At 37.4% G+C, this 59,852-nt stretch overlaps 1 protein-coding gene and 2 long non-coding RNA genes across 3 annotated transcripts; all 3 read right to left on the bottom strand.

The window, feature by feature from the left end:
• Positions 1 to 740: 740 nt before the first annotated feature.
• LOC143274001 (uncharacterized) lies at positions 741 to 26,133 on the bottom strand. Its single transcript, XR_013052394.1, has 3 exons — positions 25,996 to 26,133; positions 24,722 to 24,785; positions 741 to 1,746 (listed from the first exon to the last, which is right to left on the bottom strand). It is a non-coding gene; the product is annotated as an uncharacterized LOC143274001 (long non-coding RNA).
• LOC102913425 (ribonuclease H1) lies at positions 13,152 to 15,150 on the bottom strand. Its single transcript, XM_042280011.2, is given in 3 exon segments — positions 13,152 to 14,696; positions 14,765 to 14,971; positions 14,973 to 15,150. Coding segments are annotated over 3 exon segments (747 nt in total). The 5' UTR covers positions 15,101 to 15,150; the 3' UTR covers positions 13,152 to 14,284.
• Positions 26,134 to 43,083: 16,950 nt separating the features above from the next.
• On the bottom strand, positions 43,084 to 58,416 carry LOC143274002 (uncharacterized). The gene is made up of 3 exons (XR_013052395.1): positions 58,293 to 58,416; positions 48,632 to 48,820; positions 43,084 to 43,173 (listed from the first exon to the last, which is right to left on the bottom strand). It is a non-coding gene; the product is annotated as an uncharacterized LOC143274002 (long non-coding RNA).
• Positions 58,417 to 59,852: the final 1,436 nt, after the last annotated feature.

Raw genomic sequence — 59,852 nt, forward strand, 5'->3', positions numbered from 1 at the left:
TTTCTGTCTATGATCTATCTAACTATCTTCATAATTTTCTATCTATTGAAATTCAATCAACTCATTTATTTATCATAATAATGTGAATATTAAGTCAATAAAAAGTTTTAAGACTTTGAGTTTAAAAATTTCAAGGCCTCACTGTCCTCATCTGAAACATGAATAAATTTTATGATTAAATAAAATGAAACTTAAAATAGTACCAGAGATAGTAGCAGAGGATCAACATTTTATACATACACAGTGCCACACTTATTCACATACACACCCCACATACATAGTTCTGTAGCAGCTACTGCTGACTGTTCATATCTGAGTTTCCTTTAGTTATCAGTGAAGTCTGTCTGGATGACTATGCATTTATGTGCCTGTCTGTATCTACATACAAATATCTAAATAGCTCGGTAGCATAAATTGCTAGTTGTATCTCAATATCTACACCATTCTTCTTTGATAGCTTCCCTTCAATGCATATCAGCCTAGAATAAAATCCATTAAACTCATTCACTGTCTGAAAGGAATCAGTGTACCTTTCTCTCTCTTATTGTATGCTATTTGGTGGCATGTTAATGTCACAACAGGGGTTCAATTTGTCACCTTGAGTATCAGCTACAAGGGGTATTCTCTATTGTGAGGGGTAGATCAAACCATGGGGGATTTATGACTATAGTTTTTACTGTACTAAGTATCAGATGTCTGCTCTAGTAACATGCATATACTTAAGCTTCAATGGAAAGTTTTTCCATAATGAAATGAGATATATAAATGGATTGAATACAAGATACTCTGTAAGTGTAATTAAATTTAATTAGGCCTTTCAGATTTGTAATTAGATTCTACATGAATGTGGAATGTTCAAACCAAGCCCCAACTGTAGAGTCTCAAGCATTTTGGGAGAGAAACCTGGACAATGTAGGTAATAGTAGCAGTTGCCATACTTTCTAACTTAAATGTTACTAACCGGAGCATATAGAGGTGAAAATACGCGGCGATGTCATTTTTGTTGTTGTCACCGTTGCCTTCCTGTAGAGCCTTCTAAAGCTGTGTCTGTTTTCCGCTAACAAGCTCCCTGTACTAGCTTCCAATATCGACTCTTCACTGGCTGGCTAGGCAGGATGTCAGTGTCCTGGAGAGTCGTCGTTCTTACTTTGATTTGCTGTGTGCTGTTCTGCATTTTCCACTGCAGTCTCATGCTGCTTTTGAACTGCTGACAGCAGGCCTAGCCTTTGACTCTCATTACTTCGACTGGCTTTATAATTCCTAGGAGTTGTCTATTATAAGCGCATAGAAAGAATTTTGGCCTTTCCCTTTTTATTTTCCTTTCTTTGTGTATGCCCTCCCATCCCCTCTCTCTCCGAAGTCACAGTACCTCTGTATCATCTGCTAGGACAGTTGTTAGTAGTAAATCTTACTTGTTGACCTCAGAGGTTGTATATGAAAAATTAACTGCTGAGAAGTTATCTGGAACTAACTATCTTGTTTCCAGGGCATTTTCAGTATTGTGTTTCATTAGGCTTCTAAGACAGAGATGTACAACAAATGTAAAGTAGGATCAAAAGTATTGTTGGCCCTGGGCTCCCATTCAATGTTTACTCTCTTCTCCTTTCCCTCACACATGCTTCAATGTGATCACATGCTGTGCTTAGGAGTCCGAGGAGATGACCACAGCCATGAGGAATATCAATTTCAGCAGTCACTGTTGAGCATTATCAGCAACCAGAAGCAACTAGGAGAAATTACTTAGCTCTGTAGATAAATAATAAGAAAGTCAGTGAGTAAATTTGTCTTAAATAGAATGGAACTCATTGACTGATCATCAAATATCAATTAGTACACTATGCCCATCAGTTACCTTCCTGCTTATTATTCAAAGGCAGAAAGGGTGAGGTTCAATGTTTTTTGGGTTTTTTATTTTTGAATTTTTAATGTTAAAATTTGAGATTATAATTTAATTGTAATATTTTTCCTTTTCCCTTCCTCTCTCTAAATCCTCCCATATACCCCTCCCTTCTCTTTCAAATTCATGGCTGCCTTTTTTTCATGAATTGCTATGTTATTTCACATACATACATACACATGTACTCTTAAATATAACTTGGGCAGTTTGTATAATGCTACCTGTAAGTATGTTTTCAGGGCTAACCATTTGGCAATAGATAACCACTAGGCTCAAAATACTCATAACATAAATCTAGAACAGTTTTTGAATTATATTGATCATGGAATAAAGGTAACAACCAAACAATTCTGTATTATATTTTCCCTGAGGTTCTTATTTATAAGTAATTTCTCTGTCTTTATACCAGCCCAAAGTAATTAGCTTATACTAATTTTATATCAAGTGTCAGAACACAGTCCAAGAATTAAGCCATATGAGAATTCTGAGCGCTTTTGAGAAAACAAGTTGAGGGTCTTATGACCTCAGTTTGTTCAAAACATAGAATTGTTCTTGAACTGTGCTTTCGTGCTCCTCCAAGGTGTAGGGGATAGAAGTGAGTTTACTTAAGATTATTCATTACAATTGTCTGTTACTTGTTTATACGTCTTCATGGAAAAACATGTTTTTGCCACATGTGGCTTGTTCTTGTGATTGTATACAGCTTGAACTCAGGAACTTTACTTGGGTGACCCCTTTTTTAATAATTTTTTAAAATTCATTTTACATACCAACCACAGATCCTCCTCTCATAGCTCCTTCGCCTCCTCCTCCCATTCCCTCCTCCAAGGGTAAGGCCTCCCATGGGGAGTCAGCAAAGCCTGGTTTGCTACATTCAGTTGAGGCAGGTCCAAGCCCCTCCCCTCTGCATCAAGGGTGATCAAGGTGTCCCACCATAGATAATGGGCTCCAAAAAGCCAGCTTATGCACCAGGGATGGATCCTGATCCCACTGGCTAGGGCCCCTCAAACAGACCAAGCTACACAACTGTCTCCCATATGCAAGGGCCTAGCCTGGTCCCATGAAGGTTCCACAATTTAGGTTATTTTCAGTCTAAATTTCATGAGTTTCTCTGAGCTTCATTCAGTTGTCTCTGTAGATTTCCCTATCTTGATCTTGATGTCCCTTTCTCTTATAATCCCTTCTCCCTCACTTTGACTAGACTTGTGGAGCTGAGCCTGGTGCTTAGCTGTGGATCTCTGCATCTGCATCCATCAGTTACTGAATGAAGGCTCTATGATGACAGTTATGGTAGTCACCAATCTGATTATCTTGGTAGGTCAGTTCAAGCACTCTCTTCACTATTGCTAGTAGTCTAATCTGGGGTCATCGTAGCCCTCAGAGTATAAATTGTCTGATGCTCTAAATAAAGTTGGATGTTGCATGAGACTTTATTCTGCTTCACTTATCAGCTCCATTCTTCTAGGTACCCTGTCTCTAGAGTAGTGATGATTAAATGTAGCACTTTTATATAAGACAGTTAGGTATCATATAGGGGGAGATTCTTAAAATTAGACAGCAAGTATATATATATACAGATGTATTAGTATGTAATTCTTCATGTACCATATATTAGTATGTATATATACAATAATATCTACTAATGTATTTTTATTAATTATTCCCTTATTAATTATAGTGGGATATAGTATTAACTATAATATAATTATTATTAATCATTCCATTGTTTGTTATACTCATACAATTAGATAGTGTGAGGCTAAAACACAAACACAAAAAGCAGTGCAGGCAAGGTCAAACACTTTCGATAAAGTGTAAAAATTTAATTACTGTGAGGCATCAAGCCATCCCATTCTTAATACCACACCTTTCATTCATTCTTACATTTTTCATAATACTATTTTTTCAAGGACTTTAAGACATTATGTTCTTTTTCTCCTAAATCATAGTGTTTTTTTCCCTTTTTTTTTTTTTTTGGTGGTCATTTTATATTTGAGACTCTCTCATTAAATTGCAACAGAAAACTTCCTTTATCCTCCATTCCAGCCAAACTACCTTCCCCATTCTCCCTCTCCTTTACAGGGAAACAATAGCAACAACAAAGATAAGAGTTCTTCAATGGGTCCACATGAGCACAGACTGGGCTCGTTGCCTCCTCTCCTCACTAATGATTGGCCCTTCTACCATCACCTCAAGTAGACTTACAGAAACTTTGCCCTTGTTTGTTCAGATCCTGAGTCTGGTACTCTGGCCTCACCGTGTTAGCTATTTCAGAAGTATTTTCCCAGGTTGACACCTGACTCTGTTTTAATAACACAATCATCTTTCCTTCTGAAGTTGTGATTGGTCCCCTGCATACTTGGCTTCTTTCTCACCTTGTGGATGTTCTCTAAACCATCTGTGTATTTTTCCATGGTCGCATCTCTGTCTTGTCTACACGCTGTCTTCATGAGGATCCAAAGCTATCTCACGACTTCTTTAGAACCTGGCAAGCCTCTCATTACAGCTCTAGTTTTGTTCCCCTGTTGACATTCTTTATCCATCTGGCTACCACAAAATTAACCCCACTTGTATGTCTAATTATTTTTTTAATAGCCGTTCCCAAAAATAACTTTCTATTTCCCCTCCATGCTCCATTTCTGAACATCCCCATTGAGGTGTCTTCATTATTGCAGTAAACACCACAGAGAACTCTTCCCTCTGGACAGTTTCAAATTAGAGAAGTCATTCTTAATCCTTTCCTTGTCTCTCTCATCAGTTGTACCGGTATTTCAACAGAAGAGCTGTTGGCTTCATTTGAAAATCACCATAGTTTGGGTTTTGTTTTTGCTTCTTTCTGTTTCCTCTCATCTCTTTATGGCAAGACTTGGTTTTATTTATTTAGTATACTATTCAATTATTTGATTTTTATTAGTTCTTTGAGAATTTCATAAAATTAGTTTTTATTATTTTCACTGTCCCACCCCAACTCTTCTCAGGTCCACTCTCCCTTCCCTTATAGCCCTATGTTGTGTCCTTTTTCCCCCATCAAGACCAATTTGAGCTGCCCAGGTATTATTGGATGTAGTGTGGTGGCTTTCCACTGGAGTGTGTTCAGTGTGGTGATATATTGTGTACCTTAATAAACTTATCTGGGGATCAGAGGACAGAGCCAGCCACTAGATTAGACATAGAGGCCAGACAGTGGTGGCACACACCCTTAATCCTATCGCTCAGGAGGCAGTAATCTGTCTGGATCTCTGTGAGTTCAAGGCCATGGAAAATATGAAAGTTTCAAATAAGGCTTTGAGTGACTTGTCATCCCCTAATCTTCTACATTGGGTCAGTTTTCTCTGAATGATGGAACTTCCAGGGAGCAGACATATAAATGAGTTCCTCTTAGAGATTCTGATTTTAGGTAGATAAGAGGAGTTTAGAGAAATTACCTCTCCATATTTACTTTAATTTAAAAATAAACTTTCTTATGAAACTTGCAAATAAAAACCATCACATACCAAAGTTAGTCAGACCCACATCTATACATCTCTGTGAACACCTATACAGTTAGAATGGTCATTCTCTTCCATTTATCTGGCATAAAAGTTTATTTGGAAGTTAAAGTATAAAATACAATTTCACATATTCAGAATGCCCTTTCTAAAGTGACTAATCACTTAAATACTAAAACAGCATACTCTGTGTTCTGCTAATTGCCCAATAGTGAAATCTTTAACATAATGTAGACACTGTACAATACGTGAACTGAGAAGAGTGAAAACACTCAGAATCTTCCCTGTGTGACAGCATGGCCCAAAGACAGGACAGGGGAACTTCCATCTGAGCTCACTATTGTTCTGGGTGCGGGTCAGTCAAGCCACAGAAACACCAGCCTTTGTGTTAATTAACCTGAAGACACTTACATCTGAGAACTTTCTAGTGCTTAGGAGCTATTTTACCACCTAGCAAGCTAATGAATTAAGAGAGGCAACTTCTCTCATTTATTACAACTCATCATGGTGCCTGCCATCTATGTTCTTAAGGGGAGCAGATAAGTTAATTCATTTAATATTCTTATCAGCATGGTTAATGAATCAAATGGCTCTAAATGTTAACATTTCTAATTAAACTCGGTGCTTTAAATCTGTGTAAACGATTTTTTAAGCCGACACCCTTTACTCTTCCAGGTGGCTATTGTTTCAATCCATTGAGAGTATAATGAGACTTGTAGAGTGAAACACTGGAAGAGTACACCAGAGCAGCGGTTCTCAACTTGTGGGTTGCGACCCCTGGACAATCCTCTCTCTCCAAAAATATTTACATTACAATTCATAACAGTAGTAAAATTACCATTATGAAGTAGCAATGAAATGATTTTATGGCTGGGGGTCACCATAAGATGAAGAACTGTATTAAAGGGTCGTGGCATTAAGAAGGTTAAAAACCACTGACCTAGAGGCAGGGGTGAGAAGAGAGAATAAAGGTTCAGAATGAGAGAGTTTGACTTATGACTACAAAGTCTTTCTTCACAGTCAAAGCAAAGGCCAAGTGCTGTAGAGGAACTGCTATTTCCAAAATGCTCTGGACAAAGACAGTAAAGTGGAATGAAGTCTGTCCCTCCCAATTCTGCCAGAGTCCCTATGAAGTAGAACATTAATTTTGGATTCGTATCCATTATAGTTTGGAAACAAAATAAACAGAAACATTATTTTTTAGATGCCCTACTAGATCTTTAAAATAGAAAGTACAATAATTTGTAAATAAAGGAAAAATGTGCTCAGGCACATGGTTTTCTGTAGTAATCTCAAGGATGGGACCAGAGTTCAAGAGGTACACCTTTGCTATTCTGGCTCAGGACAAATTACCCTGGAATCTTTTCTGCTAGACCACACTCAGACACTTACCTTGATGCTGCAATATATCTTCAATGAGTCTTTACTGAGTTTGTATTCTATTCAGTCACAGTATGTGATACAAAGGATATTAAACAAAATCCGTCTGTTTTGATAGAAGTTCTCTAAGATCTAGTGAGTGAACTAGACACATGAACAGTACAGGACTGCACAGACAGAAGTGAGATGCGTAACAATGACTGCTTCGCAGAACGGAGGAAATGAGTTTCTTCCCTTGAAGCCATTGTCCCTCACTGTCTTCTCTTTAACTGTAATGAGCTCGGTGCTACTCCTGCAGCCCTCTTGTCTTAATGAGAACCTACTTGATAACTGACCCCTATGATTCTTATACTGTTTAGTCCTGATTAGCGATAGATATTTTCAAATGGCTGAAGGGAACCAGTGGTCAAAGACATTTTGAGAGGAAGATATTCCAGTTCTGAATAACATGCCTCATAGGAACAAAAAATACACCAACAGTGCTACCAAGACCCTTCAAGATCAGAGGTTCAGATTTTTTTTTCAGATCTCATATTTTTAATACCAGCCACCAAATTCCCATTAAAGCTCTACATCAGACTTTGCATGGCGACTTTATCACTATCTTTGAAGGTCATGCAAATGATACTGCTTAGCATTTCCCTGACTGTCTATAATGGCCAATGGCTGAGCTGAGCTGAGCACAAACTCTGCTCGGTGCACAAGCATTTCCTATACCATGGTTCATTCTAATTATGGATTATGAATCCCTCCCTTGCAATGGCAAGTAATTTGTTTATCTTGTTTCTAGTTAACAAAGTAGAGGAAAAAATCTATGTGATCTGGGACATATATTGGAACATGTTGGTTTTAAGAGCATGGTATGTCAAAAGAAAACATAAAAGCTCATTCCAAAGGGTGTGGTTTAAAAGGAGGACCAAATGCTCAACCAATCAGGGCATAATTTATCATTTCAATGAGGCTAATGAGAAATCTGTGCAGTGAACTGTGTGACGATGTTAAGCATCAACTGAGTGATTAGGGAGTGGCAAATTGAGAAAAAATAAGCATAGCAGGTTCATTCTGGTTCAAAAGACAATTTGACAAACCCCTCCAAGAAAATAACCATTTCCTTTCAGGCTTTTCATAGTTCAGCCTTTTAAAGTATGAAAGTTATTCTGTTATAGAAGCAATTCTGTAACTTTAAAATTTTATAAAATTTTAATGGTTATGAATTACAAATATATTTAAAGGATTTTGGACTTTTTATAACCAAAGCATCATGTAAATTGTTTTGCAGTAATTAAAAGTATTTCAAAGTAGAAGAAAAACTCACTAACTATATTGTTAAGTACACTTGTTATAAAATCTATTTTATGTATGATGCTTGACCACTTAATAAATATAGGTTTTCATTGACTCTACTTAAAAATTATGTAGAATGTCTATCTATAAAATATCACATTTTTACATGACTGATTTGCATCATCTGGGATCTAATTCATAGACCTTTAGAACTCTCATTTCTCCTTAACTCTTTAGAACAGAAGACAATATTTGATGATTCACACTCACTTAAATCACATCAGCAGAGCATCAGAGATAGGATGTTGGCCTTAAATCATCTGGCTATGGATTCAAATCCCTAGTACTGTATTCTAACTATGCAGCTTTGGGTTAGTTTCTGCAATTCTCAGAGTTTTCTGAAACTCACTTTACTACAGTTCAGATCTGATTTACTTCATTCTGTCAGTTATGTGATGAATAAGTTATATCAGTTATGTGATGCATAACTTACATCATATCTAGGACAGAAATAAATTTAAATACAAAGTACTAGAACATAACTTAGAGTAAATATGGAATTTCATCCTAAGAACCTATTATATACTGTCCATGTAGGTTAAAAAATCATCTTCATTCAGCATCCATTTATTAATGAGATTGAGACAAGTCAGGATTATTGGTTTCTAAAGACTTCTACACATTTGCTATACATTCCTGGGATTCCTACATTGCTGAAGTCTAGATCTCAGTGGAGTTTATCTAGTATAAATAAGATGAATACTATTTTTGGTGAGGATGTTAACATTTAGTAAACAACAAATAAAATGATAATTCCTTGTTAGTCATCTGTTCTATATGCCTAACCTGGGTAGGTCTTTAAATAGGGGACAGTGTAAATATCAAATTTGTGCCTCTGGGTTTCTATTTGAAGCATGTAAAAATTATTTATTCACTTTAGAAAAACCTCATCCTTTTGAAATATCTTTGTATGCATATATATATATATATATATATATATATATATATATATATATACTAAAATGTGTCACTTGCAAAAGATCTAAGAAATGTGATAAAAGAAACAATGAAAAATGACTTCATTTGCAAAAATATTATATACAATGATGATAGAAATGTGACTCATTAGCTGGCTAATAGTGCTTTTATTTTTGGAAATAAAAACAGAATTACCTTTGGAGCCAATATGCATCACTGTAATGGGGGAAACAGTTACATGCCTGTGTAACTTCTGCAAAATGGAGGCATCACCGTGCTCACTTTTATTTACTTTCTATTGTTTGATTTTATTTGCTGTGAATATATGATATAATTGCGCTCCTGTATAAAAATAAAAGTACCTTTAAAGATGAACACGTGAGATGCCCATTCTTAGTAGTTTAGGGTAAAAAATTAATAATGATGATCAGCATTTTAGTGTAGAAGACAGTTCTGAGAATAAAAAATAAGTGATGGGAGGAGAGAAAGACAGAATTCTGCAACAGCTGTAGTACGGGCAAAAGCTCCCAACATGGAGCTTACTGACCTGGGGCTAAGATCACGTGACACCTTAACTATTTAGGTTTCATATAATCCAAGTTTGTATTCTAGCATTCTAGACAGTCACCCTTCCTCTTCCTCTTCCTCTTTCTCTTCTCTCTCATTGCCCCACCTCTCTTTCTCTGAACTCAATTTCTATTTCTCTGGTAGTTGAGTTGTGTTGAATAGTTTTGCTTTAAACATAAAAAACTTTGACTTCCGTTTTGTCCCAAGGGTTGAGTCCTGTAATATTTGGCGGTCTGTAGTATCAAGTTTTCAGAAGTCATCCTGTGGTTGTAGACCCTTCGTAACATCTACTTTTCTTGTATTCTGAGAAAAAGAAACAGCAGAATTGTAACTGTAGAGTTGGTGGGTGCTGTGGGAAGATTTTCTGTACGCTGTGAATATGTGTTGGTCTGACTGGTTGATAAATAAAGCCACTTGGCCTTTGGCAAGTCAGGCTATAGCTAGGCAGGACATTGAAGAGAGAAAGAGAAAGAAGAAAGGCAGAAGGGAGAGAGACACCAGCACCGCCAGGAGAAGCAAGATGTGAAAATAATGGTAAACCACGGCCACATGGCAACTTACAGATTAATAGAAATGGGCCAAGTTATAAGAGCTAGCTAGCAAGAAGTATGCCATAGGCCATGCAATTGGTAATTAATATTAAGCTTCTGAGTGATTATTTTATATCTGGCTGAGGGACCCTGCAGCCGGGTGGTACTGGTGAAACCTTCCGGCTACAGGTGGGTGTTCTAGTTTGCTTTTCTGTGGCTGTGATAAAATATTATGACTAACAGCAAACTGGCATAGAAAGGATTTATTTCAGTTCACATTTCTAGTTCATAATCTGCCACTGAGAGTCATCATGACAGAGCCTCGAGGCGGGAACTTGGAGCAGAAACCATTAGGGAGAATACTAACTGGCTCTCTCTCTCTCTGACTAGTGCTCAGGTAGCTTCTTTTGTTTCATACAGCCCAGGACTACCAGCCCAGGAATGGTGCCTCTCATAGTAGACTGGGCCCTCCTACACCAATCAAGAGCCTCACAGAAATTCCCACAGACTAACCTGATCTGACCAATACCCCACCTGAGGTTCCTTCTTCCAAAGCTACTCTAATTTATGTCATGTTGACAAAAGCCAATAGCACATCAGACCTGAGCTATCTCTAAGATCACATATTGTGGGAGCATAACACTGACTAAATGAAGCTTACTACCTTCACCTGCAAAATGAGGACCTGCTGCAAATTAATTACTCACATCTATCATACATACATCAGGGTCACAAGTCCATGCAAACATTCATCAATGTTCTCTCCCTCCACATCCCTCACTTTGGTGAAGGTGTTCCTTCACTGTCACACTTGGAAAGCCCTAATCTAGCTTGAAGGAACGTTGCCTGAAATAACAGCGAATTTGCTCTGAATGAATTCCTGAGAGTCAGGCCAACAGATTTATGTTTGTCTCTTTTGGCTGCCTCCTCTTAGGAGTTTGGCTATAATCCAAAGGACTGAGATTATTTGAGTTGAGTGAGCCGCCATCACAGTCCTGCAAATGCTACCATCCAGGATTGTTTGTGTTCTTAAATTAAGACAAATACCCTGAGTGCTAAATGGAAAACTTGAATTTCTCTAGTCATATGAGCCATTAGAACACGCTGCAGTGATTACTTAGACCACACAATTCACCAGGTTATCTACTGTACTATATATTTACAATTACATTGTATATCCATAATTCAAAGTAACTTTATATATAAGTTACTAAATGTGTTTCAGATGATACCATTTTAATAGTTCTCTGTATTTTTGTGGATTATGAAAATAAATTACAAATTATATCATTGCTCCTGAGTCTTATGTCTTAAGTAAATTTAAGAAATTCTTAGAAAATAGAATCAGCACACAAATCAGTTCTAAAAACTGTTGAGATTGCTTTAAGGAATATGTTTATTTTAGGGAAGTTCTACCTTCCATAAGCATGTTGGGTAATTTCCTTGTTGCCATGATAAAAATTCCCTGACAAAAATCTGTGTATGGAAATACTGATTTTTGCCTCACTGTTCCAGGGTACAGTCCATCATGACAAGTATATAATGGGGGCATCTGGTCACACTACAGCTACATTTAAGAAGTAGAGGGAGACCATGCTTGGTCTCAGCTGTCTTTCTCATTGTTCTGCAGTCTGAGAACCAAACTCATGGAATGGTCTTACATTTAGGATGGGCTTTCCCAACTTGATCAACCTAATGAAGAAAATAAGTCACAGGCATCTTCAGAGGAGATTCTAGTTCTTGTCACATCGACAATTATTATTTCAAGTAATAATAACAATAACAGAAGTAATTTTTATGTCTTGCTTTGCAACCATGATACCTGTTTTACAACAGGCTCCCAAACCATGGAATCACTGAGCCATCTCTGAAACTGGAAGACAAAATAAATTTTCTTCCTTTCAAGTTGTTCATCTAAGACATTTTTGTGACAATGGAGGAAATGTAACTCACATAAATCATGAAGTCTAATGTTTTAACTACAGTTTGATACTTTTAGGTATACAGTACTTATGCCTGGTTATAGCGACATACAAATAATGATAATAAAATCTTAGACAATATCTTTTAAGACTTTGGTTTGACTGTAGCATAAAATACATCTTGAGTTCTAGGCCAGCCTAACCTATACCATATGTCTTAGACTGAAGGACAGATAATAAATAAAACCAAAAATACCATCATAAAATATGAGTATCTCCCAAATTTTATAGTCCTAGTTTGTTTTTGGTTGCCATGATAAAGCACCATGACCAAAAGTAACTTGGTGGGAAAGAGTTTATAGTTTCTTACAGGTTAAAATGCATTATCCAGGAAAGCCAGGGCAGGAGCTCATGGTAGGAACTTGTATACAGATGTTGCACTACCCATAAGAGACTAGGCCCTCTGATATTAATATACAATCAAGAAAGAGCCCCACAGACATAGGCCCAGGCCAGTCTGGTGGAGGAATTCCCTTAGTTTGTATCACATTGACAAGTAACTGACCATCACACAGAACAAATAAATGTTACTGTTCTCATTCTAACAGTAAACAAACAAACAAAAAATCTTTTGACATATTTTTTAATTTTATCTTTTTTTTCTCATTATGGTTCCCTTCATATATGCTTAAAATTAAAAAAAAAGTTCTATGCATATTTAATTTACATTAAATCCTTTCAAATTTTTGTAACAATTGTCCATACTATTATCCTAAGATGAACAAAGACAACACCAATAGCCATGCTAACATGGAAGGAGAAATTCCCATGGGATCTCAACGCTAGATAAGGAACTACAGACAACACAGTAGTGCTAAGAGTGGGAGACTTTCCTCACAGTTGCTGTTTGTGTCTGTTATCTTTCTCATAATGATTTACTCAAATGAGTGACTGAGACATTTTCTTGATGTGCTCTTTCAAATGTATAGTTTTATAAAGATTGCATTGTTTAAGAAATATCTACTATTTCAGAAATACATTGAAAGGAAAAACCTGTCAAATAAGTATGCATGGAGGTTGTTTTTTTTGTGTGTGTCATTCCTGTATATTTTTTATTATGAAAATAAATAAGGATGATTTCAAACATGTTTTAAATTTACACAGTATTTTTAGGAAAAATAGCTAAAGAAATCCATTAGCAGTATATTCATGCATCTTGGTTTTTAAAGTTCTCAGCTGTTCCTACAAGGTGGTCCAGGAGCCAAGGTCACCTATGTGCAGGCTCTGCCTGCCCCAAGACCAGCCTCGGGTCCCTCGTAGTCACATCATCTCTGATGTAGACAGCAGCACAGGACGCCTGCACAGGCAGGAGGCTTGTACTTGTGCACACAGGAAGGAAAATAAACATCCCCTTCAGGCCACACCTACTGACCAGTGTTTCACTGACTCCTACTGAAAGCAAGCTGGAGCATTTTGGGCCAGACTGCAACAAATCAGACAAGAATGTTGTCAGACACCAGGCGGTGGTGGCACACGCCTTTAATCCCAGCACTCAGAGGCAGAGCCAGGTGGATCTCTGTGAGTTCAAGGCCACCCTGGGCTACCAAGTGAGTTCCAGGAAAGGCGCAAAGCTACACAGAGAAACCCTGTCTCAAAAAAAAAAAAAAAAAAAATGTTGTCAGGGAAAAGGACAGACTCTCTAGTTAGTGGAAAAATACAGAACCCCCATAAGACAGGGAACTGGATCATCTTACAGTCAGGTTACCTAGCAACAGGACATTGAGTCAGAGCCCTTGACCCTCTCACCCTGTAAACATCCTGTACAAACATCCTGTTAGCTTGCCCCACCTTATGCAGATGACAGCTTCTTGCTCCCCCCACCCTGTGGAACTATATAAACCCTTGTGGAGAAAATAAAGTTGCACCTTGATCAGAATCTAGACTTGGTGTATTTCCTTTGTATCTCCTGTCCCTACATTCCCTCCTTAGGGTGGTCTAGAACCCGTTGTAGCCCTGCAGGTGGGGCAGAATGTCAGACCCAGAAGGCCATGACTGAACGTCCACAGAAGGTTGAGTTCAAGCTTCCCCTTCCGTTATCCAAGCACTTCTCATCAAGCTGCGTCACAGGTCACGGTCGAGTCCTCCACGCTGTGTCCTCACTGCACATCAGGGTAAAGGAGCAGCCACTCGTAAAGGAGCAGCCACTCGTCGCGTCTGAGGGCACAGCAACAACTTCGCTCAGTCTTCAGACTGCTTCGCGTCTTCCCTTGCCAGCCTGTCGGCTTCTTCGTTGCCCACGAATCCGGAGTGACCAGGAATGTGCATCCACGTGATGTCCATGCCCTGGGTGAGCTTGTCCAGCTCCATGAAGTCCTCCTTGTTGATCACGTCTTGCCCTGCACTGGTTCTCCAGCCGTTCTTCTTCCAGCCCTGAACCCAGCTGGTTATCCCATTGATGGTGAACATGCTGTCTGTATAAAGAACCAGCTTGCTGATGTTCTGAGCCCTGGCTTGCATGATGGCTTTGCAGGCTGCATGGATCTCGGCCCTCTGGTTTGTCTGTCGCCCAGGAAGTCTAATACCTACATTTAAGGGGTGGCCGGGCCCCCAGTAAACGCCAATTCCTGCTCTCGCCCGCTTCTGCCCGTTACTGGAGCAGCAGCCATCCGTGTAGACAACATCTGACTCTCCCATATAAGAAAACGTGTCCTTGCTCACTAGGAGCAGCAGCCATCCGTGTAGACAACAACTGACTCTCCCATATAAGAAAACGTGTCCTTGCTCACTAGGGGAGCCAGCTCTGAGCTCTGTCTGGTGTGCTTTGCCTCTGGCTCCGGCTGTTCTTCCCCTTCCCCTTCATCCGGAGGCTCCCGAGGCCGCTTGCTGGTCTTTAACGGTGATTCTTGCACATGTGCAGTTTCCTGCCCAGCTCAGGAAGACGCCGGTCCTGCGGCCCCTCCTCACCGCATAGTACATCCCGAGCCCGCAGACGCCTCGCCGCACGTGCACGACGGCCAGTGTCACTGTGTGGGACAGCGGCAGCAGCCAGCGCATCGCTCACGCCTGCGAGGGGACCTACATGGTGGCCCGCCGGCCTCCCGCCGGCCGCCTCGCATGGAGGTTTTTTAAAACTACAATTTCCCTTGAGTCTTCCTCAGTATGAAATCAAGGCTATAAAGGATATTATTCAAATAATATAGGTGGTAATATTTTCAAAAATAATTACCGTTATCTCTCCCATTCTACAGTTTCCTCATTCATAGTGATTTGAACTTTATTCCATGGAGAGGTCAGACTGTGATTTTTGCCTGTAGCAGGAATGAAGCTCTGTAGCTCTCCATTGGATGCCATGAACAGTGATACAGCTTTTGGGTGATTTGCTGAGTGCTTGCTCTTAGAACCTGCCACTGTGCCAGGCAGAAGAGAGAAACCAACACCTCCTAGACCACATAGACTATGCTAAGTTCCCTGCTGATATGTATGCAAGAAGACAGGAAAGAGATTCAGCACTTCTCTGTCCATGTTACAGGGACTACTAAAGAACATAGTCCTAAATCTATTCAAGGTGTGAATTTGTGAGCAAATGAAATGATTACTGTTGTGCTAAACCAATAACTAAATCCAAAGATAATGGTGACAAGTGATTTCTCCTAAGAAATGACACACAGTATGTGCTTAACTTTGTGTGAGTATCCCTGGCTATTTTCCCAGATGTGAGTCAAATAATTTGTGTTTATAATCTTTTACAAAAAATTTCATAATTTTTTCTATTAGTGACATGTCATCAGTGTTGAAAGTCTTATTTTTCTTCTCATAAATTTCAAATAATGGCATAATACCTATTGAAATAATAATTTTTCTTTAAGCTTTCATGCTGAGTTCAGCGTTCTACAAGAATTGTTGATGTTAGGTTTTTACCTTAAGTTAGAAAATACAAACTAGAGAACTTTTCCTTTTTAAGAATGTGTCTCTTAAGAACCATTTTCTGCAATTGTGACTCAACAGTAGAAAAAATAAAGGCAACTTTATAGACAGAGGGTGTGGGCAATCATTAAAATAGCTTTGCTCTCATCTTACCAAAGCAGCCATATTCCTGAAGTGAGTGTCAGATCAAATATAATCAGTCTATATTGGGAAGATGCACTGTAACTTAGCATAACAGTTCTTTCTCAAATAAAGCAGATTTGACAGATACCAAAACTCGAACAGTCCCAAATATTATCATTCACTGTCGTTTGTATTATTCATTTTCTTAGGGCACTGGAGTACAGAATGCATTAGGTAAATCCACAAAATCCTTTGTCAATAACTGATTTTTTACAACAAGTTTTAAATTGAACTCAGAAGGGAAAAAAAGAAGAGGTTAAACATATATGATTGTGGGGATCAGAAGCAGCCCAAAGAGTGATGTTTCTGTTCTAATGTGAGTAACATATACAGTTATCTAGAACGAATAAGTTTTAATTATCAAGGCAAGCCAAAGCCAGATGAAGATCATTATCTCAAAGGAAACTGCTGCCAAAAAGGTAACTGCTTTGAATTGCATGAAAATTAAAGGATTCACTTACCTTAATAATCAGGAGATTATAGAAGAGATTAGATTGCAACTGCATGAATTGGCAGAACTATTAAAGTATTTTTGGAGTAAAAATGATGACATTTTAGAATAATTTTAAAAATATTAAGGAGATTAACTGACACCCAAAGAGGGAAGTCAAACAAGCCATCATCTAAGAACAAACACTTAACCTTAGATACAGAAGGAAAAAGAATAAAGGAAACAGAAAGAAGTTGAGGATATTCATCAATAATAGGTCATGTTGCCTACTATCCACATGGCCTACTGCATTCTGTACTCCAGTGCCCTAAGAAAATGAATAATACAACGACAGTGAATGATAATATTTGGGACTGTTCGAGTTTTGGTATCTGTCAAATCTGCTTTATTTGAGAAAGAACTGTTATGCTAAGTTACAGTGCATCTTCCCAATTTTGATTGGGTTTCATCAGAAGTACCACAAAATGTAAGTAAGTAAATAAATAAATGGTACGATGCAGCTGAAGGTTTCCTGGTCCTGCCCAGCTCCCATGGCCCTACAGCCAATTGGACCCAAGTAAACACACAGAGGCTTATATTAATTAAAGCTGCTCGGCCATTACCTCAGGCTAACTACTGACTAGCTCTTACATTTAAATTAACCCATAATTCTTATTTATGTTTAGCCACATGGCTTGGTACCTTTTCTCAGTTCTGCCTTCACATTTTGCTTCCTCTGTGTCTGGCTGGTGACTCCTGACTCAGCCTTCCTGTTTCCAGAATTCTCCTCTCTGCTTATCCTGCCTATACTATACTTCCTGCCTGGCTACTGGCCAATCAGCATTTTATTTATCAACCAAATCAGAGCAACACATTCACAGCATACAGAGCAATATCCACAGCAGCACCACATAGATAATGAACTGAGTTATTAAGTTACACTGATGTACAAAGATATATGGCTTAATGCTAATTATGTAAATAATATAAATACATATATTGACATAGCTTACCTATAGAGATTTCAAACTCATACAACCAAATACATGTTAAAATTACAAAACCCATAGTTGTATATTATATAATGGCAGTTATTCAGCATATTAATAATATGGAAGTTGAGATGTTGAGGAGCTGTGGACTCTAACACAAAGCTGAATGGAAGGAAATTCTGGTATTTTCCTAATGACCAATCTGTTAATAAACACTAAGATCTAAAACTTTGATATGAATTTTTTCATAGGAATTTCTATGATCTACCAAACCTGCTTTCTTTTTCATCATAAGCACAATACTGAATAATAATTTTTGTTAGATACTACATTTCATATTAATGGTCCTTGCTTAAGATTTGGCTAACAGGTATTCTTATGATGCCCTTGACCCCTCTGGCTCCTATAATCCTTCTTCCCATTCTTCAGCAGGATTCCCTGAGCTCAGCCTAATATTTGACTGTGTGTATCTGCATCTGTTGCCACCAGGTGCTGGATGACTCTCTCTGATGACAGTTGGGCTAGGAACCAATCTATGAGTACAGCAAAATACCACTAGACACTATTACATTGACATTCATTTTCCTCCAGTCATGTTTGGTTCTATCGTAGGTCTCTGGGTCTTCCAGCCTGTGGGTCCTGGCACTCCAGGCAGTTTCAGAGGTGGGATCATTCTTGTTTCATGGGGCTCAGGCTGGACCAGTCATTGGTTGGCCACTCCCACCATCTCCATGCCACCCTTACCCCAGCACACCCCATAGGCAGGATGGACTGCAGGTTCAAGTTTATGTGGCTGGATTAGTGTCCCAGTCCCTCCACTGGAAGTCTTGCCTGGTCACAGGAGATGACTAGTTCAGGCTATGTATACACAGTTGCTAGGAGTCTTAGCTGGGATCATCAATGTAGATTTCTGTGAATTTCTCCTGCACCAGGCTTCAACCTGACCGTGAAATGCCACCCTTTTCCAGTTGGTTCTTTCAGTGCATTGCCCCACCCTACTCCCACCTGACCTCTCATGTTTCCATCCCCAAACACCCCCCACTTCACCTACAAAATCTCTTCTATTTCCCCTTCCCAGGGAAATCCAAGAGTTCTTCCTTGAGCCCTCCTTGTTACCTAGCCTCTTTGGGTCTGTAGCATGGTTCTCCTTTACTTTACAGCTAATATCTACTTATAAGTGAGTACATACCATGTATTTCTTTCTGAGTCTGGCTTACCTCACTCAGGATGATTTTTTTCTAGTTCCATCTATTTTTCCTTTGAATTTCATGATGTAATTTTTTTAATAGCTGAGTAATACTCCATTGTGTAAATGTACCACATTTTTTTTTACTCATTCCGTGGTTGAGGGATATCTAGGTTGTTTCTATTTTCTGGCTATTATGAATAAAGCTGCTATGAACATAGTTGAGCAAGTATCCTTGTGGTTTGATTGAGCATCCCTTGGGCATATGTCCAAGAGCAGTATAGCTAGGTCATGTGGTAGATTGTTTCCCAGTTCTTTGGGAAACCGCCATACTGATTTCCAGAGTGGATGTACAAGTTTGCACTCCCACCAGCAATGGAGGAGTGTTCCCTTTGCTCCACATTCTCTCCAACAAGAGTTGTCACTTGTGTTTCTGAACTTAGCCATTCTGAGAGATGTAAGGTGGAATCTCAGGAAAGTTTTCTTTTTGCATTTCCCTGATGGCTAAGGATTTTGAAAATTTCTTCAAGTGTTTCTCAGCCATTTGAGATTCTTCTATTGAGAATTCTGTGTTTAGATCTGTACCCCAATTTTTAATTGCATTATTTGGATTTTTGATATCATTTCTTTAGATCTTCATACATTATGGTGGGAGCCCGTTTTCAGGTTCATTGTGGATTTATCCAGCAGGTCTGCATAGAGAGGATGATTGGACGACGGGCCTGAGTGCAGGTGTCTGAGATGGTCTGCACTTGGCTGTGCTGGGCATGGGGGAGGGTCTTTTGCTACACCCCTTGGCGGTTCTATAAATGCCTTAGGGCAGAGATAGTCAGGCTTGTTGGAATAGGTTCCAGGCCCCCTCGAGGCTATCCTTTATTTTCTATCTATTTATCTCCACAATCTGAACCCTTCTATCTAATATTTGCTGCTGCTGGCACTCAAGAAAACTCTGGGCAACTATGAGGATGGTGATGATCTTATCCCATTCTATAGGCTGCCATTTCTTCCTATTGATGGTGTCCTTTGCCTTACAGAGGATTTTCAATTTCATGAGGTCCCATTTATTAATTGTTGATCTTAGTGTCTACACTGTTGGCATTCTGTTCAGGAAGTTGTCTTCTGTGCCAATCCATTCATGGCTATTTCCCAATTTCTCTTCTATCAGGTTCAGTGTATCTGGATCCATTTGGATTTGAGTTTTGTTCAGGGTGATAGATATGGATCTATTTGCAATCTTCTACATGTTGACATCCAGTTGTACTAGTACTAACTCAATTAACCTGGGCTCTTAGGAACTCATAGAGACTGAAACAAAAACCAGGGAGCTTGCATGAGACTGACCTAGGCCCTCTGCATATATGTGACAGTTGTGTAGTTTGGTCTTCTTGTGGGACTCCTAACAGTGGGAGCAGGGGCTGCCTCTGACTCTTTTACTGACTTTTGGGACCATAGTCCTCATACTGGGTTGCTTTGCCAAGCCTTAATACAAGGACAGCTGCTTAGTCTTACTACAATTTAATATGCCATGTTTTGTAGATATCCATGGGAGGCCTGCCCTTTTCTGAATAGAAATGGAGGAGGAGGGGCTGTGGGAGAGAAGGAGAAAGGGAGGTAGGGGGAGGGACTAAGAGGAGAAGAGGGAGGGGAAACTGGTTGGGATGTAAAATAAATTTTAAAAATTCAAACACAGCTGGGCGGTGGTGGCACATGTCTTTAATCCCAGCACTCGGGAGGCAGAGGCAGGCAGATCTCTGTGAATTCAAGGCCAGTCTGGGCTACAACGTGAGTTCAAGGAAAGGCACAAAGCTACACAGAGAAACCCTGTCTTAAAAAACCATCAAACAAACAAACAAACAAACAAAATTCAAACTTTTTTGTCACAAAAATTAAAAAAAAAATCATATTGGCTTATTGCAAAAATAAGTTCATAATATCAAGTAAACTAACATTTTTCTTTAAAATTTGGCCAACAGAGGTGATATACACTACTTTTAAGTCATGAATGTCAAAAAAAAATTGCTCATGATCCAGTCTGTGTTCTTTGATGTCTACCAGTTTAAATATGATAATGCAGCCAGGAGCCTGAGAATACTGGGAATGGGGCAACTGTGAATTGGAAGGCATTCATAGGCTGATTAACTGTGAGGAACAGAATGAATTGGAGAGTAGGCCACCAAATTTAGGTGTTGCAATGTGAAAATAAATGTGTTAATTTAACATGAATCTTAAAATGTCTTATTAGTAAAAAACAAACCCTGAACCCAGTATTGGGGTGAATGCTAAAAGATCAGAGAGACAGAACAGAACTTCTCAGACTGAAAGCCTCTGTGTCCTCATCTGAATGGATCTCAGCTGAACTGCTGCTAAAAGCCTAAAAACTTAACAAGACTCTAGTTCCTGGTCCTCACACCTTATATACCTTTCTGCTTCCTGCCATCACTTCCTGGGATTAAAGGTGTGAGTCACCATGCCCAGCTGCTCCAATGTGGCTTTGAACTCACAGAGATCCGGCCTTTGAAATGCTAGGATTAAAGTTGTGTGTGACCTCATTTTCTGGCCTCTATATCTATTTGGGGCTGTTCTTTTCTCTGACCCCAGATAAGTTTATTAGGGTGCACAATATATTAGGAAACACAATATCACCACATGTTAATCCACCAAACTTGGAGCTGGTTTGTAGAAAATACAGACTTAATCACCCATGTGATCTTGTAGTATAGGGCTACCAGGGGGAAACCTAATCTATAAGGCATCGGTTTAAGTGGAAGAAGGATCTGCTGGGAAGAGGGTAACCTATAGGTGGAGATGGTAATTCAATAATCAGAAATTTCATTTGTGCCAACACTTGATAAAAATCCTGTCTGTCATTACTTTCTGCATCAGGTTTTAAGGGTCTTGCAGTTCAGGAGAAGGAAGGAATCAAAGTTAGTGTGCAAGGACAATCATTGCTGCCGTAGGTAGGCAGAAAAAGATAATGAGCTGCAGTGTCTTGGTCTTTAGCTTTATATAAACAGGAATTTAGATTGTAGAGAAGTTTACAGTAATAAAAGCTTAGACAATTTTATAGTTTCCAGGTCAGGAGACTGAAGTCAAGGTTGACCAAAGTGTTAAATATGGAAGTTATTATAAATCATTGAATTGAACAAAGCACATCAATTCTGAGTTTTACATTTAACTTGAAATAAACATATAGACTGCCCATCTGTAGTTGGCAATGTTGAAACTTGTGTGGCCTTAGTCATTTTATCTCCATCATGTCTGTGCACTTACCCAGGTACTGGCCACAATCTGAAGCTCTTCTTTTCTGAAATATTAATTTGCTTTGCATTTTCACCCATAATGTTTTCCTTTTAATTTTGTTTACATATGTTTCACATGGTTCTTGCCATATTCCCAACTTTTTGGAGATTCCAATTGATTGATTCCCTTTATTCATATCATCCTCCCAGTTTTCCTTCTCTGCCAGCATTCTTATTCATCCTGTATTCTATAGTTTGGCATCACCTTTACCCAGCCATGCATCTTTCTGTTACACATATGTATTAAAACCCTGTATGTACTACTGTGAAACAGTCATGATTGAAATACTTAACAGAGCAACTTAAGTGGAGGAAAGACTTTCAGCTCATGGTTCTGGAGCACTAATCTGAATCAATTGATTTCTGACCTAAAAGTGAGGTAGAGTGGCAGCAGGAACATGTGAGAGGAAGAAGCTTTTCCCCTCATGATGGACCAGAAAGAGGTTGAAGAGACAGCCTCTTCTGTGACCTACTTCCTAAACTAGGTCCCATCTCTTAAAGTTTTAGAACTTCTCCAAATGGCCCCATAACATAAAAATCAAGCCATCTATATATGAGCCCTTTGAGTGGACACAGTACCCAAACCTTAACAAACTTTAATCTTTGGCTGAATTTGTCTATCTTGGTTCCTGTATCAGAATTCTCAGTCCTCATGTATATAAATTAATAGTTATTATTATCACGAAATTGGCACAAGACTGAAATTACAACATTTCCAAGTACCTATGCTTAAAAGGTTATTTGTTTAGGGCCAATTCTTGTTTCCCTCAGCTGCAAGTTTCCATTCTTCTGTGATTTTTTTTCTGTCAGCAAGTGGTACTTTTGCTGTAGTCTCCTTCTTGAAATATCGTTTCCTATGTATTCTGTTAGTCTCCTTGGCCACTCACTCTTCCTTAGTCTCTTTGCCGGGCCATCCCCTCTTTACCCATTCTGTAATGCTGGTATACTGGTGAAATGTTGTCTTTTTAACAAAGCTAACAGACCTGTTCTTATACATATACATACACATACCATACATACTACATACTGTCAGGTCAATATCATCCAGTTCCATGGTTTCAATCATAATTTATATGTTGAAAATTTTCATTTTTAGAATTAAATATGACATATTTTAAGCATTGATTATATAGATAACATTACAGTCTAAGCTAAAATTTTGCAGATATATTGTAGGACACAGGTGTATATTTTGCTAATATAGATAAATTAAGTTATAGTATACTATATAAAATTGATAATAATTCATCCATTGAACAGATATTGCTGCACAAATATTCTTTGGACTATTCCATGTACCTTGGATTAATTCAACTTTGCCATAATGTTATATGGAAGACACAATTATATTCCTTTTGTATGTGAAGAAAATAAGTCATTGAAAGATTAAATTATTTGTCAAGGTTCATATGTAGAAAGGAAACCAAACCAAAATTATATTTAAGGCACACTCTCTCTCCAAAACAAATAAAACAGGACAATTAGTGATGAGGGTAGTATACCAGAAGACAATTATCTCCAGAAATTCCAATTGGAAAACCACTGAAAGAAGGTGTGGTCTACCATGTCACACATTTAATTGCCTGGGGTGCCTTAAAGGGCTGTCATTGAGCAGCTGGATTAACAATGGCATCAATACCACCACTAGTATTTGGAAAGAGTGGTTTCTGTGTAGTTTGTGGGATAGATAAATGAAATGATATGAGCAAGAATTAGAGGAAAGATACCGGAGGAAGTTAAGTAGAGAAACCTTTGAAGTAAAGTGTAGTGAAGGAGAGGATGGAGTAGGATGCTAGAGGGGTAGTGAGTCACAGTAAGCATTGTCTTTTTTATTAAGTACTATGTCTTTGTGTGGATGTGGAGTGGGCAATACACAGGGTGTATGTGTTCTTCATGAACAACTGTCTGGCCATTTCCCGGTTAATATACACAAGTGTAAACCTAGGGTAGGATGCAGCTGAATGGGATCAGTTGACACTCTTACAAAGATATAGAAAATAGGGGATATCATGACCAAGCAAGAGCACCCGGGGGCTTGTCACTTGGCCAGAAACACAAGCTGAGAATGGGAATTTGTGGTTCCCCTTTAGAAATGTGAAGAGATGGGTTATGGGAAGGAGATAGTTAAATGGTAAAAATGTCAAAGTTCTTGTGTGAAAATCTGCTTTTAATTAGTAAACAATAAAGAGTTTTGTTCTTGGGAATTGTATATTAGTGTGCTCCTAAATAGTACCTGTTTTATTTTAACAAGTGATTAACTCCAAGGGAGTAGGGATTAAAAAGAACAACAGGGTCTCATTTCAGCAATGATGAATGATCCTTCACCTTGGTTTGCCTTTTTGTGCACAAGCATGCTTCGAAGGTTTTGTTTTCACTTCTTATTGGAGTTTCATGAAGTAATTAATAATGAACATATTCTGGCATTGAAGCTAACATAAAAAGCATAGTTGCTTAAAAATAAAAGGAAATTAATTGCTACATTGCAAAATAAATTATTTTTTAAGTCTTGTACAAAGATATAGATCCCAGGTTCTAATTCTTCAATGCCTACTCCATAACTAAGTATTTAAAACACAGAGTACATTTAATGTTTGCAGTTACAAAAACGATTCATTGTTCCTTTAATGAAATCCAAAATGTATTATTGAATACCATACCAACCTTGAGATCTAACTGTAGATGAAGATTGATCCACAAGCAGACAAATCCTTGATCTTAATAGGTCCTGTAGGAACAATAACACTGAGTATCTGTCATCTGTGAAGCATAATTTCCACAATAAGGATTAGCATGGATATCTCATTTATGCAGGAAGAAACCATCTAAATGATTGTCCAAATACAGTGTTAGCCATAGGGTAGAACTCAAATCTGATAATTTAGCTTCCAATCCCACATTCTTTCTGTGAATCCACATTCCTCTTAACAAATGTATAACCAGAGGTCTGTATATAATTTATTGCTGAGTGATAAACATACTGGGATTAAAACAACAACATTTATTCTGTGGGTGAGGGCTCTGGGACAGCTCTGCTGGGTCCTCTAACTCTGCAGTCAGGTGTCAACTGCAGCTGCAGTTGTTTTGGGCACAAGTACAGGAAAGACCTTCTGGTGAGATACTCATTGGTGCTAAGGGAATCCAACTCCTTCCAGGTTGGTAGACTGAGACAATGAGTGCCTGGCCAGTGGCTGCCCAGATGCCCATGGTAGTTCCTTGTCTTCTGCACCACTTTATCGAGAGATTCACAATATGACTGCTTTTTTCATCAGCAGGAGCAGACAGCAGAGCAGAGCACATGAAAGTGAACAAGGAGCAAACTGTACTCTTTCTTAAAGGTGGGGATGGAATCCCATTGCTTTGCCTGCATAGTATTCACTAAAAGCGAGTAAGTGGAATCATTTCACATTCAAAGGAAGGGTATTATGTGACAGCATAGATGCTAGGAGTTGGGGCTACTTGAGAGATATTTTATGAAAAGTCTACCTCAACACATGTAGGAAGTACAGTAAGGGCTCCCATGAGAAGCCAGTACATCTGCAGGGCACAGCAAGGGCTGAAAGAAAGTTAACAGTACCAGAACCATGAGCTGAACATTTTGTCATGGTTACAGAGTTGTTTTGTTTTATGGATTATTTTTTAATGTAAGGTATACTCTTAATCAATATAGGGGGCAAATCATTAATATGTTGAGTCACTGGGTCGTAGAGTATGTTGAAAATTGAAAAACATACTCAGACGTTAAATTTTAGACAGAATGTTCATTATAGGCTTGGTTCTGAAAAATGATACTTTTCTAACAAGAAAAGTGCATATTAACCTAAAACTTGTGATAAAATTTAAGAACAAGCTGAAAAACCCTGTAGTGAAATAAGTCTTTGGACAGTGCTTTTCTTTTATTTATTAAATGTGTGTTTGCGCACGTGTCTGTTGTGCACCTGCAATGAAGCATGAATGGAGGTCAGAGAATAGTGTATGGGAGTCCATTCTCTCCTTCCACTATGGAGGCGCTGGAGATCACATTTGGGTCATTATGCTTGGTGGTATGTTCCTTTTTCAAGTGAGACATCCAACAGACACCTATGGAAAAATATCGGAAGGATTTCTGTATAAGGAAATTAGAATTTTATCTCACAAGGCAATGGTCAGTTCCTGGAAAAACTTTAAGATAATGAATTGATGCTATTCACTAACAATAGTTCCAATGGCAATAATGTATTAGGGGAAAGGAGCAGGCAATGAAGACATTATATTAAACTTGATAAGCAATGGTGAATAAGGCAATGTGATGGGGAAGGGGAAGATAGGTAAGCTCTAAGATATGTAAGCAACCAAATTTGTAATTTAAGTTCAGAGGATATAGAAAAGAAAAGGGACTTTAGATTTCTGGGTTTGCAAGCTGAGTACTAACATTCAAGTGATATAATACTGCAGGAAGAAGAAAAGGAAAAATATCACCATATTTTATGTCTTTATATCAATTTTATTAGAAATTACATGGTAAGTATAATATTTATCAATAAAAAGTATCTTCATGCTACATATTGGTAAGTCACTTTTTAATCACATCATTTGCATGAAATAAAAATAGAAATCATGCTACATAATGGAACCTAGAAGCAGACAGAGACTACAATAAGAAATTAGTTCTAACATTGTTGAGAATGTCCAATGGATCTATTAGAATATTGTAGTATAAGTTAATTAATGCAATTGCAATTTTTCATTTAACTAATGAGATTTGAGCTAGAAATTGCTTCTGTCTTTGTTATTGTTCTGACAGATAATTTGTACAGGCCAAGTAATACTTTAATTATCTTAGATCTGGTCTATCCCCTTCCTTCCTTTGCTTTTTCTTCTTCCCTTCTCTGCTGTCCTTAGAAACCCTGACAATGGACAAGAAACATGAAGAAATGGAGATGTGAACTGCTTGGCTTCCCTTGGAAATGGCAGGTGTGTGACTTTTAAGTTCATGGCCATAAGAACACTATCAAGTCTAGACTTTGGAAGTCAATTCCCTGCCATTCTGTCACCTTCCTTAACCATGGCAGATTTAGGAGTTATAATCTGAAAGCAATCCTTTGGTCCTTATAGAAGTATGTCATCAGAACAAAATGCCATATGGATTTTGATGGCCTCTCATTTGAGCTTTGGCCTGGTGATTATATCAGTTTAATTCACTAAGAATGTTAGGGCCATTTGACTGAACTATCGACAATAAAACATGTTTACTGAGTTCTTATATTAGAAATATAAACATGAGTTCAACATACTTATTTGTTATGGCCATTGTCGTCCAGGAGCATAAACACAGTAGAAGTCAGGAGATGATATAAATAGTTACAAAGAAAATAGCTGCAACATCTTAATATAAGGTATTTTACAGGCTGAGAAAAAGGAGATATTACACTAAATAGGAGTTTAGAAAATTCTCCCTATTAGGTGGGCATCAAGAGAGGCTATGTGCAATAGAAGCTTTGTAAAGCAGGATAAAGCAGAAGCAATAGGAGAAAATGTCATCATAGCACTTACAAATGTATCGCTTTTGATTAAAACTATTTTATAATGAATAACAAAAAGAAATCAATAGCCTGATCAGAAAGATATAACTGAAATAAAGTGAGCTTATCCTGCCCAAATTGTTACTAAAATGAAAACATTTGTACTCTAGCAACTGTCTGATTATTAACTAAACTTTGTTCAACACACACACACACACACACACACACACACACACACACACACACACACATATATATATATATATATATATATATATATATATATATATATATATCAACATACCTTGAAGTTGGGTGTCAATGGAATTGAACATTAACTTTGAGGTGGAATATCTCTGGCTTCTGTGAACAATTGGGTGCTACCCTGGAAGCTGTTTGCCTTTCACAAAAAGTTTGGGATGCTCATAGTACCAGATTCTAAGATTTACCAAAAAGCTACAGTGATCTAAAATGTCAACACAAAACCATGGGACAATAAAATTGTTCCGAATAGACCCCAAATCATAAACCAATGTCTGACAAAGGTCCAAAGGTAGCTCAATAGAATACCATCATCCATTCAATAAAATATGCTGGGGAAATTAAACAACTGTAATCAAATAAGCAAATAAAAGTTACTTTAGCCCATATTTTACTTCCTTTAAAAAAGTTTAGCTGAAGTAGAAATCAAAACTAAGTGTAAAATGTAAAGTTCTAGTAGTAGTAGAAGAAATCACAAGTGAAAATCTGTGATCTTGGGTTAGTCTGAGTTCTAACACAAGAGACCAGAAGCATGATGCGAAATAGAAGAACTGATAAATTAGACCTTGTGTCAGAGGAAATAACTATTAAAAAAATGACAGCACATTTCTGACAAAGGTCTTGTATCTTCAATTTTAAATTTCCAAAAATCAAACAATGGTAAAATAAACAAACCATTAGAAAGGCATGAGCAAAAGTTCTTGGTGCCATGACAAGGGTAGGATTTGAGGACACACACAACAAAATTAATCATTGGGTAAGCGCAACTAAAACCTATAGGAATATCTGGTTTACAGTTAGTAGTAACTAACAAAAACACAGAGTGAAATTACCAAGTGCTGTGGAGAAAAATGAACAGCTGGTGCTCTTGGCCAATGGGATGCCAAATATGGAAAGACGTGTAGCAACTGCTTGTAAAGCTCAGCATTGTATGATTTTAACAAATGTCTATTGAACCAGCTAGGCTACCCAAATATAACTTAGTGACCCTGTGAGTCTATTGTGGTCATTTATAGGAATGAGTGACTCAGAGATAGTTATCTCACCAAGAACTTAACCCTCGCTTAAAGAATGGCTCACCAAGGCTGCATCACAAGAGCTCCCTGAACAGGTTGCAGGAAACACCACCAGACAGTCAACTCTCTGATGCAATTGTTTATTGCTTTTATTACCTTGGGAAGGCCTTGCAAGTCTTTGAATTTTCTGTACTTCCTGTGCTTTATGACTTTTACCTCCTGTGTGTGGTTTTGTCCATTTAGTATTTTTTAGCCTCCCTCCAAGAAGGGATGTTCCAATTTGGAGGCTAGAAATAGAATAAATACCCACTTACTATGTGACCCAACATTTTTCTAGGTTATTTTTCAGAAAAAAGGAGTAAATAATTAAATAAAAATAAAAAACTATATCTGAATATATAGTACTTTATTCTTAATTGTCAAAAACTTCTAATCAAAGTAGCCAAGTCCAAACTCAACCATGGGATGTTTGAACTCTGATAAATTCATGCAATTTAATTTTACTTGGTAATAAAAGAAACAAAATATTGATTTATGAAATTATATGGAAATGGTTTAATTCATTCTGGTTAATGAAAATTCCTAAATTTCCAAAGGTTGCACAAGATTACATTTCTATAACATTCTAGTAAACCCAAAACTATAGTGATGTGAACATATTCATGTATTTCTGGGGCTGAGGCAGGGGCGGTGAGTGAGACTGGGAAGAATTTGATGTAAGTTCCTAGAGCTGTTTTCATTCTAGAAAACCTAGTCCATTTTTATAGACTCCTAATGCACTCTAACCAACAAAGTTTTAGCAAATGTGAATTATTGGAAATGTGCTTTCACATTTCCAATATAAATTAGTTATTTCAATAAAAAGTAGAAATAAAATAAATAAAGTAAAGTTCTTGACTAGGAGTAATAAGAAGTAGAAGCAGAGCCCTGAAACTTAAATTCCAAGTGGTCTTACACATGATGGTCAAGTCTGCAGAATAAGGTCATTGAGTCCCTAGTTTCCTCAGGAACAATATGATCTGTTGTTCTTGCCTTCATTTAGGAGAAGTGTCTGTCATAGATATCTTACCAATCAATGTTCATGCATCATTTGGCTCCATTCAGGGTGATACAGCCCATAAGAATTTCCTTATTAACTTATAGTAATATATTTCTATATTACAGAAATACTTTTTAGTTAAAGATGATTTATCTCTTGGTATAAATTATTTATAAATTTTCCCTCTGTTAGTCAGTTCATGCTGTTGTAATAAAATGCCATAGACGAGGTGACTGGGATAGCTGACAATCCTTTCTCATGGTTGTGAAAGCTGAGAAGTCCTCTGTGAAGGTGATGGTAAATGCAATTCGCAGTGGGTCTCTTTCTGGTTGTAGAGGACCACTCTGTCTCTGTGATCATTTTACTTGAGAAGAAGGAGAGGTGGGGGGGAGGGAGAAAGAGAAAGAGAGAGAGAGAGAGAGAGAGAGAGAGAGAGAGAGAGAGAGAGAGAGAGAGAGAGAGAGAGAGCCATTTTTCAGGAAGTCATCTAAACCTAACTATCTCCCTATTACCCCCAAATACCTCACACTGGAGATTAGGCCTCTGACAAGTGAATTCTGGTGGAAATACACAAACCCAGTCCATGATAAATTCTAGCCCTTGCTCTTATCTCTGATCAAAAATAACACTAGAAATAGTGTCAGATCACACGGCAAAATGAAACAGAACAAAATAGGATCAGGAAAAGAGCAAACTGACCTGGATTTTCCTCACTACTTAGTACTTGTCAAGGTAAGGTTTGTCACTGAAGTCACAAAATTAACATTAATTTGAAGATCATTATGTATAAGTTATATGTGATTAACAATGTCCTGATGTATTTTCATAAACTTTTTAGTGTGTGTGTGTGTGTGTGTGTGTGTGTGTGTGTGTGTGTGTGTGTGTGTGTGTAAGTAAGCACTTGCCTGTCATGATGCACATTTGGAGGCCTGAGGACAACTTGCAGAAATAGGTTCTCTCCTCACCCCATAGGGGCTAAAGGTATCAAACTCTAGAAACCAGGTTTGGCAGCAAGTGCCTTTCCCCATTGAGCAATCTTGCCAACTCTGACTGCAGTTTTAGAATACTTCTGTGTGATGTATATACTGTCCTACTTTAACTCTCAAGCAATAGTTTGGTCACTTTATAAATACTAAACTGCACAAAAGCACAAGATGATCTTAAAGAATAGCTGGGTTTGCTAATGAAATGATCTTTTGAAGATATTTGTTTTTCTCTTCCTAAAGAGAACATTTTTTGTGTGTGTTTTAAATCTATTTCCTGGAAAAACACTTTAGTATTAATTTCCATGCATAATTCAACAAGGTCAGGTCTGACATTTAAAAAACCTGACAGTGGGTGCTAAAAAAAGGTTTCAGGAATTATATTATCAGATATAGGCAAGCCGCAGTCATCACTTACTATTAGAAATTGTGCATGTTTCACATTTTACCCAGCCACAAAATATGCAAATGAGCCAGAAGTCGCATATTTTGCACTTTTGGGATTTATTACTCTCACCATAGAATCATACTGCTTTTCTTCTCCACAAAATATGGAGAAGATTCTTCTGTTTTTACACTTACAGATCTGGCTCTTGATTTAATTGGGGGAAAATGCAAAGGGGAACAAGAAAAGAGGGAGTGTGAGGGGGAAGAAGAGGAAGAGGAAGAGAGGAAGGGAGGAAGAACCAGATGGAGAGGAAGGCCTAAGTTCAAACTTTGCTGTTCAACTGCAGGTGGAGCTTTGATTTAACCTGCTTACGTCTTGGTGGAAATGAAGATGCCCATCAAAAATATGAATGTCTTTTGTTCCCAACAATTTACAGCATTTTATGGCCTATTTCATTACATCATAAATGTCATAATGACCAAATGTTCCATGAAATGTCATAAAATGCCATGAATTACAGCTATCATTGAGCTACACGTCTGGAAAACTGGGCTTCTGGCTCATGGTCAGGTGACACTGGATATTTTTTGTGCATTTCAAAATCTCTGAGTACTGTAGTACCAAGTTAATTAATTTTAATTCATTGTCCAAATGTACCTTGGTTCTCTCTCAAAAAATATTAATTAGTCTGGAGTCCATGCTTCACTGAATCAAATATTTCCCAATTATTAACTGTTATTTCTTTAAAAATCAGGTGTTGAAAGAAGCCTACCATCTTGTTTTAGCAAAGAACTCAGACATGGGGCAGCATTTATTTCCTCTACTGCTTCATTTTCAGTAATTGGATGTTGGCAGCTTGAGGGCTGAATTGATCACATTGCTCACATTCAGCAATGAAGACATCTTCTTTGGCCACAGCATCTTCCCATTCTCCTATATGTGGCAGAACATAATTCCGTGTTTGAGTGTAAGGAGGAAGTGGGGAGACATAATGATGCTGTTCATACTCCACACCTGCATTTCTGGATCTATTTTTATTAGGTGGTTTTATTCCATAGCTTTGATCCAACTGGAAAGGAAATTTATGTTGCTAGCAGAGAAGGAGTTTTAAAATATTAATTTTCAATTTGTATCAACATTTTAGAGCATTTTTCTCAACCCAAAAAGGATATTATGAGTTTCCTCCTCTAGGTTTTAATGTGCCCCTCCATCTCTTAAGTGTGGGTTTAACCTGTACTGCACCTACACACAGAAGTTGGAGGAAGAAATTGACACGGTGCTTTCAGTTTCTCCTTCATGACATTTATTCAAGATTTCAAAAGCAAACATGTATTCAAGTCCAGCTCAGTGTCAGGTTGATAAACTAGGACATTTTTACTGAATGCTATTTTCCAACTCCACAGAGGATTAAGCATTTAAGTATGTATTTAAGCTAGCACTTTTAACTAATATCAGAAGCTCTTCCTATCCTTTTCTTCTTAACTGATTTTTCTACCCTTTTTAACACTGAATACATTCACAGCAAACTAACTTAACCCTTCCTTTTGGACAAGGGTATATGGTGTAGTCAACTGATATGAATATATATAATATTATAATATATATATATATATATATTCTATATATATATATATAGAATATATATAATATAATAATAGACACACTGGCTCTTTGTAGTTCTACTTTCAGTTTATTTCTGTTTAGAAGACAGAATAGTTGAAAATGGGACAGGAAAGAACATCCAAGTTTCCCACATCTGTGCCAGCTTCTCTCTTACCTCCCTCAACTTTCATTTCTTTCAGACCCAGCTAATTATTTAACCATGATTTCTTCACAATTCTTTGGCCAGCACCAATGGTCATTTAATACATAGGCTGCCAATCATCCTCAAATCAACTATATTTAGAAAAAAGTAAAGCACACAGTTCTATCAAACATATTTTCCTGAAGCAATTAATTTTTCTTGGTAGGGTTCAGAACCTGCTACCCCCAAAGTGGCCTTTGAGAAGATAGAAGAAGCAGGACGCTGTCCCCAACTTTCAGTCCAATGTTGTCACCTGGAGCAAGACATCAAAGGGTTCTCTGGTTTTTCCTTCTAAATGAGTCATAAGAACTCCATTCTACAGAGGGTTCCAGAAGCTAGCAGGAGAGGGACAAGGAAGCAGTTGGTAAACAAACAGCTGCTTAATTATCCCCATGTAATCATCATGATTCATATACCTTTCATCCAGTCATATTTCTTCAGGGTACTCCATAACATTGGTTTTCCATTTCATTGTATACTTATTTCTGAATTTTCTTGTGTCATATAAAATTATATTAAACAAATCTATATGATGTTTTCTTGTTTATCTGTCCTTCATTATAGTAGTTTAGTGGTGATGAAAGAGGAAAAGATATTGCTCATTCTGTCTTGTGCTCTTGTATAGAAAAATTAAAACATTTTTGGTTTAGAAAAGAGTCTTAAAGTAATGGAACTTGTCATACTGAAGGTCTATCTGGCTGAACAATGAATTTTAATACAAATCTAGGTGCTTAGCTTATTATAAAACCCCAAGGTAATATCCCAAAGCCCAACTCAGCAACAACAGTATTATAAGACAATTTATATATTCCAGAGGGACCATTTACTGCAGGCCTTCGGGCACTTTCTACTGTGGACAAGGCAATGATAAAATGTCAACTCAGTGTTTCAGTATTGCCAAGTATGTAATGCACACCCCTTACTACAGTCTTTATGAAGTGGCTATAATGACAAAAATTTCTAAGAAATGCCTATTTAAGAAATTTTTACAATTTGAAATTCCTCATTGTTTCTATTTGCTAAGCTCTATCTGTCATGCCATTATAACTCATAATTTTCAATCTTTTTAAAAGTTTATCATATATAATGTACTGTACTTTGGAAGCTATGAAAACCTAAGTTTGAACTCCATGTATTTTTCTAATTAGACATTCAAACTGTAATAACTTCTAGTTAACAAACAAACAGATAAACAAAACCAAGGAAAGAAAAACTAAGCTAACTCTATAGAAACACTGACGGTTTTAGAGGAAAGATGTTGGACTATGATAAATGCAGTATCTGGTTTTGTGAATGAGCCAATGAAGAATACATCCTTCAGTGTTTGCTAAGTTCTTATGTGCTTTTTAACTTTTCCATTTTACATGGCCTCTTAATATTGTTTATCAATAAATTTTTAAAAGAAAATCTCACTGTTTTTATGGGCTGTTTTATTTTTGAATGACATTGTGTGCTAAGCCTATTAGAAGATATAAAGATAAAAGAGATATGATCTATTCAAAAAATCAGCCTGAGCAGTCTAGAAGAAATCAGAGTCTATTTAAGAGAAGAAAAATGTACAGGAGAACATAGGAGGAGGAGGTATTGAATATTAAGTTCTTTCTTGTGCTTTTATTTTCAAGAGGATACTAAGCATTTAAATTGTTAATAATAGAGGCAATAAAAACGATTAATACTTCACCAAAACAGGAGTAGCAAATATATGTACATTTATTATGATCTTATGGTTTTTTTAAAAAATATTTTTGCTTATTAAAGAGCAGAAAAAAGATAGGTAGAGATTTTCAAGCCATTGGAAACATACCACACTTTTGTGTGTCTTCTCTGTCTTAAGGTTTAGGGAAAGATTGTAATTTCTTATAGACAAAATTCACATTTTAGTTTTTAAATTGTGGCTATACCTTGTACTGTTCCATAATTGTGAACCGTGAATGGTTCTGTTTGAATTATAAAAGGGCCGTTTTGGCATATTAGTAGAAATAAACATGGCAAATTATTTGAGACAAGAACGAAAGAACTTTCAAAGAGCTGAATAGCATCCAGTTAGCAATATAGGGATTGAGGAAAATCAGTGTGTGAAATCCATCGTTGTGTGTGTGTGTGTGTGTGTGTGTGTGTGTGTGTGTGTTTCTCTGTGTATCCCTGGCTGTCCTGGAACTAGTTCTGTAGACCAGGCTGGCCTCAAACTCACAGAGATTCACCTGCTGGAATTAAAGCCTTGCCAGACCACTGCCCAGTGTGAAATCTAGATTAATACAGAGATCATTTACAGTTTGCAAAAAAATTAACATGGAATTTGATAAGTTGTTTTCTCAGAAAAAAATATAAGATGAATGCCAGGCCTGAGCTGTCTAAACAGGCATAACCAGGTAGGCCACCTGAACAGAACTTGACCTTGCTCTATTTATAACATCAGAGACACTAAACTAGGACTATTTCCCATATATCTACATATATCTATATCTATATCTATATCTATATCTATATCTATATCTATATCTATATCTATATCTATATCTACATATATCCCCAATCAACGATGACACTCAAGTTGCTCGCAATATTAGGACATAATTAATAATAGTTATTATTAATCTATTCAGTTATACCTGGAGATTCTAATGCACTAATCAATCATGATGACTATCACACAATGTTGTATGAGACAGCCCCTAAATGTTGGCTTCTGAGCTTTGACCCCTTTTGGTTTGATGTTACCAAGAGGGAAAGCTGTGTTCATTTTGGTGGGTCAAAAGTTGATCCCTTTCTTTATTAATTTAGATTAATTTATGGATATATATGTATGTATCTTAGGATGATGATCATATTTTAAAATAGTAATAACAAAAAATCTGGTGATTGATGGTCTTGCATTTTCCTGCAGCATGTAGACAAGGAGGTTAATGGCATGAATTGAAGCCAGAGCCAAATTATGAAATTTTCATATCATTTTCAGTATAATGATAATGTTAACTAGTGCTATGAAAGTATACTAGTCTTAACAGATATTATCATTGTTTCTGCTTTGTAGGCTCAAACAACTAGATCACAAATCAGATAGAGGGCTGTAAACTTACCAAAAGCTAATAAATTCAAGAAACAGGGAAAGGAAACCACAGGAGCTGAAAAGTGAGGCAGATCCTGTACCTGGTAACTGGAACTACAGAATCTTCCATTGCAAATGACAGGTGCACTATGAAGGGAATGTATAGACACATGGAAACTCAGTGACAATTTCAGCTTCAGACTCCACAGGATACTCATGCTCAGACAATGACTGCTGAAAGCTGTTGTTGGGGCTCAGAAAATGACACCAAAATTGTGCAGGTGCAGACTTCAAGCTGTGAGCACCTGGGGAAGGGCTTTCTCTGAAGTTCTCTTATCTACCTAAACCTGGATAAACCAGAGAAACACAGTTGCCTTCAATCTTCATACTGCAATTTCTTTAACCAAGAATGATTAGACACATACCATACAGAAAGAGACTGAATGATCAAATACCACACTTAGGGTCCATGGGCTTTTGGGTCCATTCATCTCCCTAAAACCATTTATTCCCCCTGGAAAAGTAGCTCTAGCTCCCATCTTTCCCTCACCTATGAAAAGGGCATTTAAGTCTCACACATCTGATTCTATTTCAGTTTATTTCTGGGCCTCTCTTGAACATGCACTTGTTACTAAACTCACGGGCTCTTTCTCTGGTCAAGCTATGTCCATGTATTTCAGCAGACTTAACAGCCAACCCTCAGGAGAGTTTGCATCTCCATACTGTGTTTTGTCATCTCTGAGATCTGTCTGGTGTGACTTTGTTTGCATAAGAACTGACATGTGTAGATGTAACCAATCGTCTTGTTAAAATAAGAAACACAGAGCCAATGTAAAAGAGAAAGCCCAGAGGTCAGAGCTCAGAGCTAAAATCTTACCTCCTGCAGTGCTCCTAGCTTCCCCGAGAGAGAGCTTCTTCCTGTTTGTCTGTCTTTAAATAGTCTTTCTGTTCTGCCTTCTCATTGGTTGTAAACCCAACCATATGACTGCCTCGTCACTGCCTGTAAGTACCGCCCTCCATTATGTCTCCAATACTGGCTGTATCCCTGAACACACAGAAATCTACCTAGCTCTTCTAACCACCACACTCTTGCTATGGCTCTAATAGCTCTGACCCCAGGGCAACTTTATTTATTAACATAAAATTAAAATCACATTTCAGTACAAATAAAATATCACCATCTGCAGGGCTCTTATTTTCCACTTAAGTTAATCTAAGGAGTCTGTGTTTCTTCAGGAATTTCCACAATAAAGTACATGTGTCCTCATGGGCTAGACCTTGGAATTCCTTTTCCCTAATCCTAGGTCTTTTTTTTTTTTTTTTTTTTTTTTTTTTGGTTTTTTCGAGACAGGGTTTCTCTGTGTAGCTTTGCGCCTTTCCTGGAGCTCACTTGGTAGACCAGGCTGGCCTCGAACTCACAGAGATCCGCCTGGCTCTGCCTCCCGAGTGCTGGGATTAAAGGCGTGCGCCACCAACGCCCGGCTCTAATCCTAGGTCTTATTCCCAACTTTTAAGGTTGTGTAGAAATGGGCTTCTCCAAAGCATACTGGATCAGCACAACTCATGTTCTTATAACAATACAATAATGCTGGAAATGGCAGGAATATTGGTAATTTTATTAGTAGATTTGCCAGCAGAAGAAGATGAGACATAATGTCTATTTGAAATCATCAGGGCTTCTGAGGATTTGTATTCCCCTTAGCTGGTCATATGTTTTCTCACATATTTACTTAAAGCGTTGAGTACTTTTTTTGTTTATAAGTAGGTACATGCACACACATCTGTTTATGTAATTCAGAAGACAACCTATGATTTTCTTACTCATGTGCTCATGAGTGCTTGTAATTCTAGCTTCAGAAGGTCCTCTTCTGGCTTCCCTGGGCACCTGCATACACACACACACACACACACACACACACACACACACACACACACAGGCGTGAACCTGATACCACAAATATTTTTTTTTCAATTTTCAGGTGAGAAAACTTGAAAATAAATGCTAAAACGGTTCCGTTGAACATGAAATATTACAAAACTTTTGCTTTTATAAAAGACTTTTAATGTCTTACCCTACTTAGGCTGGAAGGAAGTGGTTAGTGTCCCTCAGTATCAGGGATGGTGTAAACACTGAGATTTTCTAAGGGTAGGTAAACATAAAATAATATGATTCTCTATGCTTTTTGTCTTAGCTAGGGTTTCTATTGCTGTGATAAAACACCATGACCTTAAAGCAAGAGGGTGGAGTTTATTGGGGTGCTGCTTACTCGCTTGTTCCACATGGCTTGCTCAGCTCATTTTCTTATAGAATCCATGACCACCAGCCCAGGGGTGGCCCCATCCACAATGGGCTGGGACCTCCCAATCAATTACTAATTAAGAAAATGTCTCCAAGTTTGCCCACAGTCTGATATTTCGGTTGCATTTTCTCATTTGAGGTTTCCTCCCCAGACGACTATAGTTTGGGTTAAGTTGAGCATAAATCTAGCCAGCACACTCTTTTTCAAACATCCCTAACATTATTTCTCTACCCTCCCTCTGTATCAGTAATATAGCTGCCTAAATAAGACCTCAACAATAACAATACCAGTTGACATATCAGCATGGATGGGAGTAGGGAGAATTTTGCAAGGCCCAACCCTAGAAGAGGAACAACAGGCAATTGATGATTAATGAGAAAGTGAGATTCAATCTTCCCCAGATATGAGTCCCTAACTGGTTACCTGGTACCAAGTGGTTAGCATCTATACGTGTGAACAACACTAAATAAACTAAGTTGTTTTTATTTCTATTGCTATGTTTATATGCAACAATGATATTTAAAGAATAAAAAGAGAGAGTAGGGAGGTAGGGGTAGATTTGGGAGGTGTGGTGAAGTGTATGGATATGATCCATATAAACTGTATAAACTTTTCAAAGAATGAATGAACAATACAGTTTTAAATTAAAGGTCCATCTTTGTTTACTGCAGCCTGTTTGGCTGCAGCCACCAGGTGTCAGTAAGACTTGGAAAGCACTAGTGTTTACACAGTGTTGTGTGTGATTCTATTCTTTCAGCTTCTAGCAGCAAATTAATACAGTTTTTGGTACTGTTTTGCTTGGTCCAGTGTGAGAGATGCAGTTTATTGAAAGAGCCACTGAGCAAAGTCATCAACCTTAAACCTTTTAATCTAATGTTCAGGTATGCCAAGATCTTGTTTCCTCACACTTAGAAAACATGGACTAGTTTGTTATTTTCAAGAATAAAGTACTTCAATATTTATAGTCAATAACCCATCACTCCAAGAAGGGACAGTGCATTTTTAAGTAGGTGTAGAGCTGGTAGGGCAGCTTGCCTGTAAACTACCGCATGTAGTTGCTTACATGTAACTTACTACAGGAAGTCAATCATCAAAGAAAAAGTAGAAAAGCTAACACTGTATTCAACTTTTAATATTGCTAAAACCAATGCTTGGAGCCCTTTAGAAACTTAAATTAAATGAAGCCTTTCCTTACTAGCCATGGACTTGTTTTATTAATCTCAATTCTTATACTTCTTGACCTTCTCAGCAGCAGTTATTTACACAACTTGAAAATGAATATATTTGACCTTGCACCAGGCTACCTGACTATTTTGAGATTATATTAATTGCAGTCATATAAACAATGACATAAAAGTTGAAATTAAATCTTATAGCATATCCATGACATCATCACCAAAAAGTATTTCATATCTCTAGGTCCCCACAAGAGGTTTGATTTATAGTAATAGCTTATTTTGACAATGGTCTTAATTTTTTTTCTGAGGTATATATTTCAGCTGCTAGTCGCTCCCATCAAAGTCTGAACAAGGTCAAAATTCTGTGGACTCAAGGCAATTCCCATGTAGAACACACAAATCTACACCATCTTTGAATCAAATCCAGCAGTACAAGAGCCCAGCTGTCCCCTTGTCTGTTGAAACTATCAAACTGACCTGGTTTAGATAGGCTGTCAGCATTGGTTTGGAGGGCTTTGTTTTCTCAAGACTGTAAGAGTCATCAAGTTTATCTTAGAAAGTTTGCCAACACCAAGGGAAAAAAGCCCCAGTTCTCAGTGTTTCACCCCGCATTCCTCATGATTGGGTTTTGACCTTTGCTTGTTACAGTGTTCACAGTTTTTTGAAAAGAAGCAACCACTGTCACTGGTAATTTTGAATCAGATATTTTCTACTTCTGAATAAATTGACTTCAAGATGCTTCTGCTCCAATGCTGATGAACAGCAAGCTACAGTGGCTAGACTGGATTTTTCCTGGGGCTTGGCAAAGCTCCCTTCCTCCCAGCTGTTGCTTACATGTCTTTCCATCCTTCAAAACTGCACATTTCTGGAAATGAAAGTAGGGGAGAGTTATCCCACAAAGAGAGAAGTGAGGCTGCAGAAAGGGTCCAAGCAGCTTTAGATGTTAATATTGGATATGAGGTTTAGTGTTATGAAGGAAGACACATTTTCCTCTGTCACTAAAGTACATGTGTCTAGGTCTGCGTGTGTCTAAGAGAGGTGAGGGGTAACAGAACTGATGAGTGAACAGAGATGCACTTGTTACGATTCTTTGTGTGCAACTTCTCTTTTGCCTAAAGTGACTGTTCTTTTTGTATTTGCCACATTTCTTGAAACACATACTTTGTGATGCTCTTAACCCTTTCCATATCACCTTATGTCATGTAATCTGTTGGGCAGGGGTTGAGAGATACAGTGTGCCTGATATTCCTCACCTTCTACCATTTCCCTTAGCGTGCCTTCCTCATTATCACTATGAATCTTCTGACTCTGACTGGGTAGCGATTTACTACTGGTTCGAGTCAGTGAGATGCACAGCTAGTGCCTAGCCCAGTGCCCAGGACAACAGTCGTGAAAAATTATGAAAAGTATTAATAAATAAAAAATTTAGGAGCTAGCAATCTGCTGGGAGGTCTTAAGAATATAAACAAATTACTTATATTTTATAATGAAACTTATTTTATTCAAATGTTGTCAACCTAGTTGGGACATCTGGTAGTTCTAAACAGACATGGTAAAAGATCTGAGCAGAAAGGACATGCATTTAATTAATGAAAAGCACTGGGTAGAATTATAAAAAGAGAATATTGAATGACTAGGTAAAATCCAATGTTTGAGGTAGCAAATAGCTGTGAACTGTTAAGAGTTCCGTGAGTTTTAGGAACCCTAGTGAACAAAAGTGATATTGTCAACAAGCATCCCCTAGGTTGCAAGTGTGCAGGAGAGAAATTGGATCAGCAATTGAACTTTGGTTATACTCCAACTTTGAAGTTGGAACATGACCTAAGAATATCACGAGATTTATCACTTTTGATGGTTCTCAGATTGCTTAGGCAGCCAGGATGCCCTTTTAAACTCTCCATCTGACTGACTGTCTGCATCCTTTCCTACAGAGCATGGGCCTCTGCCACAGTGCTCCCCACATTCATCATGTTCAGATATGTCTACTGCAATGTGTTTTTCTGAAACCAGAGCAGAGAAGCATGTGGAGACTGCAGCTGGTACCGAATGCAGTGCCTTACATCATGCCATAAGAGAGTCTTCAAGAGAGTGTGACTCTGACTCACAGGTACTCAAAGAGAAAGCATCCCCAGGGAGGCCTATCTATCTCACTGCAGGAAGGATAGAGCTGAAGATGATTTCTTAAGTCATTTAAAACTTTCAAAAGCCTTATAAATGCCTGAAAAGAGTACACATGGTGTGCGGGTCTTTTAAAGAGAACATGTCATCATCAAAACCTTCTCCATTTGAAATATTTAAGAGGGAATAATTTTCTGCATTAACATTTTTTTTGACTGACGAACAAATTTTTGTACCCTAATGCATTTGGTTCTACTATATATTTGTGATTATGACTTCATACAATAAGCACATATGTAAATTGACTAACACTTTCCTCTGTTTGCTTGTTTGTTGAGTAAATATTTACTGAGCACTACTGCCTTTAAACAAGCTAAATACTATGAGATATTTTAAACATTCAATGCAAAAATAAATAGATCCCCCAACATTTACAAGTCAGGGTAGAAAAGAATACAATCACTCACATCTCCATAATAAAAGATAAGAGGCAGTATTCTACCTGAGAAAAGTGAAGGCTAGTCATTCTCAGGTGGGTCAGAGGGGATGGTGGAACTTTCTAAAGATTTTTCTTGTAAAACCACATATTCAGCTCCTTAAAATGTGATGACTTTGAAATCAAGCCAAAAATTAATTGAAGTTGAAACCAGTAAGCATAACAGTCCCAGGTAGTGAAGCTTATGTGTTTGTATTTAATTGGCAAAAGTTACTTGATTGGAATCCTGTCAATCACAGACATGTGCATGGCTGACTCGATCTCCTGAGCAACTGAGGTGGTGTTCAATGAAGAGTGTTTTTATTAAAGTAACTGGAATACAGAGGCTGCTGCAAACAAATCAGCCCTATGTCTGGGAACACTCTGTCTCAAAATTTGAAGCAGATTAGAATGTCAGCTTAACAAGAATTTTGTTTCCTATATCTTGGGGTTTGTTTCCTGCATGGTAGGGTGACAGAAACATAATTTAATTCAAGATATAACCAACTGTGGTGGTTTGGATTGGAATATGTGAATACTTGGTTCCAAGTTGGTGATGGCATTTGGATAGGCTTAGGACATGTGGCTTTGCTGAAGGAAGTATGTCACTTGGGGTAGCTTTGAGAATTCAAAGAGTCCTGCCATTTTCAGTTAGCACTTTGCTTGGTGCTTGAGGTTCAAGATAAGAGCCTCCAGCGTCTGCTCTACCTGCCATGATTGCTGCCTGCTGTCAGATTTCCCCACCATGACCAACGTTTACCCTCTGGATGCGTAAATCAAACATACTCTCCCTTCTTTGTGTAGGTTGCTTTGATCATGGTATATTATCAAAGCAATAGAAGAGCAATTAATACACAAACATCTCCTCTTTCACTTAAATTTAGAGAAGCTACATAAAGGAAAATCTGGAAGTACTTACAGTGTCTTAATGTGGGTAAGGACCATTGCTTTGAATGAATTATTCTAGCTGTAGCTTCCCAAGACTGAAATCTGTCTTTGCTCAAAACCTGAAAGAAACAAGGAGACAGTTTTGAGGAACAATTCAGACGTGTAGGTGGGCATACTCAAAGGGAATTGTATCAGAGCTGGTTAAGTGTGGATTCTCAGTGTTGTGATAATTAGGAGTTCACACTTAAATATCCAGCACAGAGAGTGGCTAGAGGAGAACTGGCCAGAATGGTTCATTCCTTGCCTTGGGCCACTTGTGTGTGGTGGGGATTTTGACAAAGAAAATAAAACAGAAGCAAGTCTATGGGAGAGAAAATATAATAACAGTGTGTAAATGCAATCTAGATTAATAAGGTGAACTTGACATTTTTAGTGCCAAGAAGGCTTTCCATAACCTTAAAATGAATATATGAAATTCTAAAATATGAAATGTAGAGCACATACCAAACTGACTATGTGCAATTTTCCCAGTGATCCATTGTGGGTATCTTCAGTATTTGATGTTAAATCCAGGTTGTCAGTTAGAGGTTATGAACCTCACCAGCCCTCCCACCAAGTATTATTAATATTATTTCCTCTTAGCCTACAGCACAACACATCCATAAATATTTTGTTACTGGGAGAGCAAGATTCAAAATTAGCCAAAATTTACCTTTTAAAAGGATTTACTAGCTTTGTAAAAGGCTAGACTGAAATCTTCATATGATTTCCTTTAATATTAAGACAAAGATGCCAACACCACTACTTATAAATACACATCATAACAAAAGTAAGGGATGCAATTGTCTTTATGCATAAAGGATCATGATACCCTTTGTGACATGTTTAATGTCACCAATTTTATTCTTAAACACCCCTCTCCCCACTGAGCAGATAGCACTGTCCAGTGAAACGTATAGGAATGGGGGTGTGTTTTTTAATGTTACCATGGAGTTAATCCCAGCACTCTCGGCAGATGTTCTGATTTAGGCCAGCTAGAGAACGCTGAAGTGATGCCAGCATGTGAAGTTAGTAAAGTGTGGTCTTAGCTGTCACCTTAAACACTGGGGCAGTCTGCTGTCAGGTCTCTGCTTCGTTTAACCTTGCCATTCTCTTCTGTGTTTCCCTTCTTAATGCTTGCAACTGTCTAGAAACCTTCACTCTAAAGGAAATCAATAAATTGATTTCTTCATTTATTTTGTTTATTAAACAAGCATTCATTCAGTGACTAAAGGGTGAGAAAGTATTTTATGAACTGCAAGAAATCTAACAAGAGTCACCACTTTATGCTGGCAACAGACATTTGACTATTAGATTGAGTTTTTTAATGCTATTTCTGTGATATATGTGTGTGCATATGTGTAGATTTCCAAACTAACAAAAAAATACGAAAGCAAAAATAACAAAGATCCCCAGTGAAATTTAGCTGATAGTCATGTTTGTGCTTTTTGTGAGCATGCCTTCTCTTGAGTCAAAGAACATGCAATGACTGCTTCTGACAGGTACTCTAGTTAGGATTGCTGCATTGAGAACCAGGCTAGTGTTAGACCATGAAAGAGATCAGACTTCATCATAGGGGAGAGCTGCGCAGCTGTGGATCAGCCATTTCAGAAAGGTTGTCCAACCCTCTGGAGTTTCTCTGTCATAGCTCTGGGAAGGGTATGACCTATCCAGTTTTGTAAAAGATGCTCAAGTTACAGAAGTTAAGTAGGGAAATGTTCATTAGATCAAACATGTCACTTCTTCCTCTCTCTATAGCCTGCATATATACATCATTACTGTCTTTATTAATTTTCAGTTGCTACATAATACATCACCAGAAGTTCAGGGACTAGAATGAGCACATTTTTATCTTCTAGTTTCTCTGTTTTGAGAATCCAAACACAGGTAGTTCTGTTTCAGGGATTTTATCAGATTAAAGTCTAAGAATTTCCCAAGACTTGGGAGCTTCTATGACACTTAGATGGACAAGGATCCACTGTTGAGCCTCAGTGGTTATTGGTAGGCTTCAGATCTTTGGTGACCATGAGCCTGAGACCATCAGCCCCTGACACTTTCAGTGACTTGTTACATTGGCCTCTTCAGAGCTGGCTATCTCACAGAGCAAGCTTGAGAGAGACCGAGTAAATTATCTCCAGGTAAGTTGTTGGGCACTGAGATCCTCCTATACATGGCAACCATCGAAGTTTAGCCTTTGTCAAAGAGGGGAATTATTTCCATGACAAAGTTGAAAGAATTATACAAGGGCATGGATGGAAAATGCTCAAATAATTTATGAATACCTTGGAATCTGTTATGTACCCTAGTTGTTGTTATATTTTTCCATTACAAAATATTGAAATCAATTATTTGTTTAAAAGCATAAACTTCAGAGATGTATAACCTAGAATCAATACCATTAACCAACAGAGTATTTGACATTGCATTAGTTATTGCTTTGTGCCTCAATTTCCCTTCCTAAATTTAGAAAAAGAATCACGCTAACTTCTTAAGATTGTGTTGGGGAGGCAGAGCCAGGCGGATCGCTGTGAGTTCGAGGCCAGCCTGGGCTACCAAGTGAGCTCCAGGAAAGGCGCAAAACTACGCAGAGAAACCCTGTCTCGAAAAACCAAAAAAAAAAAAAAAAAAAAAAAAAAAAAAAAAAAAAAAAAAGATTGTGTTGGTTTGAGGGAGTTCTCATAATTGAGAAGCTTCAGAGCAGCCCTGCTAAGTGCTGCTATAATTTTTAGATACTATGGCAAGGAGTCATTATCTAACTTGAACCTGAAACATGAACACTCAAGAACATGTTACCAGAGCACCACTTCACAGAAAGAAGCCAGCTTACAAAGTAGAATTAAGTCACAGAATCTGGCTTTCTGCGTGGAGAATGTGAGGGCTTTGCACCTATCCCTTTAGCTCTGAGGTTCAAGCAAGAAAGCAGAAAATGACAAGTCCAACACATTCTCCTGTTTCCTCCCATCTGAAGTGAGTAAACCATCACATTATGTTTTTGCTCTAAAAAGTGGGAAATTCCACTGTTTTATGGATCCAAGATGAGCAAGCACCTTGTTTTGCCCCATTTCTTAACTCTTTACCCATTACCATGACCTGGATGCACTGCATAGACAGGACTCCAGCTACCTCTATTCTTATGTCAGTATGTTCTAACTCACCTCTCTCTCACTGGCCTCTGACCTTTTTGACCACAGGAGCTTCCTGTAGGTAACTGTTATGTCATCTAAGTAAAACACATTCTCTACACCTTTTCTCACTTTCCTTAGTTTGTCTCAGTTTTCATGTTATTCACTGCTGTGACTCTGCTCATGGAAGTTCTGCCATTCCTAGGAACTGTCTAGGACACATCCATCTGCCTAATTCTTCCTCAATCTTTGCTTGCCAATCTTGTGCTGTTGTGTTATGAAGTAATTAGTTTTGCTGATTATTTTCATCTGGATTGTCTACTGTATACTCAACATTGTACTACCAATTAAAGCATCATGTTTCCAATTTAAGAAAGTCTCACACAATTTATTTAAACATATTTTCATCATTTTATGTGTATAGGTGTTTTGCCTGCATGTGTATCTATGCACCATGTGTTGGCTTCATACCTAAGGATGCCTAAAGAAGATGTCAGCACCTCTGGAAATGGAGTAATGGATGGTGTGAGCCATCACATGGGTGCTTGGAACCTAACCTGGATCCTCTGGAGGAGGAGCCCATTCTCTTTGTGTCCAAAGCACTTTTCAGTCTCTCACAATGCATTTTAAATAAAGAAGATGAAAATACATATTCTATGCATAATTAGGACTCAATAAAAAATTAGTAATATAAACTAATCTCAAAAGTGATTGCTTCTGGGGGATATTTGACTTTGCAGTGATTTTAGTTTTATTCAAACTTGTTCTGTGTTATTTTTGTTTTGTTTTATAATCTTTCAACTTCAAGTACTATTAACAGAATACATTACTAATACAATCTTAAAAGCTTCTCCGTATAAATATCTTCATAGCTGAAAATCAGTGGGTAGCTGGTGTAGATGTAACAGTCTTATTAAATAAGAAACACAGAACCAAATGCAAAGTTAAAAGCCCAAGAGGTTAGAGCAGTAGCTAAGAGCTGAGACTAAAACCACCTTCTTACCCTTCACTGCTGCTGCTGCCATCCTTCCCCTGAGAAAGAGGCCTACTTCCTCTGTGTCTGTCTTTTTATTGACTTTCTGTTCTGCCTTCTTATTGGTTATAAACCCAACCACATGACCTCCTCCTCACTGCCTGTCTATACAGACCTCTAAGTCTCTATCCTTGGTATTGAGATTAAAGGCGTGTGTCTCCATGCTGGCTGTATCCTTGAACACACAGAGATCTGCCTGTCATGTGATCGGGATTAAAGGTGTGTGCCACGACTGCCCGGCTTCTGCTATGGCTTGCTATTAACTCTGACCCCCAGGCAACTTTATTTATTAATATACAAATAAAATCACATTTCAGCACAAATAAAATATTACCATAAGCTGGGTACAATGTTCATTTAAGTCTTGATATCCTTATCAAACAAGATGTGAGCCAGATGTTTTAACTAAGCATGTAGGGTGCAAGAAAGAAGAAAAAAAAGAGTGGTATGGTTAAACACACTTTGGTTAGAATCTTAAGGAAGTGTTTTAAACAGTGTGGGGTGGTGGTGATGATGGTCGTGTGTGTGTGTGGGAGGGTCGGGGGTCGGGCAGTGTGTGTGTAAAATGTGCCTTGCCAAAAGGAACAGTGTAGCTATCACCTGATCACTTTGGATCAGAAAGAATACTGAGGAAAATCCTCACAGTAATGTCTTCACTCACTACACATGACATGGTGGGTCAAAATGACATGTTTTTAAAAATTATTATTAAAGAAAGGCCTATGTTCACAACTGGCTGTATTTTTGTTTTAAAGGGATCTTCCCTTCTAAAGGCTGAACTCCAATGTCTGTTCATGATTGTTTCTGAACATTCACATTTGTGGACTGATTTTCTAACATTGTAGCACAAAGGAAGGAAAAAGCCTCTCTGTTTTTATAGCCCATTCATTTTTACATTTCTTTCTGTGCCCTACCCCTTTCCATTAACACAAAGATTCCTTCTATTTTATATAGCTGTAAAAACCAGCAGGCTTCTTCCTTAATCAGTGTTGTCTAGGTTCATTGCCTGAAGGCTTAGGTCGTTAGTAATAAAGGTCATTAGTAGATGTTTCCAACATACAGATGCTGTCAAATGATCCCCTCATTTAATCTCTCCGTGATTAGAAACAGGTCTAGGCTAGCACTGAATAATTATGTTTTCTTGTGGGAGAGGCAAAGGGCTACCTTTTTGGAAACAAAAGCTTTTACAAACTGGTATCTGCTTCACGGTATACGTGAAGGAATACCGGGATGAACACAAATATTCTAAGAAAAAGTGTGTGTGGGGGGGGTGTAGGTAACTCCTATCTGTGGCACCCCAAGCTTCTTCAAGGAGATGAATTAAATGTGAAAGTAAGGCTACTCGGGAGAGGTTGGGAGCCCTACCTTGCCTGCCCGCCTTACCTTACATCTTCTCACGGTCTGATTTCCAGCTTTCTAATTGAAAAGACACTTTGTAGTAAAAAGGTCTGTTTGAGTCACTTTGAAATCACGATCCTCTGGTTTCCTTTCCGGCACATGCTTCGCGGAGATCGGGGGCCTTGTTAGATAGATCTCTGTTCACAGCCTCTAATGTTGTGAGCCGGCATAATCCTTGTGGAGGAAAAATAGCAGTCAATTGCCCTGGTTTCTCTGGAAAGGGGCTGAATCTCTCGCTCTTGATGTGTTTCTTTGGGACCTCAATGACATGAACACAGAAAGCAACTGGTAGATGCCCACAGTGTTAGATCATAATTATATGGACCAATCTCTCTTCAGCAGCTAGAATCATCATTCTCTCTCTCTCTCTCTCTCTCTCTCTCTCTCTCTCTCTCTCTCTCTCTCTCTCTCTCTCTCTCTCTCTCTCTCTCTCTCTCTCTCTCTCTCTCCCCTAGGAAGAATTAGAAGTTTTATAGTATTAGAAATTTTATAAGCAAGGAAGAGTGGCTGTGTGTGGACTTAGATAGCCTTTAGGGAAACCAAAAAATTGTTATATCTAGACCTTAACAACATTTTTTTTGTAATTGATGTTCAAAATTGAAAATAAGATTAATGAATGTAATTATGGACTTGCTTCTCTACTATTATAAATCTTTCCTCAGCATTGTTACACAATGATTTTTATTCTCTCCTGTAACGGATAAGGGAGTGGTTTTACTGTAAAGTCTTGGTTTTCATAAGTCCTTTGCAGCACAAATATTGCCTATTTTATTATTATTTTCAACTACTTGATATAGAACAATATGCACACCAATTAAGAAGAAAATGGTGAGCTTGGAAAATTGAAAATGTAATCCAACAGTTCCACCATAGGTGAGCACCATAGGTGAGCGCCATAGGTGAGCACCATAGGTGAGCACCATTGAACAAATGCTCGACTTCACTGACCATGCTTGCAATCTGCTCGCCTCTGCATGTTCAACACACCACTGAGCAGTGTGGGCTTCACAAACTTGAAACTCGAGAAAGAGTTTGGTAACTTGCTTGTTAATTTATACTTTCATGATGGCTAATTTTATGTATCACCTTACTTGTAAGCAATGTCCAGACATTGAGTAAATAATATTTATAGTGTTCTTGTGTATTTCTGTTGTGGGATATTTGTACACTGTGTTAAAATGTATTGCTGTGACTGATGTAATAAAAAGCTGAATGGTCTGTGGTGGTATTGTGTTCCCCCAAATATTGTGCATCCTGATAAATTTATCTGGGGTCAGAGAAGAGACAGCCACTAGATACAGAGCCTAGAAAATGATGGCACTAATGCCTTTAATCCTAGCATTCCAGAAGCAGAAATCCATCTGGGATCTCTGTGGGTTCAAGGCCACATGGGAAAGAGCCAGGCTTGGTGACTCATGCCTTTAATCTCAGGGAGTGATGGTAGAAGGCAGAAAGATATATAAGGCGTGAGGACCAGGAACTAGAAGCATTTGGCTGGTTAAGCATTTGGCTGGTTAAGCTTTTAGGTTTTGAGCAGCACAGTTCAGCTGAGAACCATTCGGATATGAGGACACAGAGGCTTCCAGTCTGAGGAAACAAGATCAGCTGAGAAGTTGGCCAGGTGAGGTTAGCTGTGGCTTGTTCTGTCTCTCTGACCTTCCAGTGTTCACCCCAATAACTGGCCCTGGGTTTGATTTTATTAATAAGACTCTTTAAGATTCATGCTACAATGGTCAATAGCTAGGCAGGAGGTATAGACAGGACTTACAGGCACAGAGAAAGGAAATAGAAGAAGATAATCGAGATGCAGAGAGATGCTGCCATGAAGCCTGGAGAGAGTTGGACATACAGAATAGGAAGAATGTGAAAAGCTATGAAGCAAAATGTAGATTAATATGAATGGGCTAATTTAAGTTATAAAAGCTAGTGGGATAAAGCTAAGCCAGGCTGAGCTTTCATAATTAATAATAAGCCACTGTGTTGTTATTTGAGAGCTGGCTGGTGGGACAGAAAAAGACTACTTATGTATTTCTATAAAGTTTAACATCTAAAGGGAGAGAGAAAAGGCCATTTTTTCCTGCTTAGTCTGGGATTTTTAAGTTTTCTTGTAGGTAAAAATCAGCAAATTCTGGTTCTTGGGCTTTGGGACTTGGATTTGGATTTAAACGACCAGCCACCTAAACCTTTGAGTTCCAGGTTCATTGCAGCACTGGCTTTTATGCTTCTTCTCCTAATAGGGATATGGCAAATGTTGAAATTTTAGGAGATTTATAATTGTATCATTCAGTTCTGATAGGAGAAGGAGAATGAGACAGATACAGGGGCAACCACACAATGCCACCAGATTGGAACACAGCCTGGATGCTTGGAGGAGGGTATATAAGGCTTTCCCTGTTACTGACTAAATGAATCTGCTGTTTGCCTTTCACCAGTTCCTGGTGCCTGTGTCCTTGATGCTGTGCCTTCTCACCCCACCCCTGAGGAAGCTGTTAGGACCCAGTAACAGATACAGAGAGAGACACAGGTGAGACAGAAAGAGAGAGAGACAGAGAGAAAGACATCAAGACAAGGGAGACAGAAAGATAGACAGACAGACAAACACACAGAAGGACACACACACACACACACACACACACACAGAGAGAGAGAGAGAGAGAGAGAGAGAGAGAGAGATCTAATATACACAGGTTGCACTTTTATGTACTAAATACTTTTCTAACATTATTTCATATCAATAAATATATCTTTAAATTATCACCTTTATTTCTATTTTATGTTTACACAATGAGCAGTAAATTTTGACTTCTTAGGGAAATAAAGCTGGATAGTAGAGGAAAAATAAATTTAACTAACTAATTATTTGACTTCAAATTGTATGACCATATGCCTGTATAGTAGAACTGAGCTCTTACATATTTGTGGATGTACTTTACAACTTCTAATTTACAACACACAACTAATGATCTGTGCTCACAATGTACAAATATGTACCACCTGTTTCTTTGCTCAACTATTTTTGCATTAGTTTTTAATTACATGCAAATAAATATATGCTGATTTTTCTTTTTATGAAGTTTTCTATATGTCTTAGTTTACTCCAGTTCATTTTCATTGATGGAGTTGATGACATCAACTCTGATATCTGTCCTCTTGGCTTTTGTGAAGTTGCAGAAAGAAACAGGAAGGTGTCTCTGGCCTTCTTTTACTATTCCCCTTTAAAGCAGGTCACAATTGAACTTCCTCTGAAGCACATTGTGATACTATCTAGGGAGATAACCCGCCTCTATAAGTAAGAAAGCAATGTCCTTAATTCAGAAGACATAGGAGCATGGCAAAAAAATTGAACAATTAGCTCTTGTACCCTAGTTTATTACTTACCATTGTAGTATAAACCAATCATACGTCCCCACAACTATCGACTTCTTCATCAAAAATGTAATAAAATACAAACTTTTCTCTTGTATTTTGACCTTTCATATAGTCTCCATGACTCATTAAATAAATTGTTATTATTTTTCTTGTTAGTTAATATGTCATTTGTTAAAGGTTCTTGTGATGGTTAACTTTAATCATAAATGACATAAGGAAAAATCATCTGGGAAGAGTGTTTAACTGAGTGGGATTTTTCACTGGATTGACTTGTGGGCATGTCTGTGGGTGACTGTCTTAATAAAGTATATGATATTAACTTAAAGCCCAGCCCATTATAGTCAGCACCATTCATCAGGCAGGGTTCCTGAATCATGTAAGCATGGGAAAACCAAGCAGGCAAGCAAACATATGCATTCCTTCATCTCTGCTTTTGATTTTGGGTGTAATGTGACTAGCTATTTGAAATTCTTGCACAGACTTCCATACAGTGATGATCTGTAACCTGGAGCTGTAAGTGGAAATAAACACTTTTTCTCATGGCATTTGATCAGAGGAAAAAAAATGAAGTAAGTATAGCTCTCAAACCTAAGCCACTAAACTAAATAAATTACAAAATATTTTCCCCACATTTCTTTTTTTTTTCTGCTTACCCTCTCATATAGGCAAAGTATGGGAAAGAGGAAACAAAAATAAAATTCTTAGTGGCCCAAGTGAAGAAAGCAAGATGTATATTAAACCTACTAGGTCATGTTGAAAATTAACCAACAGAATGGGACACTCATCTACGCCAATAATTGCTCATATATATTGCCATACATTTAATTCAAATGTTCAGTGTCTAATATGTGACTTACTCTGAGCTTGGCAATTGTCTTGAGATTGGGAAGTGCATAGTTTAAAATGACAAGACTTATACATGAAGACTAGAGTGACAGGGAAATATTGTCAAGGCCAGTATACACACGATGGAGCGACATTAGTAGGGTCCCTATTCAAATTAGGCACAAAGAATGGTGGGTTTGATATGGCATTTCCAAAGGTTTTTAGTGATATTTCCCTCTTCCCACCTCATCCTCCATATAAACCTCTATCAAGATGTAAGACCCACTCCACAGAAGATAACACATGCTTGGTTTAGTGAATCTGTCTAAGAATCCATGGTTGGGGAAGCACAGAAGCACCTACTATTTTATTAAATGAACAAGATATCAAACTGCCCTCTAAATTTCTATGTTTATACTACTAGATTAGTGCCTCTCTCAGACCCCATCAGAAACACACAAATGAAGGTATCCTTTAGATGAGGTTAATATTCCAGTAGGAGGCTTAAGTAATGACAGACTGCATTCTATCATGTGAATGTCCTACATCAAATAATTGAAGCTTATGAAAAAGCTGAAGGCCTCAAAGAAATAGGGAATTCTGTCTGCAGATAATCATGAGATTTAGTCAGACCTACTCCATCACGAAGACTTCAGACTTGCACTGTACACACGTACATATACACACCTCATCTTATTGCATCTATTTTTCTAGAGAACAGTAACTGCTATAGGAAAAAAATACAGTGATCACTGAGACACAGAGAGATACACTGAGGTACTGTACAAAAGAGTAAAGCCTTCTTGAATATGTCAGCTTAAAGCAACAGCCAGTTTAATGTAGCTAAATTGGTGCCACACAAAGCGGAAGAGCCAAAGAAGTAGGCCCTCACCTGACCCAATAAATTGGGGGAAACTTTCCCTTTAAAAAGCCGCTAGGTTTAAGAGTTATGGTAAAACACTAATATGTGAAACTTTGTTCTTCTGTATGTTCTTTCCCATTCCAGTTATGAATTTGTTATTTTCAATGTTTTAGTTCAAGAACAGGCTAAGGTGAGCCTGTAACTGTGAATTCTAGCAATGCAATGGATGGAGTGTCAATTTCAATAAAATCAATAATATTAGAAAAAAGAAAAGAATGGTGGGAAAACACCAACTCTGAAAATGTGAAGCTTCCAAAGAATTCTAGAGTTCATAAGATACAAGTGTCAAGACCCCACTATCTGAGGAAGAAGAGTTAGCTGAAGTTTTTGGTAAAATGTTGATTGTAGATAAAAAGTATGACTTACAAAATCAGGGTCTATGAATAAAAGATACTATAAGTCTAAGGGATCTTCATCAGAAAGCAGGTCTACAGTGAGACAGTCGGCACACATTTCCTGTAGCTAATTGTCCCTACTTAGGCCAAGCCTAGACTTCTAATTTGCAAATGGGCTTAGCTATTTGAAACTGTTTTGTTCTCTTGTGTGTACCTACTTTTATTGCTGTTTTACTTTTCATACATATTATTTTAAGTAGCTAAAGTATGATACAGTTGGCTATAGTGCTATTAAATATGACTTCAGTGTTTAACTAGAGACCAGAAAAGTTGTGTGTGTGTGTGTGTGTGTGTGTGTGTGTGTGTGTGTGTGTGCTTAATTAAAAGGCAGGAGTTATAGTTCAGTGGTGATATATGCCCTGAATGCATGATATTGTGAGTTTGATTCTCCAGCACTTGCAAAAATCCTATTTAATTTCTAGATAAGCATGGTATCAATTATATAAAACTGAAAATCAGATTTCTACTTGTGTGTAAATCTTTAAAGTAATCAAGAATTCTTGTGATCCATTGCAGCCTTAGTACCAATGTTTGATATAACTTGTTATTTATAATGGGTAGAGACTCTTAAAAATATAAGTATATATAAAGTGATAATATATTATATATAATAGTAAAATGTTACATATGCTTTTATGTATCTGATAGTCAAATCTAATCTCTTTATCATTTCCAAAAATATATCTTATAAGTAATTTCCATCTAAGATAATTCCACTCATCCTAGGATTTTGGATTAAAATACTTTAAATTATCATTGATTCCAAGAAAGAGTTTATCAGGTCTACCTTCAAAAAAGTGCAGAACTGAATTAGATTTTATCACTTCTGATATCCATTTTGATATCCATTATCAAAACAAACGAGGCAGCTCCATGAACAAATAGAAGCTGAATGCTATAAATTAAGTATAATCTTAAACATATAAATTAATTATCTTTTGATATCATTTGCATTTCATAATATCTCACATTATGCAACAACTTATTATAGTTGCAAGTATAAGTATTTTTTTATTACAGACCAAAGATAAGGAATTATATTTGAAATACTGCTAGAGGAATTGGAGTAATTAGTTTTTTAGGAACAAAATGTGTGAGACTTCTTTTTATTACATAAATTAGTATACCTTCCAATTATATACCAAGTGAATGCATTTACAAATTTTGAGATAAGATATTAGAAGACTGTAATTTTTCAAGAAAACTTCGTGTTTATTTTTCTTTCAGAATTTATATCACCTCTATGGTACTTTGACAGGTAAACATCTTAAGATACAGTTCATTTTCTAGTAAAATTGGTGAAAATCCAATTTAGTATTATATAGTATAGATACTATATGTTCACTTTAAGTCATTATCTTATGGAAAAAATAGTTGTTAGAAAATGGATAGAAATTACTTAGTCCATTATGATCTCTCATATCTAGTGAAAATGAGATCAAATTAAGGAAATGGAATGTATGTTTTTGTATAAAAGGAAAAAATCATAAAGTCCATTAAATTAATAATGGGTCAAATGGTGTTTCAGGAAAAATTATACAAAGTATGTCTCTGGAGACAATTGTAACTGAAATGGACAATGTGCTGGAAATATTCTTTAGGGAACAATCCTGCTATCAGCAGGGAAAATACATGACTTCAGAGAATGGCTTCTTTCTTCTTTCTCAATGATCCAGCGCTGCAATTATGAACAGTGATTAACTTTAAAACAACAGGGAAGTTGGAAAGAGAGAACCATACCTAAAATGTTGGATAATTAAAGTGAGTGAAACAGGAAGCATCCACGGGGGACATAAAATGTGGTCCTCAAGCAAAGCTATTAGCTATTGCATTAGAGCCCCTAAATCATATGCACTTTTTACCTGCAATGACTTAGGTCAAACTAGATCTTTGCACTAAAAGAGCTAAAAGAATTTAATGTTTTCAGCTGCTTGATGCCAATGGCAATGTGAACTTAGGATATACTTCAGGAAGATGTATGATAAAGGCAAATGCTTCCCTCTATTAGTGTAGTGGGTTAAACTACCATTGAATTTATTTTTGAAATTGTTTTCCTATTGTAGTGAACACTGCTCACACTTTAACTCAGTTCATTATGTGTCACACACTAGCATGATAGTTTTGGGAAGAGAAAGGAAAACTTTCTAGAGGCTGTTTTTATAGGAGTATCATTCTTTTTTTCAGAATTCTGAAAATAATATAGATTTCAATATACAATATGTGAATGCTATAATCAAGGCTTTCTGTGTCTTTTTAAAGAATACCCTGTACAATCTGTGCTTCTAGAATCCATATAAACATATATGGAAATTTCATAACAACAAACAAATACTATTCACATTATCATTGGATAAAGGGAAACATACTAATAAAACACTGCCAAGTTTTGTTGTTGTTTTTTGAGACAGGGTTTCTCTATGCAGTTTTGGTGCCTGTCCTGGATCTCACTCTGTAGACCAGGTTGGCTTCAAACTCATAGAGATCCCCCTGGCTCTGCCTCCTTAATACTGGGATTAAAGACATGTGCCATTGCTGTCCAGCCTGCCTTAAAAAAGTATTTTTTAAGCTCAGGTCATATCTCAATTTTTTTCTCATGCCAGAAGCAACCTGTCTGAGATAATTCAGTGACCTAGACATAGCCTTTGGTTTTCTACAGAGAAAAATATCATGAATTGATTTTTCTGATTCTTTTAATTATTTAGATGACATAAATAATATGTGTAACTATTTTTTAAATCAGGAACAAGGAGTTTGGGGACATATATGAAGCACATGATTTATAGAGAAGAAGAATGAGTGAACCTAGAAGATAAATCAGCTTTCATATACAATGTTATGGTGATGGTAGTGTGTAAAACTGGGCAATTATGGGAGAACAATGTTTATTGCTTTAGGAATTCTCTTTACTATAGAAATAAGAACATCTGGAATTAGGGTGAGAAATGCTTTCTTTTGTCAGTCTCTTACTGTGGAAACTAAGCAAGTCATTTTTAGTATATATGGAGTTCTATTTACTTGTATGGCATTTAATATTGTATTAGTGTCTTTGTTAGGATTTCCATTGCTATGAAGAGACACCATGACCACAAAAAACTCTTATAAAGGAAAGCATTTAATTAAGGCTGGCTTACATTTCAGAGGCTTAGTCCATTATCATCATGCTGGTAAGTATGGTGACATGCAGGTAGACATGGTGCTGGAGAGGTAGTTGAGAGATCTACAGATGGATTGGCAGGAAGCATGAAGAGAAAATGACAGTGGGCCTGGCTTGAGATTCTGAACCCTCAAAGCCTATCCCAGTAACACACTTCCGCCAACTAACGCATACCGCCTAGTAGTACCACTCCCTATGAGTCTATGGGATTATTTTTATTCAAATCACCACAATTAGTAATATTATACATTGTAAATATAATATGTATACTGAATTAAAATTTGTGCTAAATAGTGGTCAATATCCATTGCATTATGGGACTTTTCCTCTGTTTTCCCCATCAATCCTTTTCAGACCTTCACTCTCTCATCTGGTAGATACACCCTGCTGTCACCATCAACTCTTTAAATGTTCACTCATAATAATGTCACAAATGGCCACAATGAGGACCATAGTCTTGTTTATCAATTTGCTTCTTCACATCTTAAACAAGAGCATTTCTATAGCTCAGTTCCATTGAATCAAGATAACAATCACAACAGCATCAATACGAAGTGAATTGTTGCATATAAAATAATGCAGAAAAGCCACATAATATAAACAAATGTTCACAAGCAAAAATGGCCCATAAAAATAAATGTTTATCCTGTTTAAATGAGTTAAAATCCCAAATGAAACAAAAATCCCCTTCAACGTAACTATTCTAAAATGACATAAAATCTTTTAACTTCATTAGATCAAATTGTTTAACAAACAAATTTTCCAGGACCGTCTGGCTTCTAGCTACTAGCTTCCTTTTTCTCAGGACTATGGCTAATTGTCTTTATATGACCAGAAATAATAAGGATGGATTTACTTATTTATTCCTATTGTAATCTTGTATTTAAATAGCTTCAATATCCTTCCTATAGATTTTTTGAATTAAGAAAATTCCATTTCCTGAATATGGAGCTGAGCAGAGTATCAAATACATACTCCTACCTGTTGGGAGACTGAAGCAGCATTGCTTGAATCTAGGAGTTCCAGGCTGTATTGTACACACTAATCTCTTAGGATACTGAATGGATAGTCAGTGTGGGAGTTTGCCAGGAGCTGTGGGTAACCTGGACAAAATGGGAAGCAGAGGATACCAACACTTTCCATGCAGACCAGAAATGAAATGTATTTCATTACAACAGTGAACATATATTTGTAGATCTAGACTCTAATAGAGCATGTGAATAATTTTTATACATGTTGAAGTCAGATTTTTTTTTACTATTTATAAGCCAGTTTTAATTAATTAAATACAGTTCTAAGAATCAAACTCCCAGCCTGGCATTGCCCTGCAAGCATTCTATTACAGAAGTGATAACTTCTAGGTTTAGAACTGACATAAGAAATAAAAGATATTCTTTCCTCAAATGAAGCAATGTTTCAAACAATATAAAATTATTGTAATACATACATATATATATATATATTTGTATTTCATGATATGTTAAAATTTATATTAAATCCATACATTGTGGTTAATATTAATTAAATTCTACTGTCTATGTAGTAACAGTTTCAATCATTTTCAATAAATCTAATTTTTTTTAACAATGGGCATTTAGAACAGATATTAGTGAAAAAAATTACCTTTTAAAAAAGTATTGATTTAAAAAATGCTATTTTTCTAAATGTTCAATTTTTTATAGTGTACAACTACGTTATCAAGTTATCGATTTAATATTGGGTTAAAAAGTTACTCACTAAGAGTTTCTAATAAGATGGTCAGATAATAGCCATCTCCCCAATACCAAACTATGAAAAGACAAAAATGAGATCACAGTTAGTTTAAAGGTGTAATTGCCTTTTGTTTGTGATTCTAATATTAGCTGATACCTCACTCAATAAAATAAAATTTGTGCTCCACTGGATATGAGAGACTGATTGATTTTGTAAGGTGGGAACAAGAAAACAGAATCCTCATTACAATAAAAGACAGATTGATTGGCTTTCCTTGTTAGGGTTAAACCATGAACTAATTCCTTAATATGCTGGTTAAGAAAGATAGACTCATTTTTATTGGTTAAGGTGAATCTCACTTTTTCATTAAAAAAGAAAAAAGGGGAAACCTGTTTGGGATGGCCCCATACTTTTTAAAGATTCAGTTTTGCCATCTGTCACTGAGCTTGAGATCCATTTTGGTATGGTCCTCTGAGGCCTCGTATAAGAGGTTTGTACAAAACAATGGCCTCCCACAACTTTTTTTAAATCAAACACAAATCCCAATCAGTGCATGTGCTCTATTCTATGTACTGTTCTGCTCTCTTTGTAGGCTTACTTGGAAACCCTAGGGGTTAGAAAACTGTAGAACATTTTTAAAAATATTTTTATTATTAATTTTTTATTTACACATATGAATCCTTTGCCTGCATGTATGTCTATATGCCAGGTGCATGCTTGGCAGAAGCCAGAAAATAGTATTGGATCCTAGCAACTGGAGATATAGAAGCTAGTGAGCCACTATGTAGATGCAGGAGATTGAACCTGGGTCCTACTGTAGGCAGACTT

This window comes from Peromyscus maniculatus, chromosome 6 (assembly GCF_049852395.1).
Source record: "Peromyscus maniculatus bairdii isolate BWxNUB_F1_BW_parent chromosome 6, HU_Pman_BW_mat_3.1, whole genome shotgun sequence".
In the NCBI taxonomy this organism is placed as follows: Eukaryota; Metazoa; Chordata; class Mammalia; order Rodentia; family Cricetidae; genus Peromyscus; species Peromyscus maniculatus.